The sequence below is a fragment of the Drosophila obscura genome, unplaced genomic scaffold (genome assembly GCF_018151105.1).
Source record: "Drosophila obscura isolate BZ-5 IFL unplaced genomic scaffold, ASM1815110v1 contig_58, whole genome shotgun sequence".
Taxonomy (NCBI): domain Eukaryota; kingdom Metazoa; phylum Arthropoda; class Insecta; order Diptera; family Drosophilidae; genus Drosophila; species Drosophila obscura.
The window spans coordinates 3,378,852-3,450,940 of record NW_024542848.1 but is presented as its reverse complement, the minus strand read 5'-3'; the positions used below and the strand labels follow the sequence as shown (position 1 = coordinate 3,450,940).

Genomic DNA, 72,089 nt, shown 5'->3' with positions numbered 1-72,089 from the left:
AATGCAAAAATGATGATTTTTGTGCGGTATTTTTAACGAAATTTTGACTTTAAAAATTCAGGAAAAGTCGAAAAAAAAAAATATCTTGTGTCCTCTATTTTTTTGTGTATAGGTGCGTTAATTTGGCGTCGTTTAAGGTATCGCTCATTAAAATCTATGGAGAGACTTTGGAGCTAAAATTCGTTAACTAAACCTAAAAAATGGAAAAAATGAACAAAAAATACCTTTTTGAAGGCGGCGAGCCCAACTGCCCATTGGGAACAAAGGAGCGCGATCAGGAACCAAATGTACAACCCTTGTTCGTTTGCTATCGCTACCTCTGAAAAAAGCTTAAAAAAAAAATACCAGACTTCAAAAATTCTTCAAAAAAAAGTTCTGCCATAGAAAAAAAACCATAATTCTTTAAAAAATTTTAAAGCCCCATATCTATCAGAAAAAGTCGGTTTGGATCCTTGAGGAAAAAAAAAGTTCGGTTTTGTCGAGTAGTGTAATTAGAGCACTAGTCACTAGGTGTCACATTAGTTTGGGATTAAACTTAGATCTAAATTAATCTTTTAATATGACATACTAATAAGTGGTTACATATATTGATTTGTTTTCTTATGCTTATGTTCGTGTTATTTTATTTTAAATTGAATTTGATTTTTAAATCTTAGTCTAGTGTAAGGTGGGCACCTAACTGTGTTTTGAATTGTGAAAGGTTTCGTATTGTTTTCATGTGATGTGGAAGATGATTCCATATGCGAATAACATTCACAAAGAAATGTCTCTCAGAGTTTGGTGTTCTATATCGTATGGTGATAATATTGTTCGTTCTTGCGGAATTGGTAAATCTTAATTTTTCATACAGATATTGGGGTTGTCTGATGAGGATTATTTTATGTAGGAACGTAAGCATCTTATAGTCAATCCATTTGAAAAGAGTCATGTCGAAAATTTTATATGAGAATGCAGAGATTCTGTCGCTGCGCCTTAATCTAAATATGTATCTAGCTATATTATTAAAGCAAACGCTCAACTTTTGCCTGTTTTCGTAGCCACAGTTTCCAAATGCCTCAATCCCATAAGTGAGTACAGGTACTAGGTATGCTTTTGCTATCTGCATCCGGATGCTAACTGGTATAAATTGCTTGGTAATATTAAGTGCCCTTAAGATCCCATATGTTTTTCCAACTACTTTGCTCACATGATCATCCCACGACAGAGTACTATTTATTATAAAGCCTAAATTAGTTGTCTTCTCTATGTAGCTAATGGGAGTGTTTGATATTTCTACACGTCTCAATATAGTTTCATTTATTATACCCGACTCAAAAGTTAGGGTATATTAGATTTGTGGTAGTGGATGTGTGTACGCAGAGAGGAAACGTTTCCGACCCCATAGTATATATTTCTTGACAGCATCAAGCCGAGCGATAGCCATGTCTGTCTGTCCGTCTGTCTGTCTGTCTGTCTGTCTGTCTGTCTGTCTGTCTGCGATGAGCCCGACTAAACTATAAGAGCTAGGGCAACCAAATTTGGTTTCCAGACTCATGTGATATCCCACTGCTACAAGGTATTTCAGATTTCGCCCCGCCCCCTTCCGCCCCCACAAAGGACGAATCTGTGGCAGGCACAATTTTAAAGATAAACAAAAACACAATTCGTAGAGATGCCCATATCTACCAGACTGCTGAATCTGAATTAGATCGGATCATAATTATAGCCAGAATGACGAAATTAATTTTCAGTTGCTTCCCCTGCCCCCCTCCCACAAACGACAACGAAACTCATTTCCTCCGCTCGCACACTTGCCGCGTTCAGTGCGCGGAACCCTGCGGAGTGTAGTATGAATAGTACATCTATAATACATGTTAGATGTAAAATATACATTGTGATGTAGATGTAGATAACAGATGTAGCAAAATGTAATATGTAAAATTTTTTTTTTAATTCTAAATCTGAAACATATGCAAAAGTAATACTGACTGGTCGGGTATAGTGGCGCGCTTTAGGCGACTCACAGTCCTTCTCGTTTTTTTCTTGTTTTTGTATATAATCAAGCATTTTGACTTTGTTGGATTGAGGCATAGACGATTTTTGGTTGCCCACGCACTAATTTTCTCAAGCTCTCTATTGGTAACATTTATACACTCATCTATTCGATTTAACGGTCGACTAACATATAATTGGACGTCATCGGCGTACATGTGCACTTTACAGTCGGACAATACTATTGGCAAATCATTTATATAAATGGAGAACAATATCGGGCCAAGTACTGATCCCTGTGGGACACCACACTTAACATAGGCAAAGGACGACATTTTCCCTTCAGCAACAACAGCCTGGCTCCTATTTAGCAGATAGGATGATAGCAACCGTACTGCAGAGTCAGAGAAGTTGTAGGATTCGCGAAGCTTTGCGATGAGGATGCGATGGTCAACTGAGTCAAAAGCTTTAGTGTAGTCAAGAAGAGTTAGGAACGTTACATTTCCGTCGTCTATTCTTTCACGGATATCCTCTACAATTTTTATCATTGCAGTTGTGCAACTTCTATTTGTTCTGAATCCAGATTGATTGTTGTTTAGTAATGTGTGCTCTGTAAGGAATGAATTTATTTGTTTAGCTACCAAGGTCTCGAACGCTTTTGACAGGGTCGGGAGTATGGATATTGGCCTATATTCTGCAGAGTTTGCTTTTGGGATAGGGATTATTTTAGCCTCCTTCCACTGTTCCGGGAACGTTGATGTGGTAATGGCTGTGTTTAAAATGTGAGTAACGTGCATGATGATTCTAGGGAGTATTATTCTCAAAAATTTCGGGTTCATATCGTCTAGGCCAGTAGCATTTGATTTAATCTTATGAATGGATTCTAGAACATCACAAGGACTAACACAACAGAAACTAAAGCTAGGAACAGTATAATTATAGGGCGCTGATGTCAAGTTCAGGGTTGGTGTTGGGTCCGGTACAACTAATTGCAAAAATTTTTTGTTAACTTCATTTACGTCCATGTCAACTAGTGAGTTTCTTGTTTTTTTGCCAATTCCTATACTTTTAATCACTTGCCATTTCTGCTTGCTACACAGAGCGTTGTTAAACTTTGACGAGTAGAAGGCGGTCTTAGCAGAGTATATTAGTTTAGTTACGTTTGATCTTAATGATTTGTACATATTAAAGTGGCTTTCAGTCTTATATCTTTTAAATTTTTTAAAAGCCTCATTTCGTTTGATGATACCCAGCTTTATCTCCGGGGTTGAACCATGAGTTATCTGTTCGTTTGACTGTCTTTCTCTTAATAGGTACATGTTCACAGTAAAGATAGTCAATGTTTGATTGAAGTTGGGCAAGCTGAGAATTTACAGACAACATATAATGTATTGACGTCCAGTCAAGGATGCTAATGTCAGTGTGTAGTTTTTCAAGGTCAATGTTCTTGAAGTCTCTGTAAAAGGTGTCATAATTATCGTAGTCAGGATTAAAATCGTAGGTCAAGAAAATAAGGTCATGTTTTGAATACCCTGGTGCTGTGAGTTGGTCATATAGAAGAATTTTGTCAGTACTGTCGACAAAGAATAGGTCTAGTAGTGTGTTTCTTGTTTTTGTAAAGTGTGTGGGGAGCTGGTGGTTCACTATATTTAAGTCAAGGCTCAACATGCTATCTGCTAATGAGGATTCTCTAAGAATATCACAATTAAAGTCACCTGCTAGGATTACGTCTGTATAAGTCAAGGAAATGTCAGTAATAAGTGATGTCAGGTCTGAGTAGTCAATGTTTCGATTTGGTCGATATATGCAACCAAGAAGCATCTTTCTTCTATTGATGGTGATCGTTAGAAATAAGTATTCTATGGCACTATCTGGTCCTTGCTTACAGAGGATTTTTGCGGATATCTTGTTATTTATGTAAATTGCAACGCCCCCGGCATGCCCTACACGATCAGAACGAAATACATTGTATCCTCTACATTCAATTAACGAGTCACTTAAGTCGGGGACAAACCAAGTCTCGGACACACATATAACATCCACACCAGAGTCGATAAACATATGTCTGAATTCGTCAATTTTTTTTGTCAGGCTTTGTGCATTGATATGGCAGATTTGCAGACCCGATTTTTGCTTCACCAGAATTCTGAGGACCTGAGATGTATTCAAATTTGTTAGTTCTAATGAACCGTCCATATCAAGTGTGTTTTAACACAACGAAAAATTTCATTACAGTAAGTACAGTTAAGGGCCCACTTAAAAATAAAATACAGGAAGGTGGTTAGATGGGTAATACTTATAGCTAACATGAAAAATTTGCCTATGGTTATATTATTGACGAAACGAGCTATTCTCGTCTCCAGCTGCAGGGCTCTCAGTAGCAGCTTGCATCTCACTCAGATCCTCAATTTTAAGAACTTCCCAGATCTCACTTTCTTGGGTCACTTTGACGTGAACCATACCCCTGCGCGTAAACACGGATTGCAGCTTCCGATGCTTCTTCATTTTCAGAGCTTCTCTAAAAATCTGGTAGTTTTCCCTGGTAAGCTGCTCGTTGACATATACTGGGGCTGGTGAGTTTAGGCCGAGAAACTGCAGAGTTAGGGGCTGCTTGGTTTCCCGCCTGTACATACCGATGTTGCGCAGTAATGCCGCTTTGTCGCGCACCCGTTCCAGCTTGACAATGATGATGGGGTCAACGATGGAGTGGGAAAGATTTTTGTTTGGCCTCATACGATAGATATCCCTAATAGCAGGCGCAGGCGTGTGATTTAGGCTGAGGCACAAGTTGTTGAAGATGTGTTTCAGCTTTTCACCTTCGACGTACGGAACTCCGTGGATCCTCAGGTCGCATGCGACATTGGCCTTAGCCTGTGCATCTAGTTTTAACAAAAGCTGGGCTTCCAGATCCTCTACCTTTTTTGTAAGGTTTTGAGTCTCACCCAGCCTACTTTCTAGAAACTGGACTCTCTGTGTGAGATTCTGGATCTCACCAGCCATACTATTAAGCTTGCCTGTTAGCAAACTTAACAGCCGCTCTTCTGCCTCATTCATCTTTGTTGAAATGAGACTGACTTGCTCCTCAAATCGTTGGTTCAAAAGCTGAACCAATTCCGGGCAGGCGTTTCTGATGTACGCGGTCCCTTCAGATTTGTTCCAGTATTTTCACGCAGACGTTTTGAGACAGGCTGCATTGTTTTGATTATGTGCTTTAACAGAGGCGAGGCTACACAGAATGTTGGTGCACTATTGGTGGGCGCCCTCTAGCGCGAGCTTTTGCAATATGCGTGGCAGATCGATCGCTAACAGCTGTGTAATGTCACCTCTAGCGCTGTTGTTTTCGTTGTTTACGTTCGTACTCACGTTTCCCACTCAGTATTAAGTGAAAAATTTCGTTTCCCGCTTTTTCCGTGCCTTCCTTTGCCAAGTTTGAGCTACTTTCGAGTTACTCGATGACCAGTTTTTTAAAAACAATAATAAGCCCACGGGCCAGCCGGTGGTGATCCGCTGACAGTGCTCTGATGTTGGTAAGCACCTTATATCTGTATTGACCAGCAGCTGATGTGTTGTTGTTTGCAGGTTTCGCCGAAAAAAACACTTGTTGACGGAGCGTGTAACTTGCACGTCTATTCTGATTGAGTGATTATTCTGTGTCAGGTTAAAGTTGAAATTTCTTCAGCTTTAAGTTTCCGCTGTCGGGTCTGCCGAGGAGTACACGCGCTAAAGAAGTGCCAACGCTTTCTTACGCTAAACGCGGAAAAGCGTCTACGGGAAGCGATCAACAAGCACTGCCACAATTGACTCCGGGCGCTCATGCCGAAGCGGCGAACAATGCCGGCTGTGCCGAAAAAACCACCACCCACTCCTCCACCTGGGCGGATCGCGTTAGTCTTCACGTACGAAGTCACGCTCTCTTCCATTGAGGGCATGCTCGCCAACAGCGAGATCGACCTCCAGATCCGCTTCTCTTTCGACGACGCTGGCATCGCTTCTACAATCCAGAAGCACCAGCATCCTTCCCACGGCATGGGTCGTGATCGACACAGGCCACAAGACCTTCTAGCGCACGAGCACTTGTGAGTATTCTTCGACAAAGTGTTTGGGTCGTAAACGCTAAAAAAGTCTGCAGCCAGACAGTTCGATCGTGTTTCTGCTGTTTTAAATGCTAGCCCCGACTGCTGACGCAACTTATGGGAAAGTTACCACTCAGACCTGCTCCGTGTTCTCCACCCATTTTCAATTTGCGGCGTTGAATTTTTGTGGACCAGTCTTTACGACATTAAAAATTCTATGAAGGCCTCCATACAAGTCGTATATTGCGCTTTTTGCTCCTTTTGCGTCCAAAAGGTTCGCTTCAAAATTGTATCAGACTTGACCACTGACTCACTTTTATTGGCTTTCCAAAGGTTCGTTGGGTGCCGCGGATATCCCCCCTCCATCACAGCGCTCTGCGAATTGTCAAAAATCGCTGCTTACTTAATGCATTTAATGTTTAGGAATTCATCGAAATTAAACAATGATAATCAAAAGCAACAAAAATACTTATACAAATTGCAATTTGTTCAGAAAACAATTTTTCATAAAAAAAGGTATAAGAACAAAATCTATCATATAATGTTCTGTACTACAGAATGCCACAAAATGAAATGAAATAGGCGTTAAAACACACATTTTTAGACCAAATTTGAGATTTTCTGATTAATTTTTAATTCTTGAGGAACCTATTTATAGAAAAGTACAAGTGTGGAAACCATGCCACATCCTCTGGCTATCATTTAAAACAAACAGCATGCAATTTGGTGCGTGCGTTAGAGATAGCCGCTTACACACAGATTTTTTTCAAATTTATGGTATAGATTATCTACATTCAAATATCTAATTTCTTCCATTCTCTTGACTGCTTTTAACTTATTCTAGAAATTATTAACTATCGCAAGGTTTTTGGTTGGTTTTTTTATCCAATTTTTTAGTGTCGGGTCACATTGTCATCGCGGGCAAAGAGAGTGCAGACGAGTGTGCCATAACTAGATCGGCAAAGCCGATTGCGGACGAGGCTAGTGATATACCGAGCCCACTACGAGATTATCTCGCAGATGATGGGCCGTGCTAGAACGAGAGCAGACAGGCGGTACGACCTTGAGCTTAGGGGAAGAACGACGGCTCTCTTGGTCTCTTTAGAGCTCTCATCTGACATATGGATCGTCGATCCGTATACTTTGGCACCTGTGCTACATGTAGACTATGGTTGCAGGTGTCACGCAGTTGGTCAAAAGTAATGATGCAAAAACAAAGTTGCCATACGGACTGCCTCTCCATGACTCCTGTCGAAGTTGCATGGACGAGTGGACATTTCTGCCTGAGATAGAAGAGCTTTTGTAGATCCAAGGCAGCTGGTGGGTATCTCATTACCTGCCTTTTGCCGCCAAAGTTTTCCCACAGAAGGCATACTTTTCCTACCAAAACTCTCCTGAGTTTCAGGAAAAGCAAGGTGTGAACACTGACGGGAGCTATAACGGGTACTGTGTTATCGGCCGCATGGCCACGAGATACGGACTGCCCCTCCATGACTCCTGTCGAAGTTGCATGGACGAATGGACATTTCTGCCTGAGATAGAAGAGCTTTTGTAGATCCAAGGCAGCTGGTGGGTATCGCATTACCTGCCTTTTGCCGCCAAAGTTTTCCCACAGAAGGCATACTTTTCCTACCAAAACTCTCCTGAGTTTCAGGAAAAGCAAGGTGTGAACACTGACGGGAGCTATAACGGGGTACTGTGTTATCGGCCGCATGGCCACGAGATACGGACTGCCCCTCCATGACTCCTGTCGAAGTTGCATGGACGAATGGACATTTCTGCCTGAGATAGAAGAGCTTTTGTAGATCCAAGGCAGCTGGTGGGTATCGCATTACCTGCCTATTGCCGCCAAAGTTTTCCCACAGAAGGCATACTTTTCCTACCAAAACTCTCCTAGTTTCAGGAAAAGCAAGGTGTGAACACTGACGGGAGCTATAACGGGGTACTGTGTTATCGGCCGCATGGCCACGAGATACGGACTGCCCCTCCATGACTCCTGTCGAAGTTGCATGGACGAATGGACATTTCTGCCTGAGATAGAAGAGCTTTTGTAGATCCAAGGCAGCTGGTGGGTATCGCATTACCTGCCTTTTGCCGCCAAAGTTTTCCCACAGAAGGCATACTTTTCCTACCAAAACTCTCCTGAGTTTCAGGAAAAGCAAGGTGTGAACACTGACGGGAGCTATAACGGGGTACTGTGTTATCGGCCGCATGTCCACGAGATACGGACTGCCCCTCCATGACTCCTGTCGAAGTTGCATGGACGAACGGACATTTCTTGCCTTTGGCCGCCAAAACTATCCTAGGTAAGTTAGTAGAAACCCAAAAAAACTCCAGGTATTCCAGTATTTTGATCGAAAATTAATCCAATTTTTGATATATCAGTGATAATTTTAGAAACGCCATTTAAAACAGTTGGTTGGTTTTTATTTTAACGATTGAACGTGTTTACTTTCTGTGAAACAACCTTAGTACAATTTATAGAAGGTCGTTTCTGCCTTTGACACTTTGATAATAAACACTTTAGTTTAATGATATATGTATATAATAAAAGTGAATTATAGTTGGATACGTTAAGAATGTCTATGAAAATACTACTAAGCTTCGGAATCCTTCGGTTAGCAGACGCCTTTAATTATTTAACTTTTATGAGTTTTCGCTAGTTTCTGGCGTACATTAATGACTTCTATAGTTCTTTTGAATTAAAATATGTTTTAATGTACAATTTGTTCTTAATTCGCAGAACATTTTTTCTACAGAACACTGCAATAAAGTTTCGAGAGTTATTTCAAAGGCTAACTTTTAGAAATTGTTTTATATTGACCGTGCTTTCATACGTCAGATGTAAATGATTTTTTTTTTATAAATTATTTTTATAAAAGTGTATTATAACCTTTTTTTATTAGTAATTTGAACAGTGCTGACGTGGTAAGTTACACAATAAGCGGGTGATATTTCATTTGCTTCCAAATGTGGATGTATGTTATTGTACACATGTACATATATGTGTGTACTAGTAAACAAATCTAAGTGTCAGGTTAAAGTTGAAATTTCTCAAAATTATTTAAAATTTGTTTAATTTTACTTTTAAATGTCTCATATTTCCTAGACGGTAAGTTTAAGCTAAAGTTTTTTAAGAACGATTGATTGCTGCATTAAATAGCTTTTTAGAACTGCGAGAAATTCTTTAAAACTATGTTTAGCATATTAAAATTATATGGAAAAACGCAATGATTATAGAATTCTAGCTAAAATAAAAAGTCAAACTTTGTTGATTAGTGTTATTAATATCGTATCGTGTTGTACTGTATTTAAAAAAAACTTTGTGGGCGCATGCACACAATAGCTGAAAGCGGAGCCGAAAAAATCAAACACACTGCTCCAGTGCAAGTGCGCACATTGCTGCTTAGCTGAGCTGAAAGCTCGCCCAATGATCAAGCATGTCTGTTTTTATCAGCTAGCTGATTCAGTTCCGCTTTCAGCTAGTGTGTGCGTGCGCCCTGTCCGTTGAAACCCGGAAAATCTTGTCCAATCTTAGGAACATTTTGGCGAGACATCTATTGAAGTTTGATCCTTTGAGCACATTTTTTCTTCATTTACAAAACATAAAAATGGACTAGCTTTGAACTATGATATAAAAAAAATGTTTATAATTATCAAATTTACGCGACTGAGCGCTGCGCTCCTGTCCGGCAGAGTGGGTAACCTATTTCAATTTACTCGTTCGTCAGAAATCTCTCTGCTTGTAACTCTAAACCCTTAATGCTATGTTCTCACAAGTTTTTGTTAAGTTCTGAAGAAATAAACTGAATTTAATGTTCATGTTCCATATATAACTTGCATAAAATCTCTTATTCTCATTCAACATTTTTCAGATTGAAGATAATAAATATGAAGATACACCGCGGACTGTTCAAGTAATTCGAAATAATTTGTTATTAACAGTTTAGGTCAACTAATTTTCTAACTGATTTTGAAGGTTAATTTGGTAGGTAGTAATATCATGCCCAAGTACATATAAAAATGTTGGAGCAAATAGGTTCATTTGTATAAATCAATTGCCATAGATCTCGTGCTTGAATTTGGAAGCTCTAGCTTCTGATCTCTTGATACAGATCTTGCATTTGATAAGCTTTAAAAAGAGTACCGAAAATTTTATTTATTTGTAGTACTCAATTTTGTAGCACGCTTTTACCGTAAAAAATATATTTTTTGTATAAACTGTGAGTCAAGAGCCTCTTAAATAATATGAGTTACATATTTTTCATTTTGCATCACCCAAAATTAATTAATTAATTAACATCAACAGAAATACGTATGCTGTATGCATGAAGTAGATATAATCATATCGAGTCTATTAGCCAACTTCCACAGGGCTGTATTTAGTTGTAGCCAACTATCGGGTCGGATTCAATAGTTTTCAGTCACCTCACATAATATCTTGACCACTACGAAATATGATCCATTCCTCCACCATTTTTTGTAAGATTTTGAAATGATATTATGTTTTACAGAATGGAGCTTAGTAGTAGGATTGCATTATAAGTAATGTGGATAATAACAGTTATTATATAACATCATACTAATATATTTCGATTTATTTGAATGACCAACTTTGCAATGCGTCCTACATAAATAAGCTTTTTAATATATTTTTTAAATTTTGGTTATATCTCCCTTTAATTTAACAATACTTAACTCCAATTTCTGTTATTTTAAATTTTCTGTCAGAGTTTAACTCTATATAATAGTTTTTGAACTAGAGATTATTTAAACATTTTCCTATATGCGAAATTTAAAATGGCAATCAGGGTCTTAAAATGTTCCTTTTGGTATAAAACAATAAAATAAATGAAATACCCGATTCGTCAACGTTAAGAAGTTCAGAGCGATATGCGGCCGATGGTTCCTATTGAAGCTATAATAGTGTATATCGCTTTAATCAAATTAATTTATTTTCATGTTAACAAATATTAACAATTATAGGTTTGACTATGTTTATGATAGTCTTTAATATTATGCCATTCTGAAGGATCTTTTGTGAAAAAGCCTTTGGAAATAATAAAGCGATCCAACAATCTAGTAGAATTAGGTGTACCACTGTGCCGTGTCCAGTCAATTTATGAAGCATTTTAGCATCCCAATAACCCACTTTTGACATCTGTGAATAAAATTAATTCATATTTTAAAAATACCTAAATAAATAATTAATTAGGTAGGGTCCGGCTTTCATTTTAGCATTAAATTGCCGATTTAAGTTTGAAAACGGCAAGATATTGTTTCTGCATTCGCAAGGCGCACAATTTTTTCGTTTTAATCGGCAACATAATGTTCGTCGAAAATACAACAAAACGAATCTTAATTGCAAAATTTGATGTATTGACATATAATTGATACCATGACCATGGCAATTTAGCTTCTGCCTTTATAAATAGTTTTTTTTACGCGACCTTAAATTTGGATCTGAAATAATTGGTCAACGAAACAACACTTTCGTGCTAACAGCTGTATTATTATCGCTACATTAACGATGTAACGATTAACAGGATCACATCGATTACAAACATTTGCTAATGGTGTTATGTACGTAAATCTTAAAATTAAGACTGGAGCCTGCATGAATATAACGTTATTTTACCAGATTTTGATTGGCTGATTTTCCCATGGTTGGAATATTGACCGACAATGCCAAGGCAATTCGATATTTGAATGATCGTACAATTTTTTGGCTTAAAGTTTAACTAATGGAACTGAAAGTTTCGAGGCGGGGCTATACTTTTTAATTTTAAAGCATAAAAAACGCATTTTAAGCTATAAAAACGAATTCGTGCGTGTTCTCGATGGGCTTGGGTCGGTAGGAATCGAGCTAAATTATAAACTGCGCACAATAGTTTTGTTGTCGAACCTTCCAGAACATTATTAGATTTTTTTTTTCGCCATATAGACGTGTTATAATCTCCCATCTTTTCACGTTCTATGTAAAAAACTGAAAGAAGAAGGCAAGCGAAGAGGAAAAGCAGAAGAACAAAAGAAATGCGCAAAAGCATTTACTGCAACACAGACGCCGGCCGCGCAGAGAGCGCAAAATAAGATAAACAAAACAATTATGTTTCAAGTGTGGTGAGAACGGACATATGAAGGCTCAGTGTAAGAAAGAGAACTCAAATTAAGGAAAATCAGCAAAAGAAGAGAATTATCAGTGCAGCGTATTAAGTGCGGTAGACGCAGATAATGTGAGAAAGAGTTTGTGGTGTTTGGATAGTGGTGCGACAAGCCACATGTGTTGTGATTAGCAGTTATTCAGACAGTTAGAGAAACACAGAAGCTATTGGTCTGTCCGACTCCAAATTTACTAAAAGCTAAAGGGAAAGAAGAGATAGGGCTAAAGACAGAGATGTGATCAAAATGAATTTTATCCTTGATCTGCGCTGTTACTTTTGGACAAGAATATGTGAAAGTAATTCAAGACGGTGATAGTATTATAAGGGCTAACAAAGCTGGAAACTTATAAATGCTTCAAGGAAAACAAAACAGCTTTATTTCTGCGATGGAGGCTGATGGTGCCTTGTGGCATGTAAGGTGCGGCCATTTGAATATCAACAGTATTAAGGTCTTGATCGGTTAAAACATGTCGCGTGAAATTGAAAATCTGGTTTTCCAGCGAAAATTATTTTTAAATTTTGCATGCTTAGCTAGATTCATGCGCAGCTATTTCATGTCGCAACCACCAATATATCGCTGGACATTTTGGAAATAATTCATACAGATGTGTGCGGGCCTTTTGGCACACAATCACTTGCTGGATCGAATACTTTTTACCCTTCATTGATGACAAAAAATCAACTCATATATTTGTGTATTTTCTGCGTCGAAAGAATTAAGTCCTCAAGAAGAGTTCCAAATCCTGGTTGAACGGCAAACGCTATGGCCCAAAATGACTTTTTCTGATAGATTTCGGGATTTAATTTTTTTTTAAGAATTATGGTTTTTTTGTAAGAATTTTTAAAAATCTGGTATTTGTTTAATCTGTTTAATCTGGTATTTGTTTAATGTTTAAGCCAATTAATGCGCCTAGAATTTTTTTTCGACTTTTCCTGTGTTTGATGAAATTTGAATTTGAAAGCTTAAGATTTTCCAGGGCGTTGGTCAAATGCAGTCCAACAGCATATAATATGCATACATACAGTTGCGAAAAAAATAATAGCACAACTACAATACATTTTTTTCTTGAAAAAAAAAATGCGCTTACTATTGCGATTTTTTTAAATTAAAATTTTTTGTATATTGCTTGGTATTCCCCATAAACAAAAACAGTGCTACCGCTCTTTAAATTTCTGTCTATATATATTTTTTTGGGATTGAACAACAAAAACCCCCCAAAAATAGCGAAAAAATAATAGCACCATTAGCCATTTTTTTTGTGAATCACCTGTATTTCGCGGAATCGCCTTTCCAGAATGCACCTGCTCATTAGTTTTGACTAAGAGCTCATTGTTTCTATCATAAAAGTTAAAAGTAATAATTACAATGGGACGTGGAAAGCACTGCACTGCGGAGAAGCGCGATCTTATAAACAAATTGATATTGGATGGAAAAACTTACAGAGAAGTTGGTCGATTGGTAGGGTGCTCCAATAAAATGATTAAAAACCTCTTAAACTATGAAGAAAAGACTGAAACACTCGGGCGAAAACGATCTATGAACCCTCTTCATGTCAAAAGACTGATTCGTCAGAGCAAGAAGGATCCCTTCAGGCCTGCTACTGAGCTTAAAAAAGAGCTTAAAATAAATGCGACGGACTTAACAGTTCGCATATATCTTAGGAAACATAACCTTAAAGCCTGCAGCCCAAGAAAGGTACCAGATGAGTCAGATGAGTCCAAAGTGGTTATGTTCGGTGGAAAGGGATCTCGATCATACGTTAGACGTCCAAAGAATACTGAATACCCCAGTACACCACAAAAACTATTAAGCATGGAGGCTGTAGTGTAATGGTATGGGCCTGCTTCTCCTACTATGGAGTAGGTCCAACACATTGGATAAAAACCATAATGGATCAGCACGTGTACGTGAATATTATGAACACAGTAAGGCTACCCTTTGCAGAATATGAAATGCCGCTCGTATGGGTCTTCCAACAGGACAATGACCCCAAACACACCAGCAAGAAAGCAAAGGAATGGTTCAGGGCAAACCCTGTGAACGTTTTGGAGTGGCGTGCTCAGTCGCCTGACTTGAATCCCATCGAAAATCTGTGGTCCGACGTCAAGAAGGCAGTTGCTGCTTCCAAGCCAACCACTATCCGATCATTTTGGGAAGAATTTAAAGAGTCCTGGTCCAAAATTCCCCTAAAACAATGCCAGGACTTAGTTGATTCCATGCCAAGACGCTGCGCAGCTGTTATTGACAATAAAGGACACTGTACTAAATATTAAATTATGAATATAGATTTAGTACTAATAGTTAAAAATGGTTAACTAATGAATTAGTTACAAATTGCTTATTTTTAAAATTTTAAATTCATTTTTGAAAAGTGGTGCAATTTTTTTTTCCGCCTAGTTTTATGATTTTTAATAAAATTCCTTAAATAACTTAAAAACGTTACGAGAAAATATGATTTTTTTTGTATTCCCAGGTATGTTAGAGTCTCCCATTTCTAACAATTTGCTTAAAATTTCCTTAAAGCTAAAAATGTCAGTTTGGCAATTATTTAAAAATTGCTTGTGGTGGTGGTGCTATTGTTGTTTATTTTTTGTTTGTTTGTTTACATACACTCATGGACAAAATAATAGGTGTGCTTTTTTTTATTTTTCAACTTTTAATTTCTAGTTCATATCTTCTCTAATCTCAACCAATCAAAGTTTTTTCAAATCTTATATTAATTGTCTTTAAAGAAAAAGTAAAAACAGTTTCACAAATCCTTTAATTTACAAGAAATTTAAATATTTCCCGAGATCGGTCAATTTTGGCTGGACACAATAATAGGTGTACGAAGATAAGTGTTTAAATTAAATCGATATTTAACTATTTTAGGTCTTGTTTTATATTAAATTGCGTGTCTGGCAGCTAATACCGATATTAACTTGCGCCAAGTTCCAATTGGAATGTTGTACCTCCTCTTTTGACAATATCCCAAAGGTGATTTTTATTTTGTCAAAAAGTCTTTCCGACCTCTGTAGGTCCGGGGATTGACTTGGCCACCCAAGAACATCCACACTTTGCTCTCGGAACCAATCCTTTACTACTCGAGAGGCGTGCTTCGGGTCATTATCCTGCTGGAACTTCCATAAAAGTAACATATTATCCTCGGCATATGGTAGCATCACCGTATCCAATAGATCTTTGTATACGAATCTGTCCCATATTCCGTCAATACGATGAATCGGACCAACACCATACCATGAAGAGCAGCCCCATACTATTAGGCTACCACCTCCATGTTTCACAGTTTTACATGTGTACCTGGAATCAAATTCTTTGCCTTTCGGATGACGAACATTCCTTTTGGCATCATTTCCAAATAAATTGATCTTCGTTTCGTCACTCCAGAGGATATACAGCTATTTTTTCTCACCCTCCGGTTCGCACCAGGTTATACGATCTAGTGCAAATTTTTTCCTCATCTGTAAATTTGCCGAACGAAGCAAAGGAACCCTGCGAGCAATCCTACCTAGTAGATTAGCTATTGCCAATCGTCGCCGAACGGTCCGTGATGATACAATATTCCCAATTTCGTTGGCAATCATACTGGAGGACTTGATCGGGTCGCGTTTAACCAACTGAACCATGCGATCGTCGGTCTTAGATGATGATTTTCTGGGTGCTCCCCGAGTTTCACCTATTTTTTTTCGGTTTTATGGCATTGGTTACGAAGATTTGAGATCGTTTCATTAACCTGGCAATGGATTTATATGTTTTTCCCTCATCTCGGAGTCGTCGAATGAGCCTACTCTCCTCCACACTGCAGTGACGACCACGGCCTATCTTATACAATTTTAATGGTTGCTAAGTCTATATTTAGTTATATTTTCCTAATACCTTACCTTCTGCAACCAAATAGTTATCTTAATAAGCTACAGGTTAATGTTTTGCGTCATACACCTATTATTGTGTCCAGCCAAAATTGACCGATTTCGGGAAATATTTAAATTTCTTGTAAATTAAAGGATTTGTGAAACTGTTTTTACTTTTTCTTAAAAGACAATTAATATAAGATTTGAAAAAACTTTGATTGGTTGAGATTAGAGAAGATATGAATTAGAAATTAAAAGTTGAAAAAGAAACAAAAAAGCACACCTATTATTTTGTCTATAAGTGTATACAAAATAAACATAGAATATACAGATTTTATTATATAAATTTGTATTTTTATACATGATTTTTCATGGTAGAGCCCTTCTTTTATCTACTGTAAACTAGAATTACATCTAGTAGTAGTCATTTTGTGTTCGAAGCGTTCAAATGGCCAATCTTCAGATTTAGATGGTGATTTCTTATGTAGTAATATATAGTATCTTAAAATGCGGATGTATGTAAATCTAAATATACTTTCGGTACGCATTGATCGACCAAAAAATGTCTAGTGCTGTCACGAAAACCAGAGACCGAAGCAAATCATAATACATGCTGAAGCTTAAGGGATTGCTCAATCACTGAACCAATACAGCATCCAAATACATATATAGTGGATTATTCCTGATGTCTGTGCTTTTACATAAGACTCAGAGTCTGCCTGTGGTTAAATTCACTATTTATGTGTATTCATAATTGTAAGGGTATTAAATAGACTATATGTATCGTATATGTTTATATATATCTATGCTTATATATAGAAATAAGAATGTATGTATGTAAATATATTTTTATAAGTATGGCTCAATACGACACCGGATTCCCTTTACAGTAGAAATAGTTTTAACATAATTGTTAAATTTATAGAAAGTAATGCTTTTAAAGGGATTGTGTCAAAGTTTGACTTTACTTGTATATCAAACTGATATTTTATCGACTTGGCATGCCGGATAAAATCGCGGTCACATGGTTACTGGGGATAAAAATATCTATTGTTTAAAATGGAAGGAAAAAAAATAAATGGACCGCCCACAATGGCGAAAAATTTTTGTTTGTTCTGTATTGTCCAGCGATCTATTGAAATATATTTTTGAAGTATGTATGGATGTATATAATTTTACACACACACATATACTACACACATAAATACATATACATATATGTATACAATTTATGTTTATGCATACATAAGAGTACATATATATATTCTTTAGAATCATAGTAGTTGTATAACCCTAGAATGTGTATATTACATATATATTTATAATATATGTATTTTTCTTTATATATTTTGAATATAATTAATTTAAATATTTTTAACTGCAAAAAAAGTGAAAAACAAAACACTTTATTTTAAATTTAATCTTCCTTAGAAAGACTTCCCAAATCACTGAGAAAGATTTCAGGAGATAGAACATGCGATGATCCGACCAGCACTTCCCAGTTACGCACAGAGTTAGTAACTTCATAGGCGCATCGCATTTCAGACATACTCACGCCACCCACAATGAAGACAATTAGCCTGGGAACGTTTTTTACTTGCGCCTGAGCCTTGTCCTTGTGCCAATGGCCATAGCGAGCACTAGTTGGCGCATGATAGTTCGTATTTTGTGCCCGACCTTCAAGAAAGGGGAAATGGCGTTGATCTAGCTTATCTTCAATGCAATCCTCCATTATGTCTTTGATTACGGGCGTCCAGCGAGACATCTGATAGGTGCTTTCGGTTATTCGTTCTTTACGCGGCACAGAATATACCTTTTTGCGAGACTAAAAAAGGGCACATTTCAAATTGTTCTTCTTTTTTTTAGAATACTTACATCAGCAATGACATTGATTCCCAGGTAGCTTAAATTGCGAACCATATCCTGATCCTTAGGAGACAACTGGGCATGAGTGAAAAGTTTGGTCAAGTTTTCCTCCGAAATACCGTTTTTGATCATCACATAAAGGGCAATTATTCGAACTTTATCGTAGTTAGAAACATTCTAGAAAGGGGTTTTAGATAGATCATAAATAGTATATGCAAAAGCACTTTACCGCATCCAACAATATAGGCACAATATTCCGCATATGATCCTTAATTTTTTCGCCCTCAGCATCAGTACCCATCGCTAAATCTTGTTCCACACGGCAGAGCTTATCCACATAGTTTTGATACGATTTCATGCAGTCCTCGGCCAAATGCAAATGGGTGGAATACTTAGACAGCTCCTTTTGATACTGCGGCATCTTTTTGATCATTTGCGATAAATCCCGCATTGAGGACTTATCAGCTGTATGCAAAAAAATTAAAAAACCGTTGATTACTGATCAATAATGGGATCTAGGACTTACTGGAACTCATCCGCTTTGAGTCGGTAAACTTTTTTAAATTCTGCGTAACCTGTGTTGACACGACTGCAATGTGCTCGTGGCGCAACTCCACCCACAAGTCGTCGTTTTCATCCAGTAACACCTCCTTCTCAGGTTGGTTGGGTCCAGGAGTATAGCGGTACACATCGTTAACAATTGGTAGTAAATCATAGGCCATAGCCTGAAGTGTAAGCTCATGTAAAAGCGGTGAAACACAATCGAAGCCACGATCCAGAATAAGCAATTGTGAACGTGCTTTTTCCGGACCTTCGCCCATGGTCGGCTCGTCAGCCTTGTAAGCGTCCAGCTTTTGCTGAATCGAAGCAGCCAAATCGATATTTCGATCCCAGTCGCTCCGGTAGCGAACGTTAGGATATTCCCCCAAAGTTGCACACAAAGTGGCAATTTGCTCCGCAATGCGCTCGATGTGCTTGCTTCGAATGGACGCAAATGCCGGGGAGTATAAGCACTGAAACGTGTCAGGCGAGTCCAGCGAATAGACCTGTGTAAGGAGAAAAATTGTATTATTGAGAGAACATTTCAAAGTAAATGTTTATGCAAGTATGCATATTATAGTATAGCTTAGTATAGTATAGTATTACCAAAGACAATATAAGTATAAGATGCGTAACGCTCATACATTTCAATTGCCATATGCAAGACAATTTTTCGGCCAGCGACGAAATTCGCGCCATCTCGCTCGCACAAATTTGAGAGCGTACGAATCTAAAAATATAATCCGCTTGCATGTGTAAGTACACACAGAACAGCAAGTGCGTATGTGTGCGTACTTGTGCTAAGCGGACGATTTTCGAGACGGAAACCTTTTTATGAGTTGAGAAACGAAATTATATACCGGCGTTGAATACGTCGCATCCTGAATACCCTAATGGCAATTATTCCAATGTGATTCATGGAATTTCATGTATTAAATATATTATGTATTTTTTTATATATGTATATCCGATCATCATTATCGAATATACCATCTTAAAATAAATTATCGTTGAAGGGATATACATATACAATATAACAGTTTTTTAATATTGGGGTGGTAAGCGTCTTGCAAAATTAACTTACACTTATAAAGTGAAGGGTATATTTCGACAGCGCTGTAAAAAACGTATGCATGTGCACACATACAGTTGTCGCGACGACTCGGCTCGGCTGTCGCATAGGCAAAGAACCAACTTCGTGTGCCTTCGTATGCTGTATGCATACAAGAGAGCGGCTGGCTCTAGAGCGCTCTCTCTCTCTAAAAAAATTTCAAGAGAGCCTGGAGCCAGCTCTAGAGCCAGCCTCAAAAATTCGTGTGCAGAAATTTCGTATGGCGTTACGCATCTTATACTTATATTGTCTTTGGTATTACATTACTCAACAAAAGAGTTAAGGAGTATATTGTATTTGTGGTAAAAGTGGATGGGTGTAAGGCAGAGAAGGAATCGTTTCCGACCATATAAAGTATATATGTATATTCTTGATCATCATCAATATCCGAGTCTATGTCTGGCTGTCTATCTGTCCGTCTTGATGAGCGCCTAGATCTCAGAGACTATAAGTGCTAGGGCAACCAAATTTTGTTTCCAGACTCATGTGATATCACACTGCTTCAGGTTCCCCCACATCCTCCAGCAAGAGACCACTCATTCTCTTTCTCGCTCGCACACACTCTGCCTGTGCAGTGCGTGACCTTTATGCAGAATCTACATTGTGTATGTATAATTTACATTTTATATGTGGAATCGACATTGGTGATGTAGACAACAGATGTAGCAAAAAAAAAAAATGAATATGTAAAATTTTTTTAATTCTACATAAATGTGAGCTTTGTGAGCTTATACAAATTTATAAGAAAAATTGTATGAAAAATTTGGCAAAGTAACCTTTTTTGAGCAACGAGTATAAAGCCCTATTGTGGATACTGAAAAAATAAGCTTAAAATTAAAAAAAATATGAAAGAAAATCATCACAAATAACGAGAAATTGGAAGTTTATTTATTTGAAGAGCCTAATGGCATAAAGAAAACGAAGGATGACACTTTTTAACATCAATAATCGGAATCAGAGTTGCAATGCATGCAAGTGAAGTTACTCGCACGCATATTAGCACACTTCATATGCATGGGACGATTACACTACCCGACGCACACCGCTTCGTCGTTTCGAACCAAACCAACTTGTTTTGATAGATTTGGGCCTTTAAATATGCTTAGTGATAATTTTTTTGGCAGAAATTTTTTTTAAGAATTTTTGAAAACGGTTTTTTTTATTAAAAGCTTTTTTCAGAGGTAGCGCTTCTTTTTTTCACACAACTTAAGTATCTTTCATTTGGTAATAATGAACTTTCCCATTCTGAAAAGCTAAGAAATGCAGATATAAATAAAACTCAAACACTTTGTGATTTCAGCTTACCATTTCACCACGAATCAAAAATCCTGTGAAGGGTGATATATATGAACTATGGTACCATAATGCGTTTCTATAGTACTTATCTTTAAAATTTTTGATGGCACAGATTCGTCCTTTGTGAAGACGAAAGGGGGCGTGGCAAAATTTTGAAACCAATTTGATTCAGTGTGATCACACATGAGTCTGGAAACAAAATTTGGTTGCACTTATAGTCTCTGAGAACTAGGCGTCAAACAACGTCCGTGGACGTATAGCCAGACATGGCTATATCGACTCGGCTATTGATGCTGATCAAGAATATAAATACTTTATGGGGTCGGAAACGTCTCCTCATCTGCGTTACACAACCACTTTAAACACAAATGCCATATACCATTTAACTCTTCGAGTACGGGTATAATTATGAAAGGGACCAAAACGTGGGGGCAGCAACGTTTTAAGCGGTAAAATGAGATTTTCGGAAATTTTGGTCAATCAATTTTAGATTCGCCGTCTCTCCATAGGTTTTAATATACAATACCTGAAACGACGCCGAATTAAAAATTACATTAAAATAAAGGATCCCAAGACATATTGTTTTTTCGACTTTTTTAAAGTCAAAATTTCGTATAAAAACAAATACCGCACAAAAAATAGTAATTTTAAAAAGTATTAAAAAAAACCTGCCATAGAAAAAAATCCAAAATTGTTCTAAACAAATTTAAAGCTCCCAATCTATCAGAAAAAGTCGGTTTGGTTCGAAGCGGAAGTGATACATCTAGGTCGTTCCGACCTCAGCATGTATATTAAGGTTTTCGTAAAAATCTATCGTTTACTATAAATTTATTTTATGGTAGAAGTAACGAGAAAGATTAAATAAAAAAGTGAGTTTACATTTTGCTTGATTCGTGAAATATATGCGTTCCAGAACAAAAACCGAGCACCAACTTTGTTTCATATTTCACCTAATAGTCAACATGTTTCAGAGATCCAGCTAATTAATAAGAATCTGCGTTCTTATCTTTTTATAGTTTTATATCTTAACAGTTGAAAAAATAATCTAGTGATTGCGAACGATAGTCTTTTTTAAGTGGAATGTACTGTGGATTCAGGGGTACGATACAAATTAACAATATAAAGCGCGTCATATGAATTTTAATCTAAGAGGAGAATATAAAATCTACCGTTTTCTTTGGAAGTGGATTTAAAAACTTTAATTAAAACCAAAACGAGAAGTAACGTGTGAGTCGCTTCTGTAGACGCAACTCTACTTTTATACCCGAACTCAGTCAGTATATAAATATATTAGCTTATTTTACATTTTACATTTTTTTTTGCTACATCTGTTATCTACATCTACAATGTCGATTACACATCTAAAATTTAGATTACACATACACAATGTAGATTATAAATCTTCTCCGCAAAGGTCGTGCATTGCACAGAGCAGAGTATGTGCGAGCGAGAAAGAGAATGACTAGCGTGGTCTGGTGGAGGAGGTGGGGGAAGAAACTGAAAATACATTTCTTTATTCTGGCTATAAAATTGATCCAATCTTCATCAGATTCGGCAATCTGATAGATATGGTAATTCTTTACGATACTGCGACTTTAATTTTATCGTTTCTTTAAAATTGTGGTTGCCATAGAACAGTGTGATATCACAACAAAATTTGGCTGCTCTTTTTCTTATAGTCTCTGAGAACTAGGCGCTCATCGGCACAGACAGATCGATTTTTTTACCAAAAATATAATATACCCCTTAACTCCTTTTGAGTACGAGTATAAAAAAAACGTATTTCCAATAATAGTATATATGAAAATATGCATGTGTATTTCAAGGGTACATGTCATAACGCCCACGGGCGTTATGAGATACAGGAAAATGTCATAGCGCCCACAGGGCTTTATGTCACTTTTTTGTGGGCCTTATGACACTATATCGCCCGAAGCTAATAAAAATTAAACATTTTTATTATAAAACTCATTTTAGGTTAAAATTCACTTATATTACTCCCCAAAACGTAACCTGCCGTAGTCCCAAAAGAAAAATCACGCGATTTTTCATAAATCAAATTTTTGCCTGAATCCTTTTGCAAATAAATGTTGAGATTGAATAATATTGAATTTTAAATAATTGTTGTTGGGTTGTGAGAAGCAACAACATCGAATTTTTTCGAAAGCCAGCAACAATTTTATATTCGCAAGGAACGAAAGCTTCCATTTCGCGTGCACTTTGTTTACAGATCAGTGATAAACTAACTCTTCTAAGCTCGTCATTATGCCGAAAACTTGAAAAATGCTTAGAGACATAACATAATGAACGGTATTTTTCTTATCGGTAATCTCATTGATTCTTGATGCACTTTACAAGTTTTTAAAGGTTTTTAAAGCGCCCATGGGCGCTTCGACACTTTGAGAGTGGGCGCTACGACACTTTTAATAGTGTCTGGGCGCTATGACACGCCCACGTATTTCAATTCATGACGGCAGAATGAAACCTATTCAATATATTATGATTTCTGTAAATTGAGCAAACCAAATTGTTTAAGAACGATCTTAAGAGTTGGATAGAATAAATTTGAGAAAAAAATGTGTGTGTAAGGGGCTATCTCAGCAACGCGTGCATCAAATTGCCTGGTTTTTTTTTTTTCAAATGATAGCTGATAGATGTTTTTATAAAAATTTTGTATGATCGATTTTTTTTTTTTGTTAAACTTTTTTTTTTTTTTTTTTTAATTTCCATTTCTGTAAGTATATTTGTTGCTTTTGAAAATTTGTGCGTTTTAAATCAATCTGTGTGGTTTGTAAAGTTATATGTACAGACTATCAAATTTGCGCCGGCGAACGCGAAATGCGTCACAAGTTGTGGCTTCGAGGAGCCGTGAAAGTATCTTGGCTACTTTACACATAGCAATGAAAATAAATAATCGTCAAAGCACAGCAAGGTCCTGTTCAAATGAACGTCGTAAAATACAATATCTACAAGGTGTTGCGTTTACATACAATAGTGTCACCCCTGAGTCTAATCATTTTTTGAATAATATACGAGAAAACTTCATGCCAACGTTCAAGGTAAGGCAAACCATCGGCCTTAATCAATAACTGTACCGAAGTCAAACAAAGTAAAACAAAGTCGTGTCCGTTAGACCGCTTATAGCTCGAGAACGGCTGGACCACGGCTTGTCTCAATCCAGAATAGCAAAATAACTATCCAGTTGTACGTGGTATGTTCACGTGTCAGCAAATTATCCGCTTTATTTGTACTTGCGGCTGATAAAAAAAAAAACAAAAATGTAGTATATAACAAGGTGCTTCAATGAATAGCTGATTTCGATTCCATTTAAATAACACTACTCGACAAAATTTTACTTTTGATTTAGGCTGTGAACCAAAATGACTTTTTCTGATAGATTTCGGGATTTAAAAATTTTTGTAGTACTTTATTATTATACCCGTACTCAAAAAAGAGTTAAGGGGTATATTAGATTTGTGGTAAAAGTGGATGTGTGTAACGCAGAGAAGGAAACGTTTCCGACCCCATAAAGTATATATATTCTTGATCAGCATCAATAGCCGAGTCGATATAGCCATGTCTGTCTGTCCGTCCGTCCGTCCGTCTTGTTGAGCGCCTGGATCTCAGAGACTATAAGAGTTAGGGTAACCAAATTTGGTTTCCAGACTCATGTGATATCACACTGCTACAAGAGTATTTCACAATTTCGCCCCGCCCCCTTCCGCCCACACAAAGGACGAAACTAACAACGCAGTATCGTAGAGAATGCCCATATCTACCATATTGCCAAATCTGAATCAGATCGGATCATAATTATAGCCAGAATGAAGAAATTAATTTTCAATTGCGTCCCCTGCCCAATCCTGCACACAACAACGCAACTCATTTTCCTTCTCGCTCGCACACTCTGCCGCGTTCAGTGCGCGAGCAACCCCTAGCGGAGGAGATGTAGAATCTAAATGGTACATGTAGAATATACATGTTAGATGTATAATATACATAGTATATGTAGATGTAGATAACAGATGTAGCATTCTAAATAATTATATGCTCAAATATGTACATATATGCTGACTGAGTACGGGTATAAGTAGAGTCGCGTCCCCAGAAGCGACTCACACGTTCCTTCTCGTTTTTTTTTATGGTGTCATTTTTTTTAAAGAATTTTTAAAATCTAGTATTTTTTTTCTTGGTTTTTTTCAGAGGTAGTGCTTCTATTTTGTACATAACTTTAGTATCTTATATCTTGTTGCATAGAACTTTGCAGTTCTGAAAAGCTGACAAACGCAGCTATAAATCCGACCCAGACCTTTTGTACCTGCAGCTTAACGCCTGGAAGATTAAGCTTTCAAATTCAAATTTAATTTTTTGCGGTATTATTTTTTGAAATTTTTACTTTAAAAACTCGGGAAAAGTCGAAAAAAAAATAATTCTTGGCCAACATTTTTGGTTTTAGATAGACGCATTAGCTGGGCGTCGTTTAAGGTATTGCTCATTAGAATCTATGGATAATAAAAAATACAAAATTTTCAAATGCAACCGTATATATTTGACACAACGAAACAGTGAAATTCACTACGAAAATGTAAGCAATTACTCTGAAAATTCGTTTATGAATGCTCTGCAAAACTCATGCAGGACAGTTGGCTGACAGCCTTCCGACTGTTCGGAACGCCTCGTTGTTTTCGGGTATATCTTTTTCCCAAAATGTCCCGAACCGCTTCTCAAGAAACATAGAAAATATATTTGCATTTAAAACAAGGATTGGAGTTAGTAGAAGCAGTCGCAAACGACAACGCTTCAGTGTCTTCAAAACAGATATCCATTTTAATATCTCCTCGTCATCATCATCTATGTTCAGCAACATGATTAGTTTGTTCTAGAATATATTTTGATGCTAGATCACATTCACAACCATTGCAATATTATGAATATTCATTTTAATTATAATAGTAAATAAATTTTCCGCCGCACCAAATTGTGTGCATCAGCTGTTTTTAATGGATGGTGAATGGTGCCAGTGGGAATCGGAGTTTCACATTTGTCAATAATTCCTACTGTTCCTCATAGACGTTTCACAAATTTGGAAGTAGGTCTTCCTGTTACGCAACTTTAAAAAGTCAAAATTTTGGGAAAAATACCGCAAAAATATGATGAAATTTGAATTTGAAAGCTGAATATCTTCCAGGCGTTAAGCTGCAGATACAAAGTGTCTGGGTATGATTTATAGTTGCATTGGGCAGCTTTTCAGAACTGTTAAGTTCTATGCAACCATATGTAAGATACTTAAGTTATGTGAAAAAAAAAGCATTAATTTAACGTAAAATTATTTTTGAGTTGTTTTGGTCAAACGGCACCAAATTGACCGTTTATCCATAGATTCTGATGAGCAATAGCTTAAACGACGCCCAATGCGTCTATCTAAAACTAAAAAATGTTGGCCAAGTATTATTTTTTGTTTACTTATCCCGAGTTTTTAAAATCAAAATTTCGAGAAAAAAAACCGCAAAAAATCAAATTTGAATTTGAAAGCTTAATATCTTCCAGGCGTTAAGCTGCAGATACAAAAAGTCTACGTCGGATTTATAGCTGCGTTTGTCAGTTTTTTAAAACTGCATAGTTCTATGAAACCAGATATAAAATACTTAAGTTATGTGAAAAATAGAAGCATTACCTCTGAAAAAAAAAACAAAAAAAAATTCTTAAAAAAAAAACTACACCATAAAAAAAAACCATAATTCGTTAAAAAATTGTAAACCCCGAAATCTATAAGAATCTAAATTTTGGGCCACAGCCTAATTCTAATGTTGACTAGTGTAATCATATTGAAATTTAAACTATCTGTGTTTTATTATCACTCTGAAGTTTATCTGACGTTTTTAAATTGGGGCGAGACAAAGTTTGTCCGCTAGTATTATATTACATATATTAGATAATTATAATGACCAAATCTACCAGATTGCCGAATTTTGATCAGATCGGATTATTATTATAGACAGAATGAAGTTAATTTTTCGTTTTGGCGGGAGTTTTGGCGTGGTCAATTTTACATTTGAAGAAAAAAGTGAATTTCGTATGGGGAATCAAGGAAAAGCTTTATAAAATACTTTGGGATATTTTCTCCATAGTTTTTAGTGGTAAAAAAGTGGTTTACTGTATTTCCTTGTACTCGTCCAAACACAAACGATGCCGCACATCCGAACAGACCATATACCCGATACTTATATACTTATACCCGAAAAAAAATTTAAATGTGGTGTTAGCCGGTCGGTGCCGCATTTGCTCATAATTTGCTCGATTATAATCGACCACCAACGACCTCGTAAGACAACTTCGATAGAGTGTTTCGTAAAAGTGGACAAACCGTGCATCAACAACAACACACCAGAGACTAAAGCAGTCAAAACCATTGGTTCCTCAGGGCAAAAGAAGGCCAAAGTGGGTTTTTCCACTTGCGGAATTAACCACACTGATTACACAACCCAAAAAATTTAACTTTTTCTTACCGCTGTTTACCAAAATGACTATTTCTAATAGATTTCGGGATTTCAAATTTCCACCAGGACAGTGCAAGGGTGGAGACATGTGCAGTTTTCATTGCAAAAATTAATGAATTAGGCTACGAATTGCTCCCTCACCCACCCTATTTTCTGGATTTCGTCCCTAGTGATTTTTTTTTGTTTTCAAACCTCGGGAAAAGATTTGAGTCCAATGATGAAAAAAGCTGTTTTCCACCAGGACAGTGCAAGGGTGGAGACATGTGCAGGTTTCATTGCAAAAATTAATGAATTCGGCTACAAATTGTTCCCTCCCCACCCTATTTTCTGGATTTCGTCCCTAGTGATTTTTTTTTGTTTTCAAACCTCGGGAAAAAATTTGAGTTCAATGATGAAGTCATCTAACAAAAAAAAAAGCCTATTTTGACGACATCGACAGAACCTATTTTTTTTAAGGGATAAACCAATAGGAGAAATTCTGGAAAAAGTATATAGAGGTAAAACACGATTATGTAAGATACAAATTTTCTTAGATAGGCCGATTAGTTAACAGCCCACCCTACTGGCACACTACTGGTCAAAATAAGAATTACACTAGTGAAATTGATAATTTTTTAAGGATTTTATCAGGATTTGGACAAAGGTTTGTTATTTTTTATTGAATCCTAGCATATTTAAGTACATGATGTTAAAAAAAAATTCTTTAGATGGGCCGAAAAAAGCATTGTACTGAAGAAAAAAAGAAGATTGCCATAAATCTTCAAAAAGAAGGGAAAAGTCTTCGGGATATTGCCAAAAGTCTTTGACGATCGGTTTGTTTTGTTCAGAATGCCTTAAAATCAAAAGTGCTAACTGAAAATCGAGGACGGAAGAAAAAATCTTCACCAACAACGGACAGCCGCATCGTATGTCTTGCAAAAAAGGATGTCTTGCATGGCCATTTCAGCTTAAATTGGAAATGTAATATCATCTCGAACAGTTCGTCCGGTTAAGCACGGAGGCGGTTGCATAATTGTCTGGGGCTGTTTTTCTTGGCATGGCGTTGGGCCGATACATCGCATAACTGATACTATGGTTAAATTTTGGATATAAAAACATTTTGACTGACATTATGCAACCATATTCTGAGAAAAACAGGACAATGACCCAACACACATCTCAAAGCTGGTCGAGGATTGGTTCACAGAAAAAAAGGTCAACGTTATGAATTGGCCAAGTCAGTAAACCCATTGAAAACTTATGGGGAGACTTAAAACGGCGAATTGAAACAAATACCTTTCGAAATGCCCAAGGATTGTGGGAATTTGTCCAAAAAACCTGGTATGAGATTCCAGTGGAGACTTGCCGCATACTTATTGCCAGTACGCCAAAAAGAATCGCCAAAGTGATACAAAATAAGGGTGGCTATTCCGGATACTTACATAGGATTATAAATAATAACAAACGAGAAGGAATGTCCGAGTCGCTTCTGGGGACGCGACTCTACTTATACCCGTACTCAGTCAGTATATACATTTTTGAGCATATGATTTCGGCAATCTGGTAGATATGGGCATTCTCTACGATACTGCGGGTTTAGTTTTACCGTATCTTTAAAATTGTGCCTGCCACAGATTTTCGTCCTTTGTGGGGGCGGAAGGGGGCGGGGCGAAATTTTGAAATACACTTGTAGCAGTGTGATATCACATGAGTCTGGAAACCAAATTTGGTTGCCCTAGCTCTTATAGTCTCTGAGATCCAGGCGTCAAACAAGACGGACAGACGGACAGACAGACATGGCTCTATCGACTCGGCTATTGATGCTGATCAAGAATATATATACTTTATGGGGTCGGAAACGTTTCCTTCTCTGCGTTACACACATCCACTTTTACCACAAATCTAATATACCTCTTAACTCTTTTTTGAGTACGGGTATAATAATTCTACCGATATTTTTAGTGTAAAAGTCACAGATTATGAAAAGTTCTTTTTATATAAAATATATTGCATTAAAAAAGAAAAGATTTGCTATTCTTTGAGAATTTTCAGCCTACTTTTGAAATACAACATTAAATCAGCAATATATTAATTTCTGTCTGTGTTCTGAGATGAATTCTATTTGTAACCTAACAGGTCTTTTTCATCAAAAATCAAATATTTTGATATTATATTGATTTTTTAAACTAGAACATACTTCTGATGTTTAGATGATGTTAAACAAGGCTCAAAATAATAAAAATTCGAAATAAAAATCTTCTGGAACTGTTTTTCAACTTCCCACGGGATAGGTTGTATTGATGGTATTGGCGCAGCTTTACGCAACTGTGAGGTGTAAAACCGACCATATGGTGCATCAGATGAAGTGATGATTTCTTTAGTGCGCGCTTTAGTGAGGCTGGCAAAATTTTTTCAAAAAGTAAACAAACAAAGCTTAGCATAAATTTATTGTGGATTATCAATTTATAGGTTTGAAACTATTTATTAAAAATTAGTTTATGACGTTTTGATAATTTTAAACTAACACATGTAGCTTAAAATAGCTCTACAAATTGACCTTTGGAAAATTCTGGTTCAAAACACGCATTGCAGTGTTTGCTCGAAAGCGCTTAAGTTTGAATTCCTTTTAATTTACATTCTTAAAGGAATGTTTTTTCTATTGGGTACAACGAAAAAGTCGCTACCAAAAGCAGTTGACAAATACATTTTTTCCAATGTGTTCAATAAAAATAATTATTCTCAACAATAATATAAAGAAGTACAACAAAGGATACGATATTTTTTAAAACAGTTAAATTTTCGTATCTAAATGAATAAAAAACATCATAAAACTTTAATATGTATGAGTCATACATATGTATGCTATGGAGTTCTGATGCATAAAATTATCTTTAAGATTGTATCATATATTTGAAAATTTTTGACCGATCGGTCCTATAGCTGCCTTATGATTCGATTCGATCCGATTCGAACAAAATTTGGTAGAGTCATCCGGCTCATAAAAGTCGTATTAAGTTCCAAATTACATCGCAATATATTTTAAACTACGCGTTTCTTTAATTTAATGCCGCTAGCTAGATTGTCCGTTTCGCCCACTGTGCATAGAAGAGGTTACTTACTGTGATTTTTCTGATATAAAGTATATTTTGAACACACCTGCGATGTTAATAGCGCGAAAAGTGTAAATGATACAAAATGTCAGCGCACCAAAATCAAGTTATTAATGGAGTTTTAATACTTCAAAACAAGGATACAATCTATACTTTTTTTGTTTTTCAGTTAAAAATAATATTTCATGAAGTTTAATAGACAGACACCTTTTTTCTTGTCAAAAAAGAAAATAAAAAATGGGTTTTGGCATAATTAAAATATAATTTATTACTTTCATCCTTAAACTACAAAATGTTGTACTACTCGTTAAAACTAGTCAACCAGAGAAGCAGACTTTTTCGAAAGTTGCGCAACTGGAAAACCTACTTCCACATTTGTGTAACGTCTATGAGGAACGGTAGGAATTATTGACAAATGTGAAACTCCGATTCCCACTGGCACCATTCACCATCCATGAAAAACAGCTGATGCACACAAATTGGTGCGGCGGAAAATTTATTTACTTTTATAATTAAAATGAATATTCATAATATTGCAATGGTTGTGAATGTGATCTAGCATCAAAATATATTCTAGAACAAACTAATCATGTTGCTGAACATAGATGATGATGACGAGGAGATATTAAAATGGATATCTGTTTTGAAGACACTGAAGCGTTGTCGTTTGCGACTGCTTCTACTAACTCCAATCCTTGTTTTAAATGCAAATATATTTTCTATGTTTTTTGAGAAGCGGTTCGGGACATTTTGGGAAAAAGATATACCCGAAAACAACGAGGCGTTCCGAACAGTCGGAAGGCTGTTAGCCAACTGACCTGCATGAGTTTTGCAGAGCATTCATAAACGAATTTTCAGAGTAATTGTTTACATTTTCGTAGTGAATTTCACTGTTTCGTTATGTCAAATATATACGGTTGCATTTGAAAATGTTATATTTTCTATTATGCATAGATTTTAATTAACAATACTTATACGACGCCTAATTAATGCGTCTATCTAAAACCAAAAATGTTGGCCAAAAATTATTTTTATTTCGACTTTTCCCGAGTTTTTTAAGTCAAAATTTTGAGAGAGAACAAAAAAAAAAAATACCGAAAAAAATGATGAAATTTGAATTTGAAAGCTTAATATCTTCCAGGCGTTAAGCTGCAGATACAAAGGGTCTGGGTCGGATTTATAGCTGCGTTTGTCAGCTTTTCAAAACTGCAAAGCTTTATTCAACCAGATATAAGATACTTATGTTATGTGAAAAATAGAAGCGGTACCTCTGAAAAAAAAAACCATATTTTAAAAAATTCTTTAAAAAAAACCACACCATAAAAAAAAACCATAATTCCATAATACCATAAATCTATAAGAATCTATATTTTGGGCCACAGCCTAATTCTAGTGTTGACTAGTGTTATCGAATAGAATTAGGAACATCCCAGATGGATGGTGGAATAACTGGGAATTTTTAGGAGCGGCAAAACCTTACGGGCCATCCCCGAAATGGATCGTGGATGGTCGCCTGTGGGAATAGGCTGTATTAAACGTTCACAACCCTTAAAAATCAACGCGTACAGAAAAATCTATATGAACACAATATTTCAATACAGATTTGAAATTTTGAATGCAAATACAATAAATATTAAAAATACAGTTTCATGTGTTATTGCGAAAATTTCCGTTAAAATATGTGTGCGAATGTAACGTAACAGTGCGCGATTTTGCCCACATACTAAGTGCCTATTCATGGAGAATATAATAAAATGTTTTTGTCGACTATTTAACTTTTAAGTTAGTTAACAGTTTAAATTTGTATAATTTTATTGTTTTTCATTTACCAGAAGATCAATGAATGAAGTTGCATCATTAAATATTTTATTTTATTCTTATTTATAGAATGAGATTGTTTTGAAAAATTTCGTCGTTATGTCCGAAACATGTCTTTAACGGACTAAAAATAAGCATGACCATTTAGGGTTAAAGTACAAATTTTGAAACAATTACCTCTCAAAAATGATTAATTTTGATATTTCCCAGAAGGTGAGCTGAAGCCACAAAGTGTTCAGGTACATTTTTTTAGCTGCATTTATTAGCTTTTCAGAATGGCATTGCAACCAGATGTAAATACTTAGGTTATGTGAAAAAGGAAGCGCTACCTCTGAGAAAAGCGTTAAAAAATACGCTTTTTTTGTAAATTCTTAAAAAAGTTCTGCTATAGAAAAAAACCATAAGTCTTAAACAAAAATTAAAGCCCCAAATCTTGAAGAAGTCATACTTATTACCGTCAACGACTACAGACGTATTTTTGTATCGCTCCGCGGTGAAAATCAATTAAATCAATTAATCGCGATTAATCATAAATTAATTCGCGAAAAAGCGCTCGGAGTAGGCATGGGTACTAGTGATCTTGCTGCCCATGAATACCATCCAATCGAGTAATAAAGATTAATAGAAATAATAGAAAAGAACAAATGTCAACGTTTAAGAGCACCAGCACCAAGCACTGTAACCAAAGCCAAAATGAGCCAAGCCCGGCAACAACAACAAGACGAGCGTCGGCTCTCGCAAGCAAAAAACAACGCGTACTTCTCTATACGCTCGCCAAAGGCAGCAGTACCAACAAAAACTGCATCACTGCAAGTGAACGAGGAGAGAGCACGCTCTCTCTCCCCTGCATTGCAAAGTGGGTCATGGAGTGCTCAGTGCCCATCCCCCGACTCGTACTGCCTAACCAGCGATTTGATAATATCGACAACAACTAGTACAATGCCCTCGCTCAAAACTGTGTCTTCGACCACAACAACCACAACAACAACCACTGCAATTGCTCAGCGCCCGATACTGTCGACCCACTGCGACAAGCCCCAACTCTCCCAGCCAATAAGTTCAAAAAATGCTAATGGAGCGTTAATTCAGACTGGGCTCGATCGCTATGTGCAAATCAAAAGAAAATTGAGCCCACAAAATGTGAAGAACAACAAGGCAGCTAAAATAACTAAAAAAAACCGAGAACACTGTGACACATAAGGCACTAGCAAACAATAGATTTGCGATACTAAGTGTCCCAAATGAAGATGAGATCACCTAAACACACAAGGCCAACAAATTAAGACCGCCACCTATTTATGTTCGACAGGCAAATTGTGCTGAACTGGTAAAAAAAAAAAAACTGATACAATTGGCGCAAACACATTCTATGTCACGTCCATAAGAAGGGGTAACATAAATGAAATAAAAATACAAGTCAATGACGAACAAAACTATCGATCAGTTGCGAAATACCTCGAAAATGAAAAAATGAATTACTACACCTACCAACATAAAAGTAGCAAAGGATTACAAGTGGTTATCAAAGGAATCGAACCAACAGTCCCAATCAATGAGATAATAAATGGACTTAACGATAAGGGCTTTGAAGTCAAAATGGCTATGAACATAATAAATGTAAATAAAACTCCCCAGCGAATGTTCAAAGTAGAACTGACATCTGAAAGTATGCATATAAGTAAAAATGAAGTTCACCCAATATACAAGCTTCAATATCTACTGCACCGTAGGATCACCGTTGAGGAACCACACAAACGAAATGGACCTGTCCAATGCACAAATTACCAGGAATATGGACACACGAAAACCTATTGCACTCTACGGGCAGTCTGCGTTGCCTGTGGTGATGTTCATCTCACTGAGGCCTGCCCCGTAAATAAGGAGGACCCATCTGCCAAAAAATGTAGCAACTGTGGGGGAAACCATACTGCCAACTATAGAGGTTGTCCTGTCTATAAAGAATTGAAAAACCGCCTAAACCAACAAATAACTGCAGCTCGAAACCCGGTCGTCCGATAAAACTTAACATATATACCATCAACTACGACTTCATGAGTTTCTTTTGCTCAGGCGTTAAGTTACAACAACGGGTTGTACGCCTCAGTCTCTAAGCCGACACTTCAACCAACCACAGCTGGAATAATGCAGAATCAGGCATCAAATCAGATCCCAGAAATCTCTGCCCAACATACCCCTGCTAATCTATCCAAATTGTCTAGTGGAATTGAATCAATGCTGGTAACTATAACAAACACAATGGTAGCAATACAACAAACGATGCAGGAGCTTATGCGCAACCAAAATCTCCTCCTGGAGCTCCTAATCAAACAGAAATCTGTTTAAATGTCCTGTCTAAATAGATGTTTCTGGAATGCAAATGGCATTTCGCAGCACAAATGCGAGCTCTTACAGTTCCTCGCTCAACACGACATTGACGCCATGCTCATATCAGAGACTCACCTAACAAATAGAAACTATTTTCACCTCGATGGCTATAACTTCTATGCGACAAATCATCCCGATGGTAAGGCACATGGAGGTACTGGCGTTCTGATCAAGAATCGCATTAGGCATTATCCATTGCCTTCATTTGCTACACCTTATCTACAGGCAACAGCAATTCATATTGAAATTCAGAGCGGCTACCTAAACCTAGCCGCAGTATACTGCCCACCACGCTTCTGCATTTCCGAAACAGAATTTGTAACATTTGTAACATAAACGGTGCCATCCCGACTTACCACTTTGGATTTCGCGAAAAACACGGAACCATTGAACAAGTAAACCGTATAACCTCTGAGATACGAAATGCATTTGAAAGACGGGAGTATTGCTCCGCTGTTTTTCTGGATGTCGCCCAGGCTTTCGATCGCGTTTGGTTAGATGGCTTTATCCACAAAATCAAAATATTACTTCCACAGAACATCCATGGAATATTGGAGTCATACCTACAGCAAAGAAGTTTCGCAGTACGATGCAAAGATTTCCTCTCTGAATATCATCCAATTGAAGCTGGTGTACTGCAAGGCAGCGTGCTTGGACCGACACTGTATATAATATTCACAGCAGATCTACCGACAAACAGCCTAACAACAACTTCGACATTTGCTGATGATACTGCCATATTAAGTCGCTCCAAGTGCCCAAGAAGGGCCACGGATCACTTATCATCTCATCTGGTGGCCTTAGAAAAATGGCTAGCAGACTGGAGGATACATGTAAATGAGCAAAAGTGCAAGCATGTCACCTTCACGTTAAATAGACAAACTTGCCCTCCATTATGTCTGAACATTATCAACATTCCACAAACCACCGAAGTAACATACCTTGGTGATCATCTGGATAGAAGGCTTACTTGGCGTAAACACATCGAAGCGAAGAGAAATCTACTTAAATTTAAAGCTAGTAATCTACATTGGCTAATAAACACCCGTTCACCACTAAAACTGGAGTACAAAGTACTTTTGTACAATGCAGTTCTCAAACCCATCTGGACATACGGCTCCGAGCTATGGGGAAATGCTTGCGTTAGTAATTTAGAAATAATCCAGAGAGCTCAATCGAAGATACTAAGAACTATCACTGGGGTACCATGGTACATACGGAATGAAAATATACATAAAGACTTAAATGTAGGATCAGTTAAAGATGAAATTGCCAAAGTGAAAGCAAAGTCCCAGGCCAAGCTTCAAGCCCATCCTAATAGACTTGCGCAGTCTTTAACTTGGCACACTAGCCATACACGACTCCGGCGAAGAGACCTTCCCACCCAGCAATAATACTTAGCTAGGGACGTACTCTAAGTAATTAAGCGTAATTAATTAAATAAATATATTAGGCTAAGATTTGTATACTTGTCGTAAGTCTCTAATAGGGAAGATTCAATAAATGAAATCCCGTAATAATAAAAAAAAAAATCTTGAAGAAAATGTCGGTTTGGTTCGAAGCCTAAATAAAAAGTTCAATTTTTTTGAGTAGTGTAATTCAGATTCTTCGAAAGGTCGAAGGAAAAATAAAATTCTAGTGAATCTGAGTGGTCGCGCATATTCTCAGTTGAGTCAAAATTTAATTCCGTTGGATCCGATGGAATTTCAAGGCGCACTGGAATCCACAAGTCGATTTATTTACTCTCTGTGCTGTACTCTGTACACGCGTTAGTGCCAGCTCATACAAAAAGCCTCTGTTATGTTTACCAGAGATTTACCGATAATTATCGGTTATAACCAAATCAGGCTGCCACAGCTGTTCGGAGGAATTCACTATTTTTTGTTGCCCTGACCAATTTTTTTAAATCCGATTTTGAGTTTGGTTTAAATAAAAATTATTATAAAAAGGTCATAAACTCAAAAGCCCAGGTAATGGTGTCGAATTCATGTCAATGCATCATTGTCATTTATTTTTTTCCTTTTGCAATTCATTTCGGGGAGAATAATGCCGTATTGAAAACGGAAAAGTCTTGCGTTTTATCGTGTTATCGATAGCCAAATCTGGCTGCCGCAGCTGTTAAGATGAATTCACTTTTTCTTTTTGCACTGACCAATACACCACTATAGAATCAGTACAGAACAATTTTTTTTTCTCTGCGTAGTCTTAACTGGAATGCAATTGTGAGATTGTCGCCTTACCCTAATATATTGCTTTTAATAAACCTTCCATCCTAGTTAACGCTAGCATTCTTGGTGTGATTTTTATGAAAAACTTCATCAAAAGAGACGTAGATAGCCCTGAATTGTAGAGCCGCATAAACTTCGCGATTCCTACTAGATCCACTAGAAACTACATTAATTTGTTACTTCCACTTTGTAGATCGAGTAATTCCTTGCACGATCCGTTTGGGGTCTTATGCTCGTATTATATTTCCCTTTACTATATTATATCTACTGCTGATTCCAATGCTCTTTTTATATCACTAATACTACCTTTCCCGTAATTACTATTTTTTTTGTATGCATATTTTTTTACTTTTGGTTGTGTTTAGCTCTAATTTTTGTCGAATATTAGTCTAACATCTATATTTCCTGCATGTTCACGACCGGTTCGGTTACACGTGTCGCGCATCATTCGGCAGTGCCCCTCGGTCGGTTGGGCGGGAGGAGAGCTGCGTTTCTGCCTGGGATCCAGGCGTAAGAGGCTTCGGCTTGGTGTCGCATGGGCCACTTAATGGCGCAGTAATTGCATATCCAAAGTAAAAAAAACATCGTTGAAAAATATGACATACATTTTCCTGAGTTAGCCCATTTCCACCCTTTGGTCGAAAAATCGACCCGTGACTTTGGTTTTGGACGTTAGCGTAAAATATATATAGCTTTGAAAATATGGTAGATTACACCTTTGTTGACTTAAATAATTTTTGGAGGGGTATTTTATATATTTAAACCTCCTTTTAACCGCGCAAATTAACTTTTAGGATTTGTAAGGCCTAAAGCAAATATGTAGAATAATCTGAATGCTTCAAATGTTATATTATATTGGATATATATATTGCACAAAGCTCAATCAGTGTAGTGTTTTTTGAAAACGCTAAAGTTAAAATTTACTGTTCGATTTTTCGACCACTGGTCGTAAACGATATACAAAAATGCATAATTTTCATTTTAGTGTTAGTTGTGATTTATTATGCTTCATTATATCCAATATTCTAAGCAAGGAAAGCCAGGGACTAATTACACTACTCAACAAAATACAATTTTTTTTCCGCTGTGCACCAAAATTATTTTTTCTGATAGATGTGAGTGACAGCTTTAAACATTTAAGGTTTTTTTGTCCCCTATTTCAACAAAAAGGGAGATAGAGGAGTTTATTTACGAGAGTAACAAACGAAACTGCGACTCTATTTCATGATTGGATACTCATGAAGTTTGTAGTTTGTATTGGCGAACAAATGATTGCCTATTCCTGCAATGTATTTATAAAAGAAAAGCCAATTCGGTTTGAATTTAAGTTTTGGGCTGTGTTTGGCTGAAGAATAACCCTATTCATTTATTCCGTATGGTGGTGCCAATGTATTCCCGGATCAAGGATGCATTGACCATTGTTTGGAAGAAGCAGTGGTTATAAAGCTGTGGAGTAAACTGGAGAATTAGTTTCACCATTTTTTATGTCTCATAGATTGATGTCTCGACTATCTGAAATTAATTACTTTTGCACAGACACCTTTCGAGACAACTGGATGAAAAACGCTTCACTTGTGGATAATAGAGCCATGAAAAAGAGAGAGCGTAGTTCGTCGGATTATATATGCGAGAAGTAGAATGAATTGTTGAACTGAAACGATAAATCAGTGGTTACAATTGTATCGAACCATGAAGGGTCGAGCCCATGAACTGTCGATCCCATAGTCCAACTCTTTGACAATTGCCACAAAGAACGTATTAGAATACGAGGTAAACAGTTGTTTTGGCCGTTATTACCGGCGCTTTGGTTAACTCATTGAAGCTCCAATGTGTTCTGACCAATCATGCAAACTTTCTAGAACTAGAAGATGGATTTAAAAAAAATTGGTCGGTACAACAACAAATAGTGAATTCGTGCGAACAACTGTCGCTGCCCGATGTGGCTATCGATAAGTCTTTTAAACATAACAGAGGCCTTTTTGTATGAGCTGGCACTAATTCGTGGGTATAACAGCTGTAAATTTGGCGCTTAACAGTACAAAACAGCCATACTCTAAAATCGGACGAACAAGCGAGATATATACACTTTGTTACATAGGGGTCGTCAAATTCCTTGGACCACCTCTTTATAAACCCAAGTAAGCTCATGGTCTCATTTACCATGGTATAAATGTGTTCAGAAAAGTTTAACAATAAGATCATCAACTAAGGTAATTCTCTCAAGAGACACACAGCAGAGGGTGTAAAGAGCCAACAAGGGGCTAAAGCGATGAAATTTAATTACTTTGCATTTCGAGGCATTAAGATGTAACATATTTACAGAACACCATGACTGAACGTTATTGAGATCGGATGGCAATGGATATAGTGAAATGTTATGTCCTTATGCTGGACACAAAGTTAAACATCATCCGCACACATGAGTACACGAGAGTTTGTTCATTATAAGGCCAGGTCATTGATAAAAAGTATGAAAAGCAGTAACATTGATAGGTAAAGAGTTAAGAGTGCAGAGTTAAAATTGTCTCAAACATTTTAGGAATAGCGGATAACTTGCTACCTTATGTAGATAAATGAGAAAAGATTATTTTCAGATCAGGGGAAGCATGAAGAATATGTGTGTAGAATTGTGAATAGTTACAGCAGGGGTCCACACAGAGCGTCCCCAGAATACTTAAGTACACAGCCAGGAACTCCGTCAGGACCTGGTGAATACACCGGCTTAACTAGTCGAAGATCATGAAGCGTGAGCTTTCACTTACGGCTTACGAAGATGTTAAACTATTTAGGGTCCTGTGAAAAGCGTATCCTGGCTCGAGATGAGTAATTTGTATAGCATTGCGAGTTAAGAACGGAGAAATTTGACCGAGCCATTACAAAACGCGAGAGGAGAACTAGCTTCTTGAAATTCTATAGTCTTGATTTTAAGTTTTTAGGTGATAAGTTTTGAGACAGGGATAGGTCCAACAAGCCGACAATAAAGTCATCACGTGACATGGGCAAACGGTTATTAGACTCGTTTACCGAAGACCAAACAGTACCTGGCAAATTGAAATCACCAAGAACTATTGTATGGTCTTTATCTGATAGCGAGGTAGAAGCAGTTTTTAACCCATCCGTAACCTTTGTACCAAATCGAGTACAGAACGAGGAGGAACGTGTGAGTCGCTTCTGGGCACGAGACTCTGCTTTTATACCCGTACTCTTTTCAATGCTTTTCAATGAAATAGTAGTGCTGGGTTAAATTAATTTAAAAAAAAAAAAAAAAAAAAAACAAAGCAAATTAATTTAAATAAGCCACCATCCATAAGCTCAATTCAGATATCGAATAATTGGATGAAAAAAAGTTTTGGACATAGCGGTACTTTTGATTTTGGAGCGTTGAAGAAATCATTGCTCTGTCCAGAAGAGGAGACCTAATAGTTAAACTAAAAACTTAAGACAGGAGGTACAATGGGATTGAAAACTAAGTTGCATGCACTCTCACTATTGTATTTAACCCAATTAACTATAAGAAGTATACTGAAAAAACAATTTCAAATCGCTCTGCCAGTGATGTGACAGTTCCTCGACGGTTGATTAAACATTATTTGAATGCAAGAAGTCCCATAAAGCTCCGCATTTGGGTCTGAGAGTACATGGGTGCACTTCAGTTTGGAAAAACGCATGTGGAATGGCCTGTGTCACAGTGACAAAAATGGAAAAAAAGAGCAAAGTTTTAGCAAGGATTATAATCCTATCCAATAATTATTGGCTCATCTCCTGTTGAAGCGATGGCCAGAGATTAATGACCCATGTTCGGCCGGTGCAAGTTCGCAATGAAAACCAAATTGATTAAAAACCAAATATTGTAGCTCAAGAAACATAAAGAACATTATTTTTTTTCATTTGAGTTTTGTTGTTTTTTCGATTTTCTAAAAAAAACACTACTATCTCATTGAACAGCATATTTCATAGGAATTCAGCTTATGTCATGTAAAACAAGATGGAATTTTAATGTATGGATATTTCTTCGGTTTTCTAATGCTAACATTCCAGTCTATTTAAAATGGTATAAATTGTTCAATTTGGGTTGTTCAATTTTGTTATGCAGAAGAAATTTCATAAACGTAACTTCGTCTCAAAAATTGTCTGCTTTGCAAAAATACACACCCATTCGCCCTTGCAGTTTCTTAGCTTACTCACACAGGCAAGCGAATTCTATTTTTGGATTTGCACGTGAGCGAGTGAGATGGCGTTCGTCGCTTCAAAAAAAAATTTTCGCATATGGTAATTTATATGTATGGGCGCAATTTATCTTACTATTATACATATTGTCTTTGGTAGGAGTAACATAAAAGATATAATTTGATCGATTTGATGGGAAAATTCTGAGATATGAAAAACAAAGAATCTACAAGAACCAACATTTTTTATTAATTTATTTTTATTTTTTAAAACGAAAAAATTGTTGCTCCCATTTTTGCACAATTAATTAGGAAACATTTTTTTATTAATTGAAAGGTAAAATGCATACATATTATACAAAAAAAAAAAAGATATCTAATGCATTAAAACTTAATTGGCACCATGACCAGGATCCATTTAGTGTCTTTTTTTTTTTAATAATTTTTGTTTCCCATTGTCAAAATTGGCTCAGGAATTATTGGTCAGAGAAACAATATTTTAGGTTTTAACACGTGCTAAGAGCTGTCGCAGCCCGATTTGGCCGATGTATCATCGATGTAATAGTAATAAAATCTCTGTTACACATAACAGCGGCTTTTGTGTGCGCATACACTAAATTGTTCGCTGAACTAGACATAAGAAAATATAGAATATCGATGAAAAAAAAAGTAATTTAAAACCGGATCCAAGCTATTAATGTATTTTATGCCACGTTTCTTTGAAGCTACATATGTATATGATAAAATACTTATAAAGGTTTTCACCAGCATTATAACCTGTGCAGACGGTACTTATAGAGTACAGGGGTATATTCAATTCGCGTAAACGTACACGAAAAGTAGGATGAAATAGTTTCCGATCCATAAAGTTAATATACTCTCGATCACCGATCAATCTGTCGTATGTCCGTCTTGATCAGCGCTTAAATCTTAGAGACTGTGAAAGACTTTAGACTTGTCAGAATTTTAAAGTTATGAATTATTTATTTACTGCGTGCAACAAAAACAAGGTTTTTGCATAGCAACAACAAGACTTAATTTTTTTATCTGAGCACATACTTTAGTAGTATGAACTAACAGACAGTTTTTAGACTCGGTTTTCAGTGCGTAAAATAGCTCTCCGAGTATGTTGTTATAGACGATAATTGAAACAGTAGTGTTGTGAGCTGTCTGGCTGTCCGACTGCTTGACAAAAAAAAACGAGAAGGAACGTGTGAGTCGCTTCTGGAGACGCGACTCTACTTGTACCCGTACTCAGTCAGTATAAGCTTATGGTTTTTTAGAATGTAAAACTTTTTTTTTTAATTTTACATTTTACATTTTCTTTGCTACATCTGTTATCTACATCTACAATGTATATTCTACATCTAACATGTAGATTATACATGTACCATTTAGATTCTACATCTTCTCCGCCAGCGGGCACTCGCGTACATAACGAGGCAGAATGTGCGAGCGAGAAAGAGAATGAGTAGCGGTTCCCTTGCTGAAGGAGGCCGGGGAAGCAACTTAAAATGAATTTCTTCATTCTAGCTATAATTATGATCCGATCCGATTTAGAGTCGGCAATCTGGTAGATATGGGCATTCTCTACGATACTGCGCTTTTAGTTTTATTGTTTCTTTAAAACTGTGCCTGCCACAGATTTTCGTCCTTTGTGGGGGCGGGGCGAAATTTTGAAATACACTTGTAGCAGTGTGATATCACATGAGCCTGGAAACCAAATTTGGTTGCCCTAGCTCTTATAGTCTCTGAGATCGAGGCGCTCAACAAAACGGACAGACAGACGGACATGGCTATATCGACTCGGTTATTGATGCTGATCAAGAATATGTATACTTTATAAGGTCGGAAACGTTTCCTTCTCTGCGTTGCACACATCCACTTTTACCACAAATACAATATACCCCTTAACTCTTTTTGAGTACGGGTATAAAAAACAAAACGCGAACTCATATTAAGTTAAAAAAAACTATCTTTACTCGACGAGAATAAAAATGTATTTTTAAAGGACTCTCAGAGCGTTTTACTTATTTTTCTTTGTAATTTTTGAATTACCACAACACAAATTTTTTATGTGGCAATTTTTAAAATTTTTGATTATTACAAAATTGCGAATAAGCCGAATACATGTAAGTGAACAAGGGAATAGGTGTAAGGGTAAAACTGAATTGATCGTTTTTTATTGATCGTGAATTTTAGTCAATTTTTTTTATATTTACAATTTGGTATATATATTTTTCATACGATTTGTTTGCATACAAATAACACACATTAAATTGAACACTACAAAACAAGTTTAACAAAACTTAAGGAGATTTTTCGTTGTTGATGCTTTAGCGCTAAAATTGGCCAGAGCAAGACCGCGCAAGGTAATGTGCGGATTAAAACGTAGGTTTTACAACACATGTATGACAAAAAGCCATATGCACGAATAGATATTTAACGTCTGTACAGTGTGCCATGTGACACTATAAATTCATAGAAATGTTCCAAGTAGATAATTAAGATTTATATAAATAGAAAAATAAAGCCAAACACTTTGTTCTTAGGAGCACTGATGACTTGATATAAATTATTGTACACATAAAATTAGTGTTAGTTTTTGAGCGCACCTGGCATTCGTAAGGTAGAAATGCAATATTAATCTCCTTTAGAGTTTTGATCTTTCTTGCAGCGCACGATTTACACAAATCGTTAAACAATTCCTCCGGGCAAACTATAATTATATGCACATTAAAAATTTTGATTTGTATATACAGAAAAATATATGTATATATACATATACATATACTTTACTACATATATATATATATAATATGTATATATGATGCTATATACAGAGAACGGAGTAAATAATATGTATGTGTATATTTATGTATGTGTATAAATTTAAAGTTGACAGTAAAACTGGAGATCTGATTTCTGATTCTGATTTTCCATTTTTTTAGATAATAAAACAGTTATTATTTTGTTTGATTCGGAAAACACTGAAATAATAAAAATGCTCACTTGGCAGCTCAAAAATCAAAACTATAAAGTTTTTATAGTTATGAATATGAACAAATTAAGGATGGAGGCATCGATTTGTTAAAATCTTTCATTAAGTCAGCTACATCATTTTGCCTATTATTTATGGTAGAAGTTAGTTGTGGGGCGGAACACACAAAAGGTAGATTTAAAATAGCGTAGTATAGATTTTATGTTATATATTAGAGGAACGGCATAGGAGTTTTAATTTGACTAGAGAAGCGCTGAACGCTTTTAATACCTGAGCTTCAGACGCTAGAAATGCAAGATTGATTTCTTTGCAGGTACGGACATAGCGCCGACAAATACCTTTATGTGCTTGCAGCATATCGAATGCTCTGGGAGGAATGGCTATTCAGTAATGTGGTTAGATTTCATGAAAATAATAAAAATCAAAATACGAAATTATAAAAAAATGGATCTCAAACATAAGAACACCAATAACTGGCAACTAGAATCATACCCTCGGTGAAAAAGACATGCGCAAACCGGTACATGGGGCGCGCAGGATTCTCAAAATCCCGTATTAATGCACGAACAGAATCATCTGACGGGGTAATTAAATAAATCGCATCCATGGTGGGTAATGGCTCACGTTTCTTGTTGATGTCCTCTACCACTGCGGATGATATCGGTTATTTTGTACGTAAGTAATAACAAACAAAAAGACTTACAAGTAATACCCTCAGCACTGATCTCATGCATCTTGGTGCAGGCGGAAACCATTCGCATACCCAGCTTATCCACCACCAACACCCGCCACTCCATGCCACCAGCTCCATTTTTAACAGCCAATGGAGCGCCATGCTTCTTTGGTGGTGGTGGCTTGTACTTGACCACCTCGTTCATGATTTCTAAGGTTTCATGCAAAATAAAGAAATTCATTTAATTTTATAAAATTAATATTTTGAACTACACATTCAATAAGTCCCCGACATTTTAGAGTAAAAACGACGCCAAAGAGATATAAGTAAAGATAATAAAAATTAAACGAGAAGGAACGTGTGAGTCGCTTCTGGGAACGCGACTCTACTTATACCCGTACTCAGTCAGCATATAAATTTTTGGGCATATGATTTTTTAGAATAAAAAAAAATTTACATTTTACATTTTTTTGCTACATCTGTTATCTACATCTACAATGTATATTTTACATCTAACATGTAGATTATAGATGTATAATTTATATTCTACACTTCCTCCGCTAGGGGTTGCTCGCGCACTGAACGCGGCAGAGTGTGCGAGCGAGAAAGAGAGGTTGCCCTAGCTCTTATAGTCTGTGAGATCCAGGCGCTCAACAAGACGGACGGACGGACAGACGGACATGGCTATATCGACCGGCTATTGATGCTGATCAAGAATATATATACTTTACGAGGTCGGAAACGTTTCCTTCTCTGCGCTGCACACATCCACTTTTACCACTAATACAATATACCCCTTAACTCTTTTTTTTGTACGGGTGTCGGGTTTCTCAGCCCGGTATTTAGTCGTAAAATCTCTAGGTAATAACACTAGTCAACACGATTTTTCCTCAAGGAACAAAACGAACTTTTTCTTAAAGATTTGGGGCTTAGAAATGGTTTGATGATATTTTTTTTTTTTTTCTATGGCAGAACTTTTTTTTTAAGAATTTTTGAAAACTGGTATTTTTTTTAAAGCTTTTTTCAGAGTTAGCGCTTGTTTTTTTCACATAGCTCTAGTATCTTACGTCTGGTTGGAAAGAAACGCGATCAGGTACAACGTACAATGTACAACCCTTGTTCGTTTGCTTTGTTCCCAATTGGCAGTTGGGCTCGCAACCTTCCAAAAGGTATTTTTTGTTCATTTTTACCATATTTTAGGTTTGGTTAACGAATTTTAGCTCCAAAGTCTCTCCATAGATTTTAATGAGCGATACCTTAAACGACGCCAAATTAACGCACCGACTTTTCCTGAGTTTTTAAAGTCAAAATTTCGTAAAAAATACCGCACAAAAATCATCATTTTTGCATTTCAATGCTTTATATTTCCCAGACGGTAAGCTGTAATCACAAAGTGCTTAGGCTTAACTTCTAGCTGTTTTAATTATCTTTTCAAAATAGCAATGCTTTACAACCAGACGTAAGATACTAGAGTTATGTGAAAAAAACAAGCGCTACCTCTGAAAAAAAGCTTTAAAAAAAAATACCAGACTTCAAAAAAAAGTTCTGCCATAGAAAAAAAACATAATTCTTTAAAAAAATTTAAAGCCCCATATCTATCAGAAAAAATCGGTTTGGATCCTTGAGGAAAAAAAAGTTCGATTTTGTCGAGTAGTGTAATTAGTGGAGCAGCCTTACGTAAATCATCTTCATTTTTTATTATTTGCACTGCCCACTGTAAATACCCATTGTCTCCGCATATGCTTGCGCCGTTCTTTCGTCTATCTATCCCGTCTTCTTCGTTCCTGCACTTTTCTCGCGCTCTAGCTAACGTGCGTTCTCAGCTTAGCAGCAGCCCAAGCTGCAATTACGCTCTCTTTCTATCGCTTTCTCTCGCTCTCTTCTAAGATTCTTGCATAGGGCAAGTATTGATCTTCATATCCATTGCATCACTTTATTTTATCGGTCATACTGACGCATACTTTATTTTAACAATACGAAATAAATTGTACAACATTAACGGCTATTGAAAACTCTTAATAGCCAAACAACGGTTATAAAAAAATGTGTTGTAAACTAACGTATACATTTAATATATAATTTATTTTGTCGTTTAGGAAGGAGTTGAGAAGATTTCCATTTTCAAACGTTCAACCAGAATCACACTTTTTTAAATTTCTCCAATGCTTCGTTGATGCTGAGTTCGAGAATAGCGGGGAATTAGCATTGCTTTAACAAAACGGGATTTGAAATCAATCACATACAAAAAAATTCGTGTAAGTTGATTTTCTCTATATATTTAAATTAAATAATTATGAAAAAAATAAAAAAAATGTTCAGGACCGTGCACAAAAAATCATGGATGGAATTATTTGAAAAGAAATAGATTGATGTAAAGGGATTTTTAACGCGCACTGTGTCAATAAACGATAAGATGTGTGACAGTGTAGCACATGAAAATCGAGTTAAATATGAACTTAATTCGGTTTTGTTTCGACTATGCAATCATGTTTCTATTTGTGGTGACTGCTGGGCTCTATTTGTTGAGAAACACAAAAACGACCTTTTCAGTGATCAAAATCTGAATGATTCAAATTAAGTTAAAAAAAATAAAATTTCCAACATCAACATGTAAATGCGGCCATATGTATGTATGCCATCGTTTAGGAATTCGCATTATACCAAAACTGAAAAAAATGGGTAATGGTTTTTACCCCCGGCCGATATTGATATCGATATTTTATCTGACAAATGGGAGCTAGCACTTCGTTGTGCCCGTCTCCAGCACCTCAACAAATTCTTGCCAGGAATTTGCCAGTTATTCCGTGAGAATGTGGAACATAGCTAAAACAGGGTTGATGAATCAGCTCTTTTTTGTTAACAGTGCCAACTGTTCTGAGCTGGGTGTCCGCTGTTTTCTCAGTCCACACACGGTCCCGATAGGCAACTATCGATATAAATCTGTGGATTCCGCTCGTGTTGCTGGATAAACGAAAAATTCCTACCACAGTTTTTATACCCGTACTCAAAAAAGAGTTAAGGGGTATATTAGATTTGTGGTAAAAGTGGATGTGTGCAACGCAGAGAAGGAAACGTTTCCGACCACATAAAGTATATATATTCTTGATCAGCATCAATAGCCGAGTCGATATAGCTATGTCCGTCTGTCTGTCCGTCCGTCTGTCCGTCTCGATGAGCGCCTGGATCTCAGAGACTATAAGAGCTAGAGAAACCCAATTTAGTTTCCAGACTCATGTGATATCACACTGCTACAAGTGTATTTCAAAATTTCGCCCTCTTCCGCCACCACAAAAGACGAAAATCTGTGGCAGGCTCAATTTTAAAGATACGATAAAACTAAAAACGCAGTATCGTAGAGAATGACCATATCTACCAGACTGCCGAATCTTAATCAGATCGGATTAAAATTATAGCCAGAATGACGAAATTAATTTTCAGTTGCTTCCCCTGCCCCCCCTCCCCACAAACGACAACGCAACTCATTTTCCTTCTCGCTCGCACACTCTGCCGCGTTCAGTGCGCGAGCAACCCCTAACGGAGGAGATGTAGAATATGAATAGTACATCTATAATCTACATGTTAGATGTAAAATATACATTGTAGATGTAGATGTAGATAACAGATGTAGCAAAAAAATGTAAAATGTAAAATTTTTTTTTTATTCTAAAATTCTAAAAAATCATACGCTCAAAATGTATATACTGACTGAGTACGGGTATAAGTAGAGTCGCGTCCCAAGAAGTGACTCGCACGTTCCTTTTCGTTTTTTATATGAAGTTTGACAGAAATTTGATCGATTCCGTAGTGCTGGATACTCTGCTTTAGATTTATTTTGGTGAGGTAAAATTTTGGTGCCATTAGAAATAAATTTATTAAATATATACGAAAATAAATTTTCAATTATATACACATATGATCATAATACTAGGTACACGTTGAAAATGTTAAATTAAAATCAGTTTTATCGTACTTTATGTGTTGAAAACAAAATTCTTTTTTTTTAGTAATTTTTGTTTTTCAATATGTTGCAACTCCTTGACAAAAACATGAAATAAGGGGAATCCTTATAACAGAGCTTTTATTGAAAATGTGAGTTGACAACATTTTGGCTGATCAATATAATAGGTACAGTGTCAATAATTCTTCAAGTAAATAGTTTAGAAATTATTGCTTGTTTTGCCGTTTAGGTTAAATTTCATCTACGTAAGTCAAAACATAAACAAATAATTTTTTGTTCCTTACAAGAATGGATCGAAATTCTCATTGTACAGAGGAGGAAGCCCGATTGTCTCTTAGTCTGAAAAAGAAGGCCATCTCTTCGGGCCATTGCCAAATTAATGAAAAGATCTCATAATTTTGTTAAAAATACTTTAAAAAGGAAACCTAGTCATGAAACTCGCCGAAGACCACAGAAAAAAAAGCCAAAAACTTGACCACTACATTATATCTCTGAGCAAAAATTACCCATTTAATCGTCAAAGGTTATTGAAGCAGAAATGGGACAAGAAGTTAGTGCTCCAACGATCCGTAGACGGCTACAACAAGCCAACCTTCCAGGGAGAAAAGCAAGAAAGGTTCAAACATGGAGGTGGCAATATAATTATGAATGAATGAACAGAATGAGGAATACAAGTTCATATTGTAGAGTGCTTTGTTACCCTATTCTGAAGAAAATATGCCCTTGCGTTGGATATTACAAAAGATACCGACCCAAAGCACACATCAAGGCGTTTGACCAACTTTTTGCAGGAACAACAAATTTACGTTTTAATGTGAACTAGTCAATCTCCCGACTTGAATCCAATTGAAAACTTGTGGGGTGATTTAAAAAAGAAATTAGATAAGTTTTCATTTTTAAACAAGCGAAAATTATGGGAGGGCGTCCAAAAATTGTGGTATGAGACACCTATAGAAACCTGCCAGACGCCTTTTAAATGTATGCCAAAAGGAATTATAAAGGTAACTAAAAATAGAGGTGGATACACTGGATATTAACTAGTTAATACTAATAAAACAAAAAAAATATTAAATATTCATTTAACAAATTTGTATCTTAACAACACTTCAAGTGTACCTATTATTTTGATCAGCCTGAGATCGACTCTAAAGTACAAATGGATCTCTTTTCTTTAATAACATTATCCTATAGTATAAAAAACTTTATATTAATGAAAAAAAATGCTTAAAGAATAATTGGGAACTAATTTTAATTTTCAAATATCGAATAAAACGCTCATCGAGACGGACAGACAGACATGGCTATATCGAATCCGCTATTGGTGCATATCAAGAATATATATATTTTTTATGGGGTAAAAAAGTTCCTTTCTGTGCGTTACATACACCCACTTCGACCACATATCTAATATTTACATACATTCCTAAGCTCGTCGGGTACCAGACATAAATAGGTTGGATGCCAAAACACGTAAAATTTTGTTGACTAGTTTCACATGCCTTAACTTCTACTTTTACTATGTGTTTGAAAGAGAGAGAGGGTAAATTTTCTTCTTTATTCTGGCTATAATAATAGTTTTTCGCGATATATGAGAGAGCGGAAGAGGATGTGTTTTGGTTTGACATCGCAGGACACAATTTATTCGGTGGCTTTAGCTGTAATACTATCACAATTCCATATCAACTTTGCTAGTTACGCTAATCAATAATATATGTACGTATGTATAATCATAATCAATGACCCACCCTAGTTGTGTTTTTGTTCTTAAACTATTATTTTCGTTTGACTCATGAACTGATTCACCTACATACATATATAAGTATGTATATAAGCAAACTGTGAACACATCAATAGCATTAAACGTCGACCAACGTGTATAAATACACATATATATCTACATAAGCCATTAATAATTGAGAAATAATTTTGCTTAAATAAAGAAAATAGTTTTAGTCAAAGCTAATAGTAATTATTATATGGAAAACAAGATTCATTAATTAGGTATGATGAACATACGCAGTCCACCATGTATGATATGTACATACTTATTCTGTGGTAGTAGGTATACATACATACATATATTTTTAAGCCATTCAATTTTTCTCCTATACTGTTAGTCACCGACAATTTTGTGGGAATAATCAATAAAGGATGTACACGACCTACGACATGTTGGTATATAACTTTGTAAAGTTAGTATGCACTTACTCTGGCCCACCAATACTTTCAACGCCATCTTAACTGGATGTAAAAAGTTATGGAGCAATAACCTATTTAAACCAAGCACTCTAATACACAGAACTTTATGTTAAGTTTTCCAAATATTTTTGGCACACAAATTGTTGTTAAACAATTTATAATTTCGTTTTGATGGCTTTAGGAAAACGAGTGATGTTAGTTTGACCTATATGTATTTAAGATATCAACGAATTTTCTAGTCGATATTTTGAAACATTGGCGGTACTCCACCAAATGGTTTTGATTTTATATCGATCAATTTGAGTTCAGTTCAATCAAAGTATGCGGAATGATATACGAAAAACTTTTGTAATACAAGTACAAAATTTATTCTAAGTCGGACCAACTTATATATATTTCATTTGTTTTTTATTAAAGCCCAGTACTCAGATCCGAAAAAACACCTCGCGAACAGAATCAGGGTTGATTTTCGTATGAAACCGATAAGAAATTTTTTCGGGCAACAACTGTTTTATAGGCTCTGTACTAGAGTTGGGTAACGAGAGTTCACTTTAATGAACAAGTTCAGTTGCTCACTTTTAAGTGAGTGAACAACTCACTCACTTTGCTCAGTTGCTCACTTGTGCACTCAGTTGCTGACTTACTCACTTGTTCACTCAGTTGCTCACTTGTTCACTTTTTCAGTTGTTTCCTGTTCAGTGGTTCACTCACTTGTTCAGTTTTTCCCTGTTTAAGATTAGTCTGCAATACACAAGACAAAACTATTTTGCAGATCTTGCACTTGGCCTTTTGATCGTCCAAATCAGAGGCCTTCAGCGTCATATACACTGTGCATAGGAAAAAATTTCGGGCAGCGCAGTCGGCACACGTACAGCGTAAAGACTTCGTATGGTTTCGTTATTCTGCCTGATGACGTAGCGGCAGAGAACATGCTATGCACAAACGGCTTCATATTCTGCTCGCTTGCCTCAGCGGCAGAGAAGCATTCGTGTGCCCTATGCACAATTCTTCGGCTTTCGCAGCGGCAGAGAAATTAGTAACGTATTTGACCTCGTGTCTGTTGTTTTCGCACACAAACGCACCAAAAAAATGTGTGAGTTTGTGTGCCGACCCCTGGTCCAAATGCTCAAAATGATCCCAAATCGAACTTAGTCTACGTGTTAGATACAAATTTTGTTCACTTGTTTAACGGTTCCTAGTAAAGAATTTCGATTTGGGATCATTTTGAGCATTTGCACATGGCTATATCGACTCGGCTATTGATGCAATCAAGAATATATATACTTTATAAGGTCGGAAACGTTTCCTTCTCTGCGTTGCACACATCTACTTTTACCACAAATACAATATACCCCTTAACTCTTTTTGAGTACGGGTATAAAAAACAAAACGCGAACTCATATTAAGTTAAAAAAAACTATCTTTACTCGACGAGAATAAAAATGTATTTTTAAAGGACTCTCAGAGCGTTTTACTTATTTTTCTTTGTAATTTTTGAATTACCACAACACAAATTTTTTATGTGTGGCAATTTTTAAAATTTTTGATTATTACAAAATTGCGAATAAGCCGAATACATGCAAGTGAACAAGGGAATAGGTGTAAGGGTAAAACTGAATTGATCTTTTTTTATTGATCGTGAATTTTAGTCAATTTTTTTATATTTACAATTTGGTATATATATTTTTCATACGATTTGTTTGCTTACAAATAACACACATTAAATTGAACACTACAAAACAAGTTTAACAAAACTTAAGGAGATTTTTCGTTGTTGATGCTTTAGCGCTAAAATTGGCCAGAGCAAGACCGCGTAAGGTAATGTGCGGATTAAAACGTAGGTTTTACAACACATGTATGACAAAAAGCCATATGCACGAATAGATATTTAACGTCTGTACAGTGTGCCATGTGACACTATAAATTCATAGAAATGTTCCAAGTAGATAATTAAGATTTATATAAATAGAAAAATAAAGCCAAACACTTTGTTCTTAGGAGCACTGATGACTTGATATAAATTATTGTACACAAACAAACAAACAAATTAGAGTTTTGATCTTTCTTGCAGCGCACGATTTACACAAATCGTTAAACAATTCCTCCGGGCAAACTATAATTATATGCACATTAAAAATTTTGATTTGTATATACAAAAAATATATGTATATATACATATACTATACTATAGTATTTATACTATGTATAAATGATGCTATATACAGAGAATGGAGTAAAGAATATCGAGTGTAACGAACCATGGATAGCATGTTTCGTCGCAATCAGTCGGTGCAACCAACGCTACCGCCAGGTGAATATATCAACACCAACGAATTCGAAGATGCAGCAGAGGTCAGCACACGCGCGGCCAATCGACGGAAATGCGCGGGCCAAGATTATATAACCAACCCCCACCACAGCAAAACCAAGTAACCAAAGTTCTCAAATGACGAGGTCAACACCCAACGAAATGAAAACTCAGCACACGAGTTACCATCTCAACTTCCCCAAGATGGCACACCTACTGCTGACTGTCCCCCGTAACCAATGTCAACTGTACTGGAAATGACACGGAAGCCGAGAAGAGACAGAACAAGGAAGAAGAGAGAAGGAAGGAAACAAGGACGAAGAGACAAGGAAGGAGAGACAAGGAGAGAGAGAGTTAGGGATCGACATATAGCAGGCTTATTTAAAAAGAGCAAACGCAGAATAAATCATGATTATACTTTTAACACTAAAACGATACAGATGTCCTTTGTTTCGGGAAAAGAATCCTTGATTACACTAGTCAACACGATTTTTCCTCAAGGAACAAAACGAAATTTTTCTTAAAGATTTGGGGCTTAGAAATGGTTTGATGATATTTTTTTTTTCTATGGCAGAACTTTTTTTTGAAGAATTTTTGAAAACTGGTATTTTTTTTTAAGCTTTTTTCAGAGGTAGCGCTTGTTTTTTTCACATAGCTCTAGTATCTTTCATCTGGTTGTTAAGAACTTTGCTATTTTGAAAAGGTAATTTAAACAGCTAGAAGTTAAGCCCAAATACTTTGTGATTTCAGCTTACCGTCTGGGAAAATAAAAAGCATTGAAATGCAAAAATGATGATTTTTGTGCGGTATTTGTTACGAAATTTTGACTTTAAAAACTCAGGAAAAGTCGAAAAAAAAATATATCTTGTGTCCTCTATTTTTTTGTGTATAGGTGCGTCGTTTAAGGTATCGCTCATTAAAATCTATGGAGAGACTTTGGAGCTAAAATTCGTTAACCAAACCTAAAATATGAAAAAAAAATGAACAAAAAATACCTTTTGGAAGGTTGCGAGCCCAACTGCCCATTGGGAACAAAGGAACACGATCAGGTACCAAATGTACAACCCTTGTTCGTTTGCTTTCTTCCGTGGCTTAATATTTGTTTTTATATCACTTCAGGAGCATTGGTGCTTATTAACCCGAGTCGGTTAAGGAAGACCCTACAGATAATTAAAAATAATTAAATTAATGAAAAATCTAGAAAATCTGTGGAAAATAAATATATTTACTTTTATTTGAATGAAGTGCTTAAAAAAATTTTTGGGTGGCTTTCACATATGAAATTATCCGTGAAATTCCGTTAAATTTAATGAGAAGTCTCACAGGTGATTTCATATAGGACATTGTCCAGAATTTGAAAATACAATTAAAATTCCGACAAAAAGACAAACCACGGAGGCACGGAAAACGAATCACTATCTACAGCTCCTTTGCCAAACGTCGGTCATTGTAACCCCATTGTGGTAATTTAGTTGCATTTATATTAATTAAAACCTACACAGGTATGTACATAAATACATATACAAGTATATATCAAAATATTAAAAATAAATGTAACTTCGTTAAAAGAAGAAACAAAAAACTGCCAATCCTCGTATGCAACACGCTCGACGCGAACGACCGAAGTTGTTCGAAGTGGTCACTGAGGGTACTGTGGGGTGCGGTCGGATCGGCGCAAACAACGCAAGCCAACTGTCGGTACCGTTCGGTTCCACCGTCGCTTCGGTTACAGCATGTTCGACCCGAACAACTTAAGTTGTTTGAACAGGTCACATTACGTGTTGTGGAGTTTCGGTCGGATCGGGCGGGGCTGACCCATACTGGACATGGGATGCTATCGGACCATTGCGGTTTATTTTTCCAAAGACAATATAAGTATAAGATACATAACGCCATACGAAATTTTTGCACACGAATTTTGCATGCTGGCTCTAGAGCTGGCTCCAGGCTCTCTTGAAATTTTTTTTAGAGAGAGAGAGAGCGCTCTAGTGCCAGCTGCTCTCTTGTATGCATACAGCATACGAAGGCACACGAAGTTGGTTCTATGCCGCTGCGACGGCCGAGCCGAGTCGTCGCGACGACTGTATGTGTGCACATGCATACGGGTTTTACAGCGCAGTCGATAAATACCCTTCACTTTATAAGTGTAAGTTAATTTTGCAAGACGCTTACCACCCCAATATTAAAAAACTGTTATATTGTATATATCCCTCCAACGATAATTTATTTTAAGATGGTATATTCGATAATAATGATCGGATATACATATATAAAAATACATAATATATTTAATGCATGACTTCACATTGGAGTAATTGTCACTTGGGTATTCAGCGTGCGACGTATTCAACGACGGTAAATAAATTCGTTTCTCAACTCATAAAAAGGTATTCGTCTCGAAATTCGTCCACTTCGCACAAGTACGCACACATACGCACTTGCTGGTTCTGTGTGTACTCACACAAGCAAGCGGATTCTATTTTTAGATTTGTACGCTCTCAAATTTGTGCGAGCGAGATGGCGCGAATTTCGTCGCATGACGAAAAATTGGTTTGCTTATGGCAATTGAAATGTATGAGCGTTACGCATTTTATACTTATATTGCCTTTGGTTTTATTATCCATTCGGTCGGGAATAATCCAACACGCTAGACAAGTTGAGCATTCGCTCATATGAACTGGTCACTTTTGTGTGCTTGGACCCGAACAGAGAAACATGTTGCGGTTTGACGGCAACGTCGTTTTGGCCGAGAGTATTCCAGCGTGCTGGACGTGAACGTATCCATTTAGATTCGAATACGTCACTTTTGCTCGATGTGACTCGGCCAACCAAAATCCTGAAGCCTTGAGAATGCCCTATACTGCTATTTTTTTTGGCTGTAGGGAACTTTGGAGATGGTTAATAATATTTAAAATATTTTTTTTTACAACAAAAAAAAAATATATATATATATATATACATCTTCTATATATGTATATATAAAAGAAAGTCGTGTTTGTTACAACACTTATAACTCGAGAACGGCTGGACCGATTGCCATGGTTTTTTATTTGTTGGATTTGTTTCCGTCCCGAATAGCAGAATACATCTTAAAAACAATGAAAACTCGATATGTGTAATGAATAGATGCATTTCAATAGATGCTGATTTGTTTATTACACATATCGAGTTTTCATTGTTTTTCTTTCTCCAAGTCAAACATTTGCTGTCCAATCCTGTCAAATAGTCAAATTCCCGAAAATAATACCTAAGATTTATTCTACAGTAAAAACATAAAATCATCGGAAAGGAACGGAATTTAGGGAATAAAAAATCAGTTTGGTGGTTTTATGCGAGTGCACATTTTAATAAAAATGCCGCGTCCTAGAAGATCTAATCTTTCCCAGCGAAGCCGTAATGCAATTAGGCAACGGAATATCGCGAGTCAATTATCTGATGGAGAACGAGAAATTGCACGAGAACAGCGCCGTGTTAGTATGGAGCAAAGAAGGGCCTTAATTCGTAACAGTGGGCAACTTTTTGCTTGTCAAAAAAGGAAAAAAAAACGAGAAGGAACGTGTGAGTCGCTTCTGGGGACGCGACCCTATTTATACCCGTAAAAAAATTTACATTTTACATTTTTTGCTACATCTGTTATCTACATCTACATCTATTATGTATATTCTACATCTCACATGTAGATTATACATGTACCATTTACATTCTACATCTCCTCCGCTAGAGGGCGCTCGCGTACATAACGAGGCAGAGTGTGCGAGCGAGAAAGAGAATGAGTAGCGGGTCTCTGGCTAGAGAAAGCGGGGGAAGCAACTGAAAATTAATTTCTTCAGTCTGGCTATAATTATAATCCAATCTGATTCAGATTCAGTAATCTGGTAGATATGGCCATTCTCTACGATACTGCGCTATTACTTTTATCGTATCTTTAAAATTGTGCCTGACACGGACAGACGGACAGACGGACATGGACATGGACAAGAATGAATACACTTTATGGGGTCGGAAACGTTTCCTTCTCTGCGTTGCACGCATCCACTTTTACCACAAATACAATATACCCCATAATTCTTTTCGAGTACTTGTTTAAAAAAAATAACTTTTGCCATAAATAAAATTTAATTTATTAATTCCATTCTTAACCTTCAAAATGTTGTAGTACTCATTAAAAATAGTCATCCAGAAAAGACGAGTTTTTCGAAAGTGTTGCGCAACTTGAAAACCTATTTCCAAATTTTTGTAACGTAACAGTCAATTTGAGACGTTTATAACTCTTAAATAACAACGCGTACAGAAAAACCATATGAACATAAAATCCCAATACTGGTTTCAAATTTTTAATTCAAATACAATAAATATTACAAAATTTTGGTTGAGACATCACTCAATAAGAATAGACGTGCAAGTTTCACGCTCTGTCAACAAGGGCTTTTTTGGGTGAAACCTGCAAACAACAACACATCAGCTGCTGGTCAATACAAGTATAAGGTGCTTACCAACATCAGAGCACTGTCAGCAAATCACCACCGGCTGGCCCGTGGGCTTATTATTGTTTTAAAAACTCGAAACTTGAAAGTAACTCAAACTTGGCAAAGGAAGTCACGGTAAAAGCGGGAAACGAAATTTTCACTTAATACTGAGTGGCAAACTTGAGTGCGAACGTAAAAAACGAAAACAACAGCGCTAGAGGTGGCATTACACAGCTGTTAGCGATCGATCTGCCACGCATATTACAAAAGCTCGTGCTAGAGGGCCAATAGTGCACCAACATTCTGTATAGCCTCGCCTCTGTTAAAGCTCATAACCAAAACAATGCAGCCTGTCTCAAAACGTCTGCGTGAAAATACTGGAACAAATTTGAAGGGACCGCGTACATCAGAAAAGCCTGCCCCGGAATTGGTTCAGCTTCTGAACCAACGATTTGAGGAGCAAGTCAGTCTCATTTCAACAAAGATGAATGATGCAGAAGAGCGGCTGTTAAGTTTGCTAACAGGCAAGCTTAATAGTATGGCTGGTGAGATCCATAATCTCACACAGAGAGTCCAGTTTCTAGAAACTAGGCTAGTTAAGACTCGATGCACAGGCCAAGGCCAATATCGCATGCGACCTGAGGATCCATGGAGTTCCGTACGTCGAAGGTGAAAAGCTGAAGCATATCTTCAACAACTTGTGCCTCAGCCTAAATCACACGCCTGCGCCTGCTATTAGGGATATTTATCGTATGAGGCCGAACAAAAATCTTCCCCACTCCATCGTTGACCCCATCATTATTGTCAAGCTGGAACGGGTGCGCAACAAAGCGGCATTACTGCGTAACATCGGTATGTACAGGCGGGAAACCAAGCGACCCCTAACTCTGCTGTTACTCGGCCTAAACTCACCAGCCCCAGTATATGTCAACGAGCGGCTTACCAGGGAAAACTATCAGATTTTTATAGAAGCTCTGAAAATGAAGAAGCATCGGAAGCTGCAATCCGTGTTTACGCGCAGGGGTACGGTTCACGTCAAAGTGACCCAAGAAAGTGAGATCTGGGAAGTTCTCAAAATTGAGGACCTGAGAGAGATGTAAGCTGCTACTGAGATTCTTGCAGCTGGAGACGAGAATAGCTCGTTTCATCAATAATAGAACTATAGGCAAAATTTTCATGTTAGCTATAAGTATTACCAATCTAACCACCATCCTGTATTTTTTTTTAAGTGGGCCCTCAAATGTACTTACTCTAATGAAATTCTTCGTTGTATTAAAACACACTTGATATGGACGGTTCATTAGAAATAACCAATGTGAATACATCTCAGGTCCTCAGAATTCTGGTGAAGCAAAAATCGGGTCTGCAAATCTGCCATATCAATGCACAAAGCTTGACAAAAACGAGAAGGAACGTGTGAGTCGCTTCTAAAGACGCGACTCTACTTATACCCGTACTCAGTCAGTATTTACATTTTTGAGCATATGATTTTCAGAATTTAGAATTAAAAAAAAAATTTTACATATTACATTTTTTTTGCTACATCTGTTATCTACATCTACATCTACAATGTATATTTTACATCTAACATGTAGATTATAGATGTACTATTCATATTCTACATCTTTTCCGCTAGGGGTTGCTCGCGCACTGAACGCGGCAGAGTGTGCGAGCGAGAAGGAAAATGAGTTTCGTTGTCGTTTGTGGGAGGGGGGGCAGGGGAAGCAACTGAAAATTAATTTCGTCATTCTGGCTATAATTATGATCTGATCTAATTCAGATTCAGCAGTCTGGTAGATATGGGCATTCTCTACGATACTGCGTTTTTAATTTTATCGTATCTTCAAAATTGTGCCTGCCACAGATTTTCGTCCTTTGTGGGGGCGGAAGGGGGCGGGGCGAAATTCTGAAATACACTTGTAGCAGTGGGATATCACATGAGTCTGGAAACCAAATTTGGTTGCCCTAGCTCTTATAGTTTCTGAGATCTAGGCGCTCATCGAGACAGACAGACAGACAGACAGACAGACAGACAGACAGACAGACGGACAGACAGACATGGCTATATCGACTCGGCTATTGATGCTGATCAAGAATATATATACTTTATGGGGTCGGAAACGTTTCCTTCTCTGCGTTACACACATCCACTTTTACCACAAATCTAATATACCCCTTAACTCTTTTTTGAGTACGGGTATAAAAATAGACGAATTCAGACATATGTTTATCGACTCTGGTGTGAATGTTATATGTGTGTCCGAGACTTGGTTTGTCCCCGACTTAAGTGACTCGTTAATTGAATGTAGAGGATACAATGTATCTCGTTCCGATCGTGTAGGGCATGCAGGGGGCGTTGCAATACAAGATATCCGCAAAACTCCTCTGTAAGCAAAGACCAGATAGTGCCATAGAATACATATTTCTAACGATCACCATCAATAGAAGAAAGATGCTTCTTGGTGCATATATCGACCAAATGGAAACATTGACTACTCAGTCCTGACATCACTTATTACTGACATTTCCCTGACTTATACAGACGTAATCCTAGCAGGTGACTTTAATTGTGATATTCTTAGAGAATCCTCATTAACAGAAAGCATGTTGAGCCTTGACTTAAATATAGTGAACCACCAGCTCCCCACACACTTTACAAAAACCAGAAACACACTACTACACCCATTCTTTGTCGACAGTACTGACAAAATTCTACTATATGACCAACTCACAGCACCAGGATATTCAAAACATGATCCTATTTTCTTGACCTATGATTTTAATCCTGACTACCATAACTATGACAGCTTTTACAGAGACTTCAAGTACATTGACCTTGAAAAACTACACACTGACATAAGCATTCTTGACTGGACATCAATACATTATATGTTGTCTGTAAATTCTCAACTTGCCCAACTTCAATCAAACATTTACTATCTTTACAGTGAACATGTACCTATTAAGAGAAAGACAGTCAAACGAACAGATAACTCATGGTTCAACCCGGAGATAAAGCTGGGTATCATTAAACGAAATGAGGCTTTTAAAAAATTTAAAAGATACAAGACTGAAAGCCATTTTTTGTATGTACAAATCATTAAGATCAGACGTAACTGAACTAATATACTCTGCCAAGACCGCCTTCTACTCGTCAAAGTTTAACAACACTCTGTGTAGCAAGCAGAAATGGCATATGATTAAATGTATAGGAATTGGCAAAAAAAAAAGAAATTCGCTAGTTGACATGGACGTAAATGAAGTTAGCAAAAAAATTTTGCAATTAGTTGTAACGGATCCACCACCAACCCTGAACTTGACATCAGCGCCCTATAATTATACTGTTCCTATCTTTAGTTTCTGTTGTGTTAGTCCTTGTGATGTTCTAGAATCCATTCTTAAGATTAAATCAAATGCTATTGGCCTAGACGATATGAACCCGAAATTTTTGAGAATAATACTCCCTAGAATCATCGTGCAAGTTATTCACATTTTCAACACAGCCATTACCACATCAACGTTCTCGGAAAAGTGGAAGGAGGCTAAAATAATCCCTATCCCAAAAGCAAACTCTGCAGACTATAGGCCAATATCCATACTCCCGACCCTGTCAAAAGCGTTCGAGACCTTGGTAGCTGAACAAATAAATTAATTTCTTACAGAGCACACATTACTAAACAACAATCAATCTGGATTCAGACTAAATAGAAGTTTTACAACTGCAATGATACAAATTGTAGAGGATATTCGTGAAAGAATGGACGACGGAAATTTAACGTTTCTAACTCTTCTTGACTACACTAAAGCTTTTGACTCAGTTGACCATCGCATCCTCATCGCAAAGCTTCGCGAATCCTACAACTTCTCTGACTCTGCAGTACGGTTGCTATCGTCCTATCTGCTAAATAGGAGCCAGGCTGTTGTTGCTGAAGGGAAAATGTCGTCCTTTGCCTATGTTAAGTGTGGTGTCCCACAGGGATCAGTACAGGGCCCGTTATTGTTTTCGATTTATGTAAATGATTTGCCAATAGTGTTGTCCGACTGTAAAGTGCACATGTACGCCGATGACGTCCAATTATATGTTAGTCGACCGTTAAATAGAATAGATGAGTGTATAAATGTTACCAATAGTGCGTGGGCAACCAACAATCGTCTATGCCCTAATCCAACGAAGTCAAAATGCTTGATTATATACAAAAACAAGAAAAAAATAAATGAAACCATATTAAGACGTGTAGAAATATCAAACACTCGAATCGACCAAGTTCTTAACATTCTTCAAGAGAACGGCATCAAAAGCAAGAAGGAAAAATGCTTTTTTTTCAAAGATGAAATTCAATATTTGGGTCGCAGAATCAGTCAAAAGGGGATTCTTCCAAACAGCTCTGGCCTAGAGGCTGTAAAACTCTTAAAACCGCCTTCTAGTTTACAACAATTAGAAGCTTTTATGGGTTAAGTAAATTACTACTGCAACTTTATTCCAAACTACTCTCAGCTGGCTTCGCCTCTGAACCAGCTTCACAGAAAAAACTTTCAATACCGTTTTGGTCCGCAACAGCAGCAAGCCTTTTTTGAAGTCTCACATCATTAATGCGACGCAGTTAGCTCAATTCGATGAAAATCTACCTCTTTTACTAGCGACCGATGCCTTTTCATTTGGTATTGGGGTAGTCCTTTCGCATCTTCAGAACAATGGAATAGAGAGACCCATTGTTTTTGCATCAAAAACACTTGACAAGAACCAAGTAAGGTACAGCCAAATCGAAAAAGAGGGCCTGTCCATAATATTCGGAGTAAAACGTTTTCACCAATATCTTTTAACGAACCATGGTTTTAGCCATGTCTCGTCACAAACGGCGGAGGGTCAGCGCATTCACGCTGGCCGAAGACAATAATCAAACTGATATACACAGAGCTAACGAACCATGGCTCTAGCCACGGTTCTCCACAAATAGCGGTGTGTCAGCAACTCCGGGAAATAAAATAGTCTTAAGCAACGCACACAATTAATTAAGAACTCTCGATCAACAACTCTACACATTTTTGTCCACACTAAAATTTAAAACACCCCACCTCTTGGGACATTTCGCAATCGACGGCCTACATAAGAAATATCATTTGTGTTATTTCACAATAAAACAAGACAGCATAAAATTTTCGACCTACCGGCCCAAATTCAGCTATCACCTTCCGCGATGAGGAGTTAGCAAAAACCCAATTCCCAACTGCAGCCCACACCTTCCGCGACGCAGTCTCAGCAAAACCACACTGTCAACGAATTATCAACAATTGTCAACGAAGCACCAAGCTTCGACCAACTTACCACGACCCACAATTATTGTCACCAATAAGCATAAGTTAGCAATAAGCAATTATTTCCGGTTCTCAGGTGCGATCGCCAGCTGCATAAAAGGGCCAAGATCGGCCGAAAGAGCAGGCAGTCCATCAGCCCGAACACAAAACACTGCACTAGGCAGTCCATCAGCCCGAACACAAGACACTGCACTAGGCAGTCCCTCAGTCACACACCCAAGACACTGCACTAGGCAGTAGGTTAGGTTAGGTTAGGTTGTCCCGGACGGCCCTCACGGGGCCACGCATAGGCCAATATGGCCCTTAGTTGTCCGGATTGGTGCGTATGGACCTTCTGAGTGTGTTTACGCGGTTTTGAAATCCGTGAGGATCGAGGAGAGTTTTGCAAAGGCAAGGAGTTTCGCTGGCGTCCTCTTGGATGCATCTTCCAGCGATGCCAGTACCGGGCTGCCAAGATGTATGTTTCTTGCCCTTGAGAGGGCCGGGCATTGGCAGATTAGATGTTCCAGGGTTTCGATAGCCCCAGATTCATCACATTTCCTGCACTTGTCACTGTTGGTGATGCCTAGTTTGACTGCATGTGCTGCAGCCAGGCAATGACCTGTGAGTATACCTATTAGCATCCTACAGTCCTTCCGTGGTAGGTGTAGTAGGTATTGGCTGAGTTTACCATTGCTCTCCTTGCACATGGTTTTCGCGATCTTGCAGTTGGTGGTTCTCCTCCACCTGCTGCTGGCCTGTATGTGTGCCCTCCTTTCTAGATCGCTTTGGAGCGCTCTGAGGGAGACAGGCACGTTCTCAGTCCTCTCGTTTGCCAGCCCGACGCCTTCCTTAGCCAGTACGTCTGCTGTCTCGTTGCCTTCGATGCCCTGGTGGCTGGGAACCCAATAGATCCGCACTGACTTAGTCGTGCTTAGGAAATCTAATGCCTCCCTGCTTGCCAGGACATTTTTGGAACTGACCGCTGACGACTGCATGGATCTTATCGCCGCCTGGCTGTCCACGAACAGGTTGATCACATTATGTGGGCGTTCCGTACATCGAGCAACCTCCGCCGCTTTCCGTATGGCAAAGACTTCTGCCTGGAATATGCTGCATTGGTCCGGTAGCTTATAGGACAGCCTTATTTCAGGGTCTGTACAATATATGCCCGCACCTACTCCTTCCTCCATCTTGGAGCCATCTGTGTATATGTTGATGTGTTGGGTCTGGTCCCGACCCCTTTTCCAGTCGTCGGGTCCCATAAATGAGGTTGTGTTTACGTCCAGGCAAGTTTGGGGGATAATGTAGTCAGATATACTGGTCATTTCTCGGCCAATTGAACTGTGCCCGAATCCCTGTAGAGACATGTTTCCTGATGCTACTAAGCGTTGTGCCGCCTTTGCTGCAATCAGTTGAGCGTGGATGTCCAGGGGGTCGATTCCGATTATGGTTTCGAGAGCTTTTGTTGGGGTTGACCTCAGCGCCCCCGTAATGCAGAGCAGTGCCTGCCGCTGGGTCCTTTCCATAAGCTTATTGTACGTCTTCTTTTCTGTCGCTTGCCACCACACTAAGACTCCGTACAGCAGAGTCGGTCGCACCACCGATATGAAGATCCAGTGCATTAAAGCAGGTGACAGGCCCCATGTGCTGCTGAGCATCTTCTTGGATGCGTATAGCGCAATGGTGGCCTTCTTCCCCCTTTCCACTACATTGGGTCTCCACGCCAGCTTGCTGTCCAGTACTATGCAGAGGTTTTTGACTTGTGTTTTACGGGTCAGACTGGTTTTTTCAATTTTCGGGGGGATCCATTCCGGTACCTTGTATCTCTTGGTGAAGAGAATGAGGTCCGTCTTGTCCGCGTTGATATTGAGTCCTACTTTTCCTGCCCACTCACATATCTCCCTGAGTGTTGATTCCATTATGGAGCTGAGGGTCGATGGACATACTCCCGTAATAATTATGCTTATGTCATCTGCATAGGCTGTTATTTTTGGGGCTCTCCTCTCGAATCTCTTTATTAAGTCGTCGACCACCAGGTTCCACAGGAGGGGCGACAGGACCCCACCTTGTGGTGTGCCTCAATGCGCCCCCCTCACCTTGGAAGCGGTGCCCCAATCTGATTGCACCCGTCTGCAACTTAGAAGGTTCTTTATCCAGAGGTTGATTGCGGGATGTGTATTGGTCGCTTCTAGGCGGTCCATAATAGCGCTCGTAGTGACGTTGTTGAATGCTCCGGATATGTCTACGAACACTCCTAGAGCATACTTTTTATTATGGAGGGCTCTCTCGATGGTGGCTACTAGCGAGTGCAGTGCCGTCTCTACCGATTTCCCTTTGGTGTAGGCATGCTGGTTGGTTGACATCAGTCTCCCTACATCATTCCTGATGTGTAGATCCAGCAGCTTTTCTAGTGTTTTGAGTAGAAAGGAGGTGAGGCTTATCGGTCTGTAATCCTTGGGGCTCATATGGCTGCACTTTCCTGCCTTTGGAAGGAAGACAATCCTCGAGGTCCGCCATTGAATAGGGATATAGCCCGTGCTCAGGCAAGCTGAGTATATTGCAGAGAGCCATGGGGTGATCACGTCTTTGGTCACCTGTAGCATGGCTGGAAATATACCGTCTAGTCCAGGTGCTTTTGTACCCGCAAAGGAGTCTATAGCCCAGTGGATTCTCTTAGACGATATGAGACCTGTTGGGGGATGCTCTTCCTCAGTTGCTAGGTCCTGATGCCTTGTAGCGTCAGCAACCTCGGTGCATCCTGGGAAGTGAGCTTCCATTAGTGCTGTTAGGGCTTCTTCACTGCCCTCAGTCCACTGTCCATCTTCTCGCTTCAGCTGACTCTGTATGGTAGGTTGCTTTGATAGCAGCTTCCGAAGTCTAGCCGTTTCTGGGACTTTCTCGATATTGGAGCAGAAGTTCCTCCACGAGTTTCTTTGTGCCCTGCGTATTTCCTTCTTGTACTCCCTGAGTAGGGTTTTGTATTCCTCATTGATCATATCCTCGTTCGCCTGTTTGGCGATTTTGAAGAATTCTTTGAGGTTGTTTCTTTGGAGCGATAGGTCCCGGTTCCACCAGAGTGGTTTGGTCCTCTTTTTCGTTCTCGAGGGTGGGCACGATGCGTGGTACGCATCCAGTAGTTCCCTGGATAGGGTCTCTAGGGACGTTTCTATGTCTTCCGGGGATTTCACTGTGCCCGGACGATTCGCGAGCTTCGAGGTAACTGTCTTTTTAAACTTTTCCCAGTTTGTGTTCCGGGGGTTTCTATAGACAGTTATGTTCGAAGAGTGTTCAAAATCGCACTTAAACTGGATGTACCTGTGGTCTGAGAAGGATGGTCTTTCAAGGACTCTCCAGCCAGATACCACCGTACTTGTTCCCGCTACGAGTGTTAAGTCTAGCACGTTTGAAGAGGTGGGACCTACAAATGTGTATTCCTCTCCTACGTTTGCTACTTCTAGGTTAGTTGATAGTATGAAGTCTAGGAGGCACTAGGCAGTATATCAGACCGAAAACAAAAGAGGCCAAGAACACAAGACACTTCTGTGATTCGAAATAAATACATACATATATGCAAAATATATTAGATTCAAGTGAAATACATTAAAATTACGCTACGACTACAGGGGATCGTGAATCGTGAACTGATCGGACGTGTTTCTTGCCCCGCTCCAAGAAAATCGCAAATTCAACAATAACTATTATACTTTACTCGCTTGAATTTTTTGCAAAGCACAATCGAATGATAACTCTTCACTCTGAGTTCACGGCAAAAAAAAATAAACACGGCAGCAACCTTAAACAGAAAATTTAATTCGCGTTAGACGCCGCCAAATACATTCAAACCAGACGCTAAAACACAAACACTCCAAGTTACACCGATACGCACAAGTAACACAGAAATAAACACTCAAAACACACTCCAAACAACGATGGCACCACCACAAAAACGCCCACGGGACAGCGCTGCTGCCGATGTGCAGCGATGCAGCACAGATGCACCTTCACCCCGACTTTTGGAGATTATCTCCGAAAAGTTTGGGGAGCAGGCACAACTCATACGGGAGACCGAACCGCGGATTCTGGGTGAGCTCCAAGATCACGTCTCCAAACTGAACGAGGAGCTCCAGCGCCTGGCCAAGCGTGTGGAACAGCTGGAGACGGAGGCATCCGAGAATGGCACTCTAAAGGCTCAAATATTGGCACTGGAAGCGCGTTTTGAGCAGAAGCTGGACGTCCGAGTGCACGGAGTCCCGTTTGTTGACGGCGAAAACTTAAAAACTATCTTTCATACACTTTGTTTTTCACTTAATCTTACGCCTCCGCCAAAAATTAGGGATATTTTCCGAATAAGGGCATCGAACGGCACTATTGTTGATCCCACAATTATAGTTAAAATGGATCATACACGCGACAAAATTGCATTGCTCCGACAAATCGGAGAACAGAAAAACTGCCGCTGAGCTTACAGCTGCTGGGTTTCGACTCAATCGTGCCATTCTATGTTAATGAGCAACTTACAAAAGCTCAATATGAAATTTTCAAAGAAGCTATGAAAGGGAAGAGGCAAAAAAAGCTCACCGCAGTATTTACGCGCCGCTCCGCTGTTCATGTGAGAGAGGCTGGGAGCGATAACTACGTTCGCATTAGTAGCATGCAAGAGCTTTTTTCCATGTATGCATCTCAATCTCATCACCAAGAACACGATCAACAAGGGAGCTTTCGTAGCTAAATGTCTCTCTTAACTTTCTCTTTATGTACTTAATGTTAGTCTTAAGAGTTTACTGCATTTCTTTCTCCTTTGTAACTTTTTTAGTTTTTATGTACGTTTTTAAGGTGTAAGTCGAATATCTCTTTGAATTTGTCTATGCGTTTGTTAATTATGGATAAATTAACTGCAAAATGCAGAGTAACATGACTTCAAAGGCGAGCAGTCACGCATTAATACGTATTCTTAGCAAGCAACACTCAGGAATAAATATTTGTCATATTAATGCTCAAAGTCTAACCAAGAAGATGGATGAAATCAGGTACCTTTTTACTAACTCAAATGTTGATGTCATCTGTGTGTCTGAAACGTGGTTTACATCTAATATCTGTGATTTTATGATTACGTGTGACGGATACAATGTTTTTCGTTCGGACCGTGAGGGACATGCTGGGGGTGTTGCAATCTATGTTAAGTCCAACCTGACATCTAATGTAATAAGTAAGCACACCAACGAGAGTCAAATAGAGTATATCTTTCTCGAAATAAAGGGAGCCAGACAAGCGTCCAGGTTACTTATTGGCTGCATTTACAGACCAAATCTCACAACAGACTTTTCGGAAGCCATCTCAATACTGGACACAATATCATTAGGGTATGACAATATAGTAATCACCGGTGACCTAAATAGCAACATGCTGAAAGAGCACCAGCTAAAAAACAATTTGGAAGCGATAGGTCTGCATGCTGCAAACTCTGACTACCCAACTCATTTCTCACAAAGTACTGACACCCTGCTTGACGTATTTTTTGTTAGTGATCGCCAAAGTATTTTATTATATGACCAAATTTCTGTGCCAGTATTCTGTAGACATGACTTAATATTTCTGACGTATGATGTTTACTTCGAAAACTCTGCCGAAACAATATATTACAGGGACTTTAAAAATATTGACTATGTTTCGTTAAGTGCTGAATGTGACCAACTGGACTGGAATAGAATCCTTGCTACAACCTCAGTGGACGAACAAGTTTCATTACTTCAGAATAACATACTGTACCTTTACAACAAATTTGTACCAACTAAATCACGAACTATTCGGCCGTCTTTAAAGCCCTGGTTTTCTGACAATATAAAATTGCTAATAAATGCTCGTATGAGCGATGGAAACGATACAAGACAAGCCATCACTACGCTATGTTTAAGGAAGCGAGACACAAAGTGCAGAATAGCATTAGGAAAGCTAAAACTAACTATTACACGATCAAATTTCATGAAATCATGTCAACTAGCCAAAAATGGCAGGAACTAAAATCACTCGGTATCGTCAAACAGATGCCGAAATCACCACAGATGGATATAGATGATTGATGAACAGAAAATTTGTGCAATCTACCGTACCTACTGTAATAAATAACGTATACCTTGACTGTGATATTTACTGTGATAGTAGATTTAGCTTTGAATGTGTGTTCCAATGTGATGTTGTAGAGTCGATTCTTAAAATTAAATCTAATGCAACAGGACCAGATCATATAAATCCCAAAATTGTTAAACCACTGCTACCAAAGATAATACTATATATAACACATGTCTTTAATAGTGCAATAATGAGCTCGTTATTTCCTAAGGCCTGGAAAGCAGCCAAAATAATCCAAATACTGAAGTCAAATAACACTGGTCAACACGATTTTTCCTCAAGGAACAAAACCAACTTTTTATTAAAGATTTGGGGCTTAAAAATGGTTTGATGATATATTTTTTTTTTTCTATGGCAGAACTTTTTTTTGAAAATTTTTTGAAAACTGGTATTTTTTTTAAAGCTTTTTTCAGAGGTAGCGCGATCAGGTACCAAATGTACAATCCTTTTTCGTTTGCTTTGTTCACAATTGGCAGTTGGGCCCGCAACCTTCCAAAAGGTATTTTTTGTTCATTTTTTCCATATTTTAGGGTTGGCTAACGAATTTTAGAATCCAAAGTCTCTCCATAGATTTTAATGAGCGATACCTTAAACGGCGCCAAATTAATGCACCTATACACAAAAAAAATAGAGGACACAGGATTTTTTTTCGACTTTTCCTGAGTTTTTAAAGTCAAAATTTCGTAGAAAAAAACCGCACAAATATCATCATTTTTGCATTTTAATGCTTTATATTTCCCAGACGGTAATCAGCTGTAATCACAAAGTGTTTGGGCTTACCTTCTAGCTGTTTTAATTACCTTTACAAAATAGCAAAGTTCTTAACAACCAGATGAAAGATACTAGAGTTATGTGAAAAAAACAAGCGCTACCTCTGAAAAAAGCTTTAAAAAAAAATACCAGACTTAAAAAATTCTTCAAAAAAAAGTTCTGCCATAGAAAAAAAACCATAATTGTTTAAAAAATTTTAAAGCCCCATATCTATCAGAAAAAGTCGGTTTGAATCCTTGAGGAAAAGAAAAGTTCGGTTTTGTCGAGTAGTGTAATCACTTTAGACCGATTGCCATTTTGCCTTTTCTTTCAAAAGTTCTTGAACGATTGCTCTCAACCCAAATTAGTAACTGTATGGCAAGTAATAAACTGCTTAATGAAAAACAATCGGGGTTTAGGAAAAACAGAAGTAGTACTTCTGCAATTCTTAAAGTTACTGAAGACATCCGTAAAAAAATGGATGAAGGACATGTGGCATCCTTGATATTATTAGACTATAGCGAAGCTATATCTGTAGTCACGAAATTTGGGAACTCGTCATCTCTGTCCCCTACGAGAGGAGTTCCGCAAGGATCTATCCTTGGACCATTATTGTTTACTGTTTATGTAAATGACCTTCCCAACGTATTGTCTGAGTGTGAAGTCCATTTATATGCTGATGACGTCCAAATGTATGTATGCCGTCCCGTAAATAATATAAATGAGTGTGCAATAATAACCAATAGGGAACTAACAAACATAAACAGTTGGGCAAAAAACATCTAAATGCCTAGTAATCTCAAAGAAAAAAGTTGAGTTTACTAACCTACGCAAAATAAAAATAAATCATAATACCATTACATACACAACAACAGCAAATAATCTGGGCTTGGTTTTTAATAGCATGCTTTCATGGAATGATCACATCATAAAGGTCGTAGGTAGAACCTAGAATTAAGAACTTAGAATTAAGAACTTTAAACATTACACAACGTTACCTTCCAGAAAATATTCGTCTCTTAGTTGCTAAAACACTATTGATACCAACACTTTTTTATGGCGTAGAGCTATTTGCAAACTGTGATAGTAGTTGTAAGCAAAAACTGAACGTCGTATTCAATAGTATAGCAAGATATGTGTTTAATATAAGAAAGAGGTAGCATATAAGCACTCATGCAGTCAGAATTTTTGGTATAGGTTTAACGAAATGGATTGACTCGCGAGCATTAATATGTTTACATATAATTATAACCAAGAAAGAACCACCATATCTATCAGACATACTAAGGTTTACTGCATCACGAAGAACAAATAATATAGTATGTCTTAAGCACAGTCTAGCTAGCTCTGAAAGACACTTTTTCATTTATACTGTTCGCCTATGGAACCAATTACCAAATAGCTTAAAAACAACTGTAGACGCATTAAAATTCAGGACAAATTTGACTATACATCTGAAAACTCTAAATTAACAGGAAAAAAAAAAGAATAACATACCTCAAAATAAAATTAAGAATCTATTATGCTTAGGAGATATTTAAATTTAAATTTAGAATTAAAAATGTGTATAAAATTAAGCAAAATTAGCTATAAGAAATATTCGATCTAATCTAATTTCATTTCATAATTAATCGTATTGAAATTTTTGTGACTAGTGCACTAATCATAAGATACAACCTTGTAGCACTAGGAAAATCAAAATAAACAAACAAACAAACCACTGCACTAGGCAGTCACAAGCGCAAAACACCACACTACCTAGTCCACCAGCGCACCACACAGCCAAAAGCCAGAGCAACAACGTAAATGACTAAGTGAATGAAAAGTACTGAATAAACCAAGAACAAGCAAAACAAAACGATCGCGTCATCATTTCTCCCTAGCCTACTGCATTTCAAGCCAGCACGACACCTGAAGTCACCTGCGATCTACAAATTTTCTTGTAGCGGACCCTGGACAGACTGATGCATACCTCAGCCTGAGATTGGACCTCACAAGTGGCGCCGGAGCAGGGACTTTTAGGTAACTAACACCTTAATACGGAGCTTTGTGGAGTAAAAACCCACGGCCACTGAAAAAGACTAGGCTAGCAAGCATCACTAACCGTCAAGCACAAAAACCCTGCCCACACTAAATCCGGTCGCGAACAAGTAGTGCCGCAGTGCTAATCCTACGAGTATCGAACGAAAGTGCTACCGTACAGAAATACCACCAAACCAAACGTAAGTCAGTGCCACTAACCGCAGAAACACACCATGGA

The 72,089-nt window shown here is 37.5% G+C and overlaps 2 protein-coding genes across 4 annotated transcripts; both read right to left on the bottom strand.

Annotated features, from left to right (window-relative positions):
- Positions 1–3,262: 3,262 nt before the first annotated feature.
- On the bottom strand, positions 3,263–5,079 carry LOC111072098. Its single transcript, XM_041595379.1, has 2 exons — positions 4,605–5,079; positions 3,263–4,541 (listed from the first exon to the last, which is right to left on the bottom strand). Exons 1-2 carry the CDS (start codon positions 5,023–5,025, stop codon positions 4,303–4,305), a joined length of 660 nt encoding a protein of 219 aa, XP_041451313.1. The 5' UTR covers positions 5,026–5,079; the 3' UTR covers positions 3,263–4,302.
- A 12,368-nt stretch (positions 5,080–17,447) lies between these two features.
- On the bottom strand, positions 17,448–51,102 carry LOC111080954 (protein ROP). 3 transcript variants are annotated; one of them, XM_041595401.1, is made up of 8 exons: positions 50,894–51,102; positions 44,758–44,937; positions 44,547–44,702; positions 44,325–44,434; positions 18,450–18,969; positions 18,153–18,388; positions 17,933–18,100; positions 17,448–17,882 (listed from the first exon to the last, which is right to left on the bottom strand). In XM_041595401.1, exons 1-8 carry the CDS (start codon positions 50,919–50,921, stop codon positions 17,475–17,477), a joined length of 1,806 nt encoding a protein of 601 aa, XP_041451335.1. In that variant the 5' UTR covers positions 50,922–51,102; the 3' UTR covers positions 17,448–17,474. The 3 variants fall into 3 exon arrangements, with proteins under 3 accessions (XP_041451335.1, XP_041451338.1, XP_041451337.1); XM_041595404.1 differs by having other exon boundaries at positions 18,456–18,969; XM_041595403.1 differs by lacking the exon at positions 44,325–44,434 and adding an exon at positions 43,669–43,772.
- Between the last annotated feature and the right edge of the window lie 20,987 nt (positions 51,103–72,089).

Bases quoted from the DNA above. Each gene is read 5' to 3' on its own strand.
- LOC111072098 (XM_041595379.1), bottom strand. From the start codon at position 5,025: ATGAATGAGGCAGAAGAGCGGCTGTTAAGTTTGCTAACAGGCAAGCTT. The intron at 4,542-4,604 runs GTATGTACAGGC...TAAACTCACCAG, and splicing joins GGCATTACTGCGCAACATCG to CCCCAGTATATGTCAACGAG.
- LOC111080954 (XM_041595401.1), bottom strand. From the start codon at position 50,921: ATGGCGTTGAAAGTATTGGTGGGCCAGA. The intron at 44,938-50,893 runs GTAAGTGCATAC...ATGAAACCTTAG, and splicing joins GAAAGTATTGGTGGGCCAGA to AAATCATGAACGAGGTGGTC. The intron at 18,970-44,324 runs GTATTAAAAGCG...CTCCTTACACAG, and splicing joins TTCTAGCGTCTGAAGCTCAG to GTCTATTCGCTGGACTCGCC.